General features: G+C 39.3%; 3 protein-coding genes across 3 annotated transcripts; all 3 read right to left on the reverse strand.

The window, feature by feature from the left end:
* Window positions 1-10,633: 10,633 nt before the first annotated feature.
* On the reverse strand, window positions 10,634-25,474 carry LOC311279273 (cilia- and flagella- associated protein 210-like). The gene is made up of 4 exons (XM_084390649.1): window positions 23,701-25,474; window positions 23,418-23,623; window positions 11,321-11,485; window positions 10,634-11,239 (listed from the first exon to the last, which is right to left on the reverse strand). Exons 1-3 carry the CDS (start codon window positions 23,839-23,841, stop codon window positions 11,428-11,430), a joined length of 405 nt encoding a protein of 134 aa, XP_084246775.1. The 5' UTR covers window positions 23,842-25,474; the 3' UTR covers window positions 10,634-11,239; window positions 11,321-11,427.
* A 197-nt stretch (window positions 25,475-25,671) lies between these two features.
* On the reverse strand, window positions 25,672-36,188 carry LOC311280242 (uncharacterized protein). Its single transcript, XM_084392236.1, has 4 exons — window positions 35,967-36,188; window positions 35,684-35,889; window positions 26,672-26,876; window positions 25,672-26,448 (listed from the first exon to the last, which is right to left on the reverse strand). The coding sequence occupies exons 1-4, from the start codon at window positions 36,105-36,107 to the stop codon at window positions 26,197-26,199; spliced, it is 804 nt and encodes a 267-aa protein (XP_084248362.1). The 5' UTR covers window positions 36,108-36,188; the 3' UTR covers window positions 25,672-26,196.
* Window positions 36,189-39,140: 2,952 nt separating this feature from the next.
* Window positions 39,141-48,268, reverse strand: LOC311280030 (cilia- and flagella- associated protein 210-like). Its single transcript, XM_084391912.1, has 8 exons — window positions 48,074-48,268; window positions 46,679-46,852; window positions 46,396-46,601; window positions 43,067-43,223; window positions 42,840-42,979; window positions 40,459-40,663; window positions 40,071-40,235; window positions 39,141-39,992 (listed from the first exon to the last, which is right to left on the reverse strand). The coding sequence occupies exons 1-8, from the start codon at window positions 48,257-48,259 to the stop codon at window positions 39,774-39,776; spliced, it is 1,452 nt and encodes a 483-aa protein (XP_084248038.1). The 5' UTR covers window positions 48,260-48,268; the 3' UTR covers window positions 39,141-39,773.
* Between the last annotated feature and the right edge of the window lie 20,775 nt (window positions 48,269-69,043).

Below are 69,043 nucleotides of genomic sequence, written 5' to 3' on the forward strand. Positions count from 1 at the left end.
ATTTATTTTGCAAAAAACCTAAAGATCTTACTTAACAGTGTACAACAAAACAAAAATTAGCAGTGTAATAACACAAGAACAGTGTAATAATGTAATTGCCCTTGAGCCAAAAAGTTTGCCCACCCCTGCTATATAGGCTACAGGCCCGACCTTTCTTCACGATGTTTCACCAGTCGTTTAATGGCCACTCCGCTTTTACCTACCACGTGCAAGGCTGATACAAATGTGTTTTACTTTTTTATTTACAACAAGATATATAGTATAAGGACAGGTATTCAGACCACAACTGAACGTTTGAAGAAAATTTAATGCCTTATTATTTAGAATTAGATATTATTGATGTAAATTAGGGCTGTCAACTTTAGTCGTTTAGTCGACTAATCGGTCGATGCCGTCTTGGTCGACTGACATTCTCATTGGTCGACCAGTCGCATAATTATTTTTTTTTTTTTTTCACCAATAAAGAAATTTTCATTGATTTACTCCTTGATATTTATTCCTTTATAAGCAGTTATATATTACTGTATTCTAAATATAATTAGCCTATGTTTTATCCACAACTTTAAATGCTTTAATTTAGGCTATTTTGTAACAGCGCCACAGTTTAGCGCACCACGTAGAACACTCGGGAACCGCACCTGTGGTTGGCTGCACTGCTGCTTCGCGCTCAGTGAGGAATATAGGTAGTAATCTCTATGTGTCTGTCCGTCCGTTTGCATTTTGATTATTTCGAGAACCGTTCATCCAATCGACTTCACAAGGGAGTGCAGTGTCGCATTTGGTGCAATATAGACAAGACACGCGAGACGCGACACGTTCAGAATTAATAGTAAACTACAGAACAGCGCGAGCGGGAAGCGGCGCACCTCACGCGAGCAGGGCTTAGGCTATATTCTCCGAGAACGGACACTGCACTAGTGATATAAAACGCACACAGTCTGTTAATTAAGCAATACTTTTAACCTGTTAAGCTGCAACCCCACTTTTGAAAAATCCCAAGAAATGACATACCCAAACTGAAACAGATACAGTTCATGTACCCTTTGTACTAAAAGCACAAGTATGATCTCATTTGAAAGCTGACACCTGGCAGTTTATTGTAAATGTAGAATTAATTATTGTCATAATGACAAAAATTGTTATAAATAGCTTCAAAGTTTTGTAAAGTTATTAGAAATTATTTTTTATGAAATATCCTCATGAAAATAAAATTGAAGTTGGCACTGGAGCAATCTAGAAATGCACTACAGCTAATGCCACATGTCTAAACATTTTATGTTTAAAATCTTAAGATAATAAGTCCAAAACTCTGTATTTAGTGAAATGTTTTTCAAGACCATGTCATGTGACTTTATTTTGATTTGACGCTAAGATGCTACTGATGTTTATTGCCATCTTCTAACCATCTATCCAGTATATTGTCTTTATTGTTTTGTGGTGCAAACGAGCCCCATTCAGTCTCAGTCTCCCCCTGCACACATTCACACCTCTCCAGCCTGGTTATGGCTCTAAATATGCATTTCTTTTGTCTGCATTATAGTTACTAATGACTGGCTATTCACAGGCTTATGGTTTCAGTCACTAATTTCTTTTCTCAAAGTTCACCCTTACATTTTAAACTGTATCTAATGCATTTCTTGAATAAAGAAACATTTCAGGTAGCATTCAAAAAATAATAAAAATATAACTTCTAGGTGGCAGGTGCACCTAGGGCTAGCTAGCGTGTTAGCTTAGCACACCATCAATACACGACAATTTATGAGATTAAAACCATGTTTGTGCTTATAACAGGGTTTCTGCAGGGTTTGGTCAGTCAAATTTAAGACTTTTTAAGACCTTTTTATGACCATTATGATTTAAATTTATGACCTACATGAATTATGAAAAATTAATTAAAATTCTTTTCAAAAGTTTTTTTTTTAATTGACTTTCATTGAAAGTAACAAGATGTATTATTTAAATGCCTAAAGACAGCTCCAATGCCTTCTTACCCAGTGTGCAATATGCTTGATACTGATTATTTGCAATGGGCTTGAGCCAACTACTAAACACACCATCATTGAGCCATGGCTCGTTAAATGTACACTTTCCCATTGTGATAGACCGGGAGATTTCAGTTCGGGCTGGGCAATATGGCCAAAAACAATTAACACGATAATTGTTTTATATTAGTCAATATCGATAATTATCACGATAAATGTCAAATCTTTATTTCTTTCAAGTTTAAAGGCAGACTGTTGCTTCTAAGTGAAAGTTGTAGAAACCAGAGCGTTAATTGTGGTTTTAAACTAACTTTACTCTTTATTGTCAGAAAATATAATGACAAACACTTGCTAAAACAGGTGAACATTTCACAAATCTGAGGTAGGACATTCAAACATTTGTCATTTGTCCTTAACAAAATAAATATCTTTATTGGGAAAATAATTACTTAGTTTCTGCATGTGCTAATAGGGGTCAAGTCTTGAAACTTGTCTTGGTTTGTGTTGCCTAACTTTGATGGCACGTATCTTCAGGAAATGTATGAAAAACAGTAGCCTAAATACATTATTAAATACTGTAAATATTCCATTAGTCCTTTAATACATTATCAGCACTAATAATATAATAAAATTCAATATGTATATCCCACATGGTGCAGTTAATATCACTAGGCTAACGTGACAGTAAATCCATGGTAAATGACGGGAGATTGTAGACGGAAAAGCCTTCTGACAGTTGTGCAGAGTTTCTCCTGTTGGTCAGCGCTGTTTCATCTGCCTTTAAACTGGTTTAAATCACTGAGACAGTGTGTTCTTCGCTGAATTCAAGCGCTTCTCACTGGATCTTGTGACTGAGACCGATCAGAGTAAACGCATCAGTTCTATTGAGCTCGCGCTGCGCTGCCGTTTGGACTTGGAGCCGAGCGGGTAAATGGTCCGTGTGGCGCGCGTTTCAAATGAGCGTTCCGCTTTTAGCGCATTTAACCTGTGCATTTAACATTATGCCGCCAGCGCATTTTCAGGGGGAAAAGGCAATGGTAGAACCAACGAATGAACGAGCATATCAATTTATGACGTGGCTAAATTAAATTTATGACCTTGTATGGAAAATCCGGACGTTTTTATGACTTTTTATGGCCTAAAATTCTTATTATTAAATTTAAGACGTTTTATGACTTTTTATGACTCCGCGGAAACCCTGTTATAAACTTACTTTATAAAGCAAATCGAGTATTTTAAATAATTTCCTGTGATTTAATTTGGCTTCAGATAAAAAATCAGACAGAAAATATAGCCTACTATTGGATAGTGTTCTGCACAACGATTCTATATAGATTAGCATTACATTATACATATAATCTATTATTATGGAAATACCTGGCATGGATTGAAAAACACAGGTAACTCAAATATCATAGCAAACATGTTTATTGTCTTCAAAATGTCTTTATCTGCATGTTACAGCCATAGTTACAGCGCGATCTGTTGTTAGCTGTGTGTGTGTTCGAGGCTTCCTGGATTGTCACATGATTATGGCACTTCTTCATGTTCTAATACTGTGCACAGGGCGGCGAGGGCGCCCTCAGGCTATTGGTATGAATTGAAAACACATTAACAGAGTATGCAAACGCTCATAATGATTACATCGACGCATTTGGGTATAAATTCAATAAATATTATTCCTGTCTATAGAAATATGATGTAAACCTATGAGAATATATCAATATTTCTCCAAATCTGCACATTTTTGAGCTAAAGCCCTGAAGGACGTTGTTTTGTGTATCGCTGTCATGACGACAGCACGGAGTTTTTTATGAATGAAAGCGGCTGACGCGCATAATTCATATCAAAGGTATCGACTCATTTTTTCATTTCATAACTCCTGACACAAATTAAGAAATAACTGTCGCTATAAGTTTCTCAGAATACAATAGTGGTCAAATTCTGAAACTTGAGTCTTATATCTTTTTAATGATGTATAGTTTGTCAAGATATAACATTAAATCTGATAGTAACTTTGAACTATATATAAATAAAACCGCTTCAGTGCGCCGACGCTCTGGCAACGGTTAACAGGTTAAGGTAGTCTAATATTTTTCTGACTAACAAATTACTGACACAGTAAAGGGTAGATTTAAATAAAGAAAAACGAAATTTAAATAAAGAAAAACGAAATTTAAATAAAGAAAAAAACGAAATTTAAATACAGAAAAAATGAAATTTAAATAAAGAAAAACGAAATTTAAACAGGCCTAAAGAAAAACTAAATTTAAATAAAGAAAAAACGAAATTTAAATAAAGAAAAACGAAATTTAAATAAAGAAAAAAACGAAATTTAAATACAGAAAAAATGAAATTTAAATAAAGAAAAACGGAATTTAAATAAAGAAAAACGAAATTTAAATAAAGAAAAAACGAAATTTAAATAAAGAAAAGCGAAATTTAAATAAAGAAAAAACAAAATTTAAATAAAGAAAAACGAAATTTAAATAAAGAAAAAACGGAATTTAAATAAAGAAAAACGAAATTAAGTTTGCCTAAATTAAAAACGAGATTAATTTAGATTGATAATAACGGGTAAAAAGTCTAATACATTTTGTTTATTCTATTTTCCACAATGTCAAAGCAACAGCAGCAATACAAGCTCAGGCATGCACTTCGGTTCATACAAACTCCGCTGTTCTGCGCTCTAGCCAGAGAACACTCTTGTTGCAGGAACACTCAGGCGTCGGTTCTATTTCTAGCATGAACGCGTTTTCCGCGTGGCTCGAGCCGCGCCTGAGACGCGTGTCTCACGCAGGCAGTGTGTAAACTCCAACCTTTTAACATGGGAGCCGAAATAAAAACAGACACCCAACGCAGCTGAGACTCTCACGCCAGCAGCCAGTGTGTCGCCGGCCTTATTCAAGCGCGAATGAGAACCGTTTCGCGGGGGATCCCAGGTGTCAATAAAACAAAAACAAAAACGTTTTTTCGTTGTTGTTTTATAAATGCTCTGACAATTGTTTAATAAATGTTCAATCAAAATGCAAAACATCGCGTCTTTTTTTTATTTTTATTTTTATTTTTTTTAGTCGACTAATCGTTGTGCAGGACAGGACTTTGGTCGACTAAGCATTTCTTTGGTTGACTACAGCCCTAATGTAAATGCAGCCGTTCAAGGAACATAATTGATTTATTACGGTATTGACGGTATTAGAAAATCCATGTCGTGGCGCAATGTCACACCGGTGATGACTATGACACCGGTGTACCGCCCACCCCTAGTATACGCGCAATAACACAAACGAAACTACTACACGTGAGACGCTGTTTACCCGAAATACAACTCCCATAAGCCACTACTTCAAAAAGGAACTACGTCACCATATTACGCAACCTATGCTCATTCACAAAAACTCCCGAAGACTTCCCACAAGTCAAAACACAGTGTAAGCGCCAGAATAAACCGCACTATACACACGAACACAATGATTTACCTTTACTTATTTTTGTTGAATGGATTTACCGTTTACAATATGAGAAAACTCCAGCTCCTAACTCAGAAAACACTAACTAAATCCTACCTGGTCTTCAGAGATGTACCGGGCTCGGGGCGGCATTAAACGCTGAGCTCCGCGACAATCAGTCAGACTGAAGGTCCGGAAGCGTACCCCCTACAGAGAGTGAATCTCCACCCAGGATAACCTCCAAAAACAAGAAAGGCAAAATAACAAAACAAAACAACAAACAGTGCTCCGTCGGAAGGGTTGTATTCACAATCCAGCTGGAAACACTCTAACTAACCAGAGTTCTCATTTATAAAGGTAACCATTCACAAAAACATACACACATACAACCCATACTTACCAACGTTTCCTACCCCCATAGGATCGCGGACGAGACACCCAATTTATGTTACGGCCAGCTCGTTCTCCACCGTACATAAAATATACAAGTACACTTCAGTAATGACTTGCAAGATTTTATTAGTCTTCAAACAAACAGATAACTTAATATAACGAAGTCTAGGGTTCAAAATCAAAGGGGAAAAATCATAATCCAGATGGGGAGGAGAAAAGGTTGGTATGGGCTGTAGACAAAATAAAGGTTTGCAACAAGTGACTTCTCCAGAGGCTGTCAATCCCCTGGACGAAGTAAAGAAGAGTGGTGGAGGCCAATGTTTTATCCTCTCCTTGATTAAGTGGTGAACAGGGAACAGGTGTGTGCAATCTCCTGCGCTCTCATGGAAGAACAACGCCACCAGCAGGCGAGCAAGTAAAACGCAGGGTCGTAACATGCGGTCCCCGAGGACTTTTCTATCGCTTCAGAGGTGTGTGTGTGTGTGTGTGTGTGTGTGTGTGTGTGTGTAACGTTATGTGTGTGTGTGTCTAAAATGTGACCCTGACCGTTTTACTTGCCTTTTGTTAAATAATCACTCGTTATTAAAATTTAGATATTTCGATAATACCTCAATTGTATGGAACGTATGCTTAATTTGTGCAAATTTCTGTCACTGTCCATCTGTATTATGTGGGTTTAGGGGGCGCGTAGATCTAGGCTATGTACGGAACGTTTGTTTGTTTTTTTAAGCGAATTTTTATTTTATTTTCAAATATATGCATTTATAGTGTGTATATAAACAAATATATATTTTATAATGACATAATTATACATATACATGTGCATTTATATGTTTTAAATACAATTATAAGGTGTCAGTGTATTTCATTAGACTTTAACTTTGCCAGCTATAAAAAAATCTAGCATTTCCTCTCGTTTTACCACTGATTTTTAGTGACAGTCGATATGCATGCATGGGCCACTGGCGATGACAGTTCCCCCCCTCCCCTCTCCCCTGCCGTGCCATACCACACCCACTCCCCGCCCTTCTTCTCACAGCCACCACGCCCAATTAAGTTGCATTTTTCAAAAAGATTGTGAGCTAGACTTGAGCTGAAAGAGGGGGGTGTCATGACCCTTTAAGCGCAACGGAGCAACTGTGTCTAAAGTGCTGGAAAAGAGAGAGTTAAAAGTTTCTGTCGTAATATCGAGTTCTGCTAAGCTATCTGGGATACTGAGATAATAATAATAATAATAATAATAACTTTATTCTTATATAGCGCCTTTAAAGCAGCTTCTCAAGGCGCTTTACATACTAGAACAAGCAAATTTAAAATACAGCACTACAATAAAATACAATACAACAAGATGCAAAAAAAAAACAAAAAAAAAAAAATCAAGTAAAAGCTAACCTAAAAAAATGCGTTTTTAAAAGAGATTTGAAATTACTTAGAGACTGTGCATCTCTGATATTTGGAGGGAGAGCATTCCAAAGCCTAGGAGCATAGGATGAGAAAGCCCTGTCCCCCACAGTACGCAATCGAGTCTGTGGGACTGCCAATAGACCAGCTTGTGAAGAGCGTAAATGACGCTTAGGTGTGTATAAAGTTAAAAGCGCAGACAGATACTGAGGTGCCAAACCATGCAGTGCCTTATATGTGAGCATAAGGATTTTAAAATCAACTCGGAGCCTGACCGGGAGCCAGTGCAAAGACTTTAAAATCGGGGTAATATGCTCATTTCTCCTGATTCCAGTCAAAATCCTAGCAGCAGAATTTTGTACACATTGTAATTTGTTAAGTGTGGTTTTAGGAACCCCAGCAAGAAGTGCATTGCAATAGTCAATGCGGGAAAAAACAAAGGTATTAATAAGCCTTTCAGTCACCGAGAGGGATAACATAGAGCGGAGTCTAGCAATGTTTCTGAGATGAAAAAAAGAGTTCTTAACAATGTACCGCACATGAGAGTCAAAGGACAGACTAGAATCAAATATAACTCCCAAGTTTTTTAACTTAGTCTGTGCCTCCAAATCAGAGCCATCTATGTTTAAAATTAGTGAACCAGCCTTACGAAGCTGATGAGGGGTGCCAATAAGCAAGACCTCAGTCTTATCACTATTGAGACACAAGAAATTTTGGGACATCCATGTTTTTATCTCAGAAATATAATGTGTTAAAAAAGGAACATCCAGATTTTGACCAGGTTTAGAGTGAATATAAATCTGAGTGTCATCTGCATAAAAGTGATAATTAAGCCCAAGTGATCTTAGTAGCAGTCCAAGTGGAAATATGTAAATGCTAAAAAGTAACGGGCCTAGGATTGAACCTTGAGGAACACCCGTACGGACAGAGCCGAGCTCAGACCGAAAGCCACTCATACAGACAAACTGCTTACGATCAGAGAGGTAAGATCTAAACCAGGTTAAAACAATCTCAGAAACACCAAAGACAGTTTCCAGACGGTTGAGTAGAAGATTGTGATTAACAGTATCAAAAGCGGCACTAAGATCAAGGAGGATAAGAATAGAAAGAGAACCAGAATCTGAGGCTATTAACAGATCATTGGTGACCTTGACCAAGGCTGTCTCAGTACTATGAAATTTCCGAAAACCAGACTGAAGGGGCTCAGAAAGATTATTTACTGTGAGATGACTGTGTAGCTGCAAAGCCACAACACGTTCCAAAATTTTTGCCACAAATGGAAGATTTGATATCGGGCGATAATTATTTAAGTTGTCCAAATCTACATCATGCTTCTTCGGAACAGGTGTTACAGCAGCAGTTTTCAATGCTGCTGGGACAACACCAGAACACAAAGATTCATTGACAATGCCAAGAACAGCTGGGCACAGTGAGTCAAAACAAGATTTAAACAAGCTTGTAGGGAGGGGATCAAGTAAGCAAGTGGTAACTTTCATACATGATACCACGCTAGTGAGCAGCTCAGAGTCAACTTCAGAAAAGGCAGTAAAGGATGTGCCAGAGAAACTAGGCAAGCAAAGTACAGAAGAGGAACCAGGTATAGCATGAATGATTTTATAAACATTGTCAATTTTAGAGCTAAAAAAAATGAAGAAAGTCATTACACACCTGATTTGAGACAGGCAGAGAGGTACCAACATTACATGTGAGAAGTCTGTTTATAGTATGAAAGAGATGCCTTGGATTTCTTTGATTATTATCTATTATCTGAGAAAAATAAACAGATCTGGCAGACTCAATTGCAGATCTATATTCCCCCAGGTGATCTTTCCAGGCTTGATAAAACACATTCAGGCCCGAGTCACGACACTTGCGCTCCAATTTACGGCAAGCAGCTTTCCTAAAGCGCAGGTCGTCATTATACCAAGGGGCAGAACGAGTAAAAGAGACTCTGCGTGACTTCAAGGGAGCAAAATAATCTAAATTAGAGGCAAGAACCGTATTCAGGTGCAAAATCTTATCTTCCAGAGGAGCTGACGGAAGACCACTAAGAGAGGAAACAACAGAGTCTGCAAAGTCTGACGGATTAATTGATTTCCATTTACGAAAATGAACAGAGTGTGAGGAAGACACAGGCGGAAGAGGCAGTTCTAGATTAAAAAAGATTGCCAGATGATCAGAGAGACCAATATCAACTGAACACTGCTGTGCTACAATTGCTTCGTTTGCAATCACAAGGTCTAATGTATGACCTTTGTTATGTGTAGGGCCGCTGATAAACTGTTTAAGATGAAAACAGTCTAATAAAAATAGGAAGTCCTTTGCCATCACACAGTCATTTTCATCAATGTGTATGTTGAAGTCCCCTAGAATGAGGATTCTCTCAAATTTATAACACAACATTGACAACAAATCAGCAAACTCAGTCATGAAAGCTTCATTTGCCTTTGGTGGTCGATAGACAGTAGCGATGGTAATTGCCTTTGGAGCAGAAATATTCAAAACAAGGCATTCAAATGATGAGAACTGTGGTACACTCACAGCGCTGATGTTTGATTGCAGATTATGAACCACAATAATGCCCCCACCTCGACCAGTAGGTCGCGGGAGATCAAACAGTCCATACCCCTCTGGAGTGATCTGGTTGAAGAGGAGACCGTCGTTTTGTTTATGCCATGTTTCAGTTAAAAACAATAAGTCCAGTTTTCGCTCTGCGATGATATCCGATAAAAGCAGGGCTTTATTGTTTACTGAGCGTGCATTGAGCAACGCAACATTTACAGGGCTCTGGCACATCGCAGAATGCAACTCTGATCGAATGAACGAAGATAAGTTACTCAAGACAGCACCAGTACGAAACGCGCTTTTAGCCTGACGGCGACACATAGGTACGCAGATGTTGTTAGAGGAAGAGAGGCCATATCTGCGGCCAAAACTCCGATGTATGTACCGTCTTTGTCTCAGCAGGCCAGCGTTACGACAGAGTTCATAAGCATCTTTTTGTAAATAGTAGTTTTGTTTTAAGTTCAGCAACTGGTGTGCAGTGTACCTTAGAGCCATGCTTCGTTGATCCAGGATCGCAACAGTCCCAAGGCAGCGAAAGTTCAAAGTAAGGCCACAGGGTAAACTCCTCCGATAAGGCTCCAGGGTCCTCCAGTGAACGCAGGCAGATACAAGCAATAATCCAACGAATGTAAAATAGTCCCGCGACATTGCAACAAGTCAGAAGACTAAAAACAGCAGGTAGAAAACCCCACGTCAACATAAAAACAAACAAACTGTGAGAGGAGCGGCAGCCAAAGCGCGCCAGCGTACCCTGAGATGCCGTAGAGGAGGTGATGAAACTGATCAGGAAGATTATTAATAAAGCAATCTTTAGTGGCAGAAGTGATAGGTCTAACATATTTGTAACACGGAGTCTGCTTTGCAGCCTTGGCTAAATGAAGTTTACACAAGACTAGATAATGATCTGAGATGTCATCGCTCTGCTGCAGAATTTCAACGGCATCAACATTGATTCTGTGTGATAATATTAGATTTAGAGTATGATTACGACAATGAGTAGGTCCTGACACGTGTTGTCTAACTCCAATAGAGTTCTGAATGTCTTTAAATGCCAATCCCAATGCATCTTTTTCATTATCTACATGTATATTAAAATCACCAACAATTATGACTTTATCTGCAGCCAAAACTAACTCTGATAGAAAGTCAGCAAATTCTTTAATAAGCAGAGAATCGAAAATAGCCTTACCTTGAGTCAAATAGTAAAGTGACCAACAGGAGAACTGGATATTAAGAAGAAAATACTTGCGTGCTCTTGCCGTTTCCACGAAGTGACCGCTTGTTCTTCAGGAGAGGGGAGACGTCTCTCTCGGCCTTCTGGGCTGTTTCGATGACTTGTTTGGCATATTTCTGGAACTGGTTTTCCTCCTCAGCCATGAGAGCGATGTTCTTCGCCACCAAGTCTTCCTGTTCTTTTCTCGTACGGAGATCACTTGCACGTTTTTCAGCCTTTACAAAACCAGTGTTGCATTAGAGAGAAATTATGACTTCAATGCATAAAATAAAACATATACATAAAATAATACCCACCATTTGTTGTATGTAGCTGTCTTGCAGTGCTTTTCCTTTAGCTTTAGCTTTTTGAGCTTTAAGTTGTTCCTTTTCCCTGAAGAGTTTATCTGCTTCCTTCAGTGCATTCAGCGTCTCCAGAGATTTCTGTTTTTCATCCTCTGCCTTTTGTTGCAGCTCTCGCCTCTGATATAGAGTTGAGAAAAATGTTTAATTCAATAAATGCATTTCAAATGTATAAATGCATTTCATAACAGTGTGATGCTCTAACCCAGCATCACTGTGGTAAAATGAAGCCATAAGGCCCAGCACAGCCGTGTGTTACAGTGGAGCGGCTGAGGGGCGATGTGAGGCACGACGCGGAGCGCAGATTTAAACATGTTTACATGTATACAGATGGTGGACAACCAGAATGAGACTTTTACCGCCGCCGTTCCCGCGGCGGCAAAATTGGGATGTGTATTTGCTGCCTTTTACCGCTGAGTGGCGCTGTAATCACAGACTTTGAAAAGTGTCAGTTTATTCTCTTTATGACGTAATCTGCCGCGGCAGTAATCTGAGCTGAGAGGCCACAGATAAATTCAAGATAAATATTGTGGTTAAACGAATTCAAATGCATTAAATTTAAACAAAGTAGACACGTTAAAATTGTGTGCCCAGTTTTTCTATAATTTAGAAAGGCTATGTCAATAGGTTACTTGTCATTTACTTACATAAAATTAAAACATTTTCAGGACTTGCAGTTACTAACCGATGTTAGTCGGCTTAAGCATTCTTTGTTATATTCAGAATTAAATAGGCTTACATGTTGTTATGATTATCAATTGAATTATTTAATAAATAATCAACCACAATGCCTATTACTGCCGCAGCAAAAATAAACCAGTCCAATTTCAAAGTCGTTCGCGAAATGACTAGGCTATACCGGGTGGCGCAAGTGACAGGGCAAAACAGCAGCAACTGCGGCATTTTAAAAGGTAAGTTTCCTATCTGTTTATTTTAAAAAAAAAATTGAAAAAAAAAAAAGAAACTTTTTTTAAAAGAAAAGAAAAGCAAGATCTTGTAAAAAAAATATATATATATATATATATTTTTCATTATTTGAACAAAAATGAGACTGATTGAATATGTAAAAATATAAACAAACAAAGCAGAGAATAAAACAAACTTTTAGGGAAAAAATATAGGCCTATTATTAGGGGTGTGACGAGACGCTTACTCCACGAGACGAGACACGAGATTGGGTTCACGAGAACGAGACAAGACGAGATTTTTACACAATTTTTAAGAAATCCTCAATGATGAAATATATGAATGGAAAATAGTCTTTTATTCAAATGAAAATCACAAAATGCTAAACAATTTAGGTGCATTTTGAAGTCAACTTGTAATGAATGTTATTTTACTTCTATTTTAATTAATTCTATGCAGTAAAGGACATGCAAACACTGCAAAATGTGTTTCTATAAACTACCGTCTGGCTTCTCCCCTGTAGGCTACGATTTCACATGAGAAATCTAACTCCTTTCCACAAATCGAACATAAAAAAAAAAAAAACAGTAGGCTATAAATAAAATAAATATAAATAACTGAAATAACACTTTAAATGCAAATAGTAGTGTATCCATAATCAAAGTACTGCTCTCTCAAAACTACAAGTTCAAACAGAAACAATTTTTTTCTTCAAGCATGAAAAAGAGATAAATTACAGAACAGCCTAAGATTATGGTCATGTTCTTTTTCAAGAATATAAGCATGTCGACGATTTCTGGCAGCAGTTGAGACCTTTGGGCAGTAACTAGGGCTGCACGATATGAGGAAAAGCTGCGATGTGCGATCATTGTTTAATATTGCGATGTCGATATGACTTGTGATATATGTTAGCTATACTGTTCCCATGTCTTAGTGCTTTAATAGGTTCTTTGCGCGATAGGTTAAATGTTTATTACCTGCCTGGTTCAGATTACACTATTTTAGCGCGATTTTGGCACGATCCGTTTCATGGAGATTCGTAAAGGACAACGGGCGTCAGGACGCAAGATTTGATCGTTTCATTTCGTATAGTGTGTCATAGTGGGCGACAACCTACGCGTCTGCGATGCTTCAGGACATCACGACAGAAAGAAAGACTAGCATGTTTAATTTTAACGGTCCTCCACAACGGGTTGAGTGTGTGCGAGAGTGCAAGCAACAGTGAGTGTGCGTGTGTGCGCGAGTGAGCGTGTGTGTGTGCGATTGAGTGAGTGAGCGAGGGACAGTGAGTGTGTGTCAGCGTGTGTGTGTGTGTGTGTGTGTGTGTGTGTGATTGACCCGGCACACAAATGATTTAAAACTGGCAGGGGCATCTTCAATACTAATTTTACCCTCACGCTCCATCACGCTGACATCACAACAACTCACGAGACAAAGTTTCACCTCGACGAGAAATCTCGTCGCGTTTTAATCTCGCGAGATCTCGTAACACGAGATCTCGTCACACCCCTACCTATTATGCTACAACAGAATTGGTTAACATTAACGAAAGCAAAATATGTAAAAATACATTTAAAACAAAATAAAACAAAACAAATTCGTGGCCGAATTCAAATCGGTTCAACTACCGAACAAACAGTAGTAGACCTAGGCTATTCAGACCATAGCTCTGTGGTCAATGCATTAACAATAGCCTTTCGGAGCTTCAAACGATCTGAGATCGAATCTCAGTGTAGCTGACAGTGTTTATGTTTTTCCGTTCTTGATGCTTAAATATGCATCTGTTTATTAAAGTCAATCGTCTTGTTTAATCATCAATTGTACATTACAACATAAATTTGCAACATTCCAGTTGTGCCGCTGCAAAGACGACACTGATGAAGGAAGAGGAAGACTATCAGCCGATTGCACCAGAAAATGAAGATGATGAAGCTCGTCTTTAATCTGCTAAATTATTTTTTTTGTGTGTGTGAATCATTCACGAGATTGAGATGACTGACAGTGATACCCGGCCATAGCAACGGAAGACATTTTTCAAAACAGATCGAACAAATCAGAAAAATACTTTCAATACAGTATTGCTTTCAATTAAAAAATAAACAATGAAAATGAAAATGTAAAAGAAAAAGAAAATTAATTAAGTTTGAAAACCCATCGCACATTTCAAGGTATGAATAAAGTGTCGGGACAGTTTATTTATTTAAACAGGGTTGCATCGATAGAGTTTATTCTCTTTGTGATGCAAAATAAGAAACACAGAATCTTATTCTTGCAACATTTTAAATTTCTATTGTCAAAGAAATTGCAGCTAAATTAAAAAAATTAAAACGGTACAAAACGAAAAAAGTTCAAAGCAACATAAATTAAGAACAGGCGTTTTTCTTTGCCTCTCTCGCGCTGGATATTTTTTTACTAAGTTTGGTCTCCCTCACTGCGCGCGGCGGGTCTTTCTCGAAATTAAGCATTAATAATACAGCTGATAATACTGTATATGTCGCTGTGTGTCATCCACACAAATCACGAAAGAAAAAATCGAAAAAATTTGTTAATTTAATTTGTAGAGGATTTTTTTTTAACTCAAACATTAACACTGAAATAAATGAAACTAAATTATTGTACATTTTTTGGCACACCACGACGAGTGGCGCTATGCATTGTTCTAAAGCCAGGTTTTATTCTGGCATGTTGAATTAGTGTTGGACAAACGCGGCGGCGCGTTCATTTGAATGAAGAGCGTTTGAGCGAACACACACTGGAACGTTAGGCCAGGTCGCAACGAGTGAATCGTGGCCGAGTGGTTGAACTTACGTTACGATCATATAGATGACACGGGTTCGAATCCCGAACTAACATAGACTACTGATATTTTTATATTAGCCTATTAATGCGTTTAAACGACAAACAATAAAATCAGAACCATTATTCTGTTGCGTTCATGGTTTCAGTGGCAGTAACAAATAGCTTTTGTTCCTTCAAAGATACAACATGCCTTGCTGAATTCACCTTACAATAAAACGAGGTGGGTCGCGAATTAAAGAGCTCTGTATCTGCTAAATTGAAAATGTGTGTGGAAAACCTTTAAATACAATCAATAAAACTACAATATATAATTTAATAAGATATAGGGCCTACTGTACATAGGCTATGGACTTTTGGAGATTTTGAGATTAATCCTTAAAAGAATTTAGCCTTTGCCTGCTCATCAGGCTGGCTCCGACACTCTCCATATGAAAGACGGAACATTAACACCTCTGTCCTGCACCCCCACGATAAAGCAACTATTGCCTTCTCCAAACCCCCCACAGGCTAGCTGAGTTTGCAAAACAAAACAAAGAGTTTGCCACTCGGCGTGGTGTGCCAAAACACTTAATTATAAACTTAAATATTTCATTCAAAACAATCTCAAAACGCTTTGTGACATTTTGAAAAGCCGTGGATGCATTACTGCCACTGGAACCATGAACGCAACAGAATACTGGTTCTGATTTTATTGTTTGTCGTTTAAACGCATTAATGCATTAATAGGCTAATATAAAAATATCAGTAGTCCAAGTTAGTTCGGGATTCGAACCCGTGTCATCTAAATGATCGTAACTACGTAAGTTCAACCACTCGGCCACGATTAACTCGTTGCGACATGGCCTAACGTTCCAGTGTGTGTTCGCTCAAACGCTCTTCATTCAAATGAACGCGCCGCCGCGTTTGTCCAACACTAATTCAACATGCCAGAATAAAACCTGATTTTTGAACAATGCGTAACGCCACTCGGCCTGGTGTGCCAAAACACTACATTTTAAACTTCAATGTTTAATTCAAAACAATCTCAAAACGCGTTGTGACATTTTTTTAAAGCAGTAGCCTAGCCTATATACATTAAGGGCATTGAAACCAGGATCTTAACTAAAACGCGTTCCGAGTAATCTCTCAAAAATTATGCCATGTATTTTTTTTTTTAAGGACTGCTTTTGAAATCACTATAAATTACTATGCAATTGTATCGCTCACGAGAGCTCTTCATTTATCTAATTCCTCAATAGAATAGTAAAAATATTCCGCGTCATTGCTCCTAATATCGTCTCTATTTTTAACTTTTGATTCTATTTTTTCAGTTCTAAAATTTATTCTATCTTTGGTTCTATTCTGTTGTAGCCTAATAGGCCTATTTATATATATGAAAAATATGCCTATTAGGCTTAGGGTTTTATATTTAACCCACTTACATTTTAAAATGCGGCAATTGCTGCTGTTTTGCACAATGTCCCTTTGCGCCACCTGGCGGTCATTTCAGGAACGACTTTGAAATGCGGCTGGTTTATTTTCGCCGCGGTGATTTCGGCGCGGCGGCTGGCGCGGCGGTATTAGGCATTCTGGTTGTCCACCATCTGTACATCGCACCCATTATGCAGTCGTAAAACACCAGATCAAATCCCAATAATGACTATTACTAACAAATGTTTTAATTAAAAATACATTTATTATTAAAAAAAAAACTCATTCAACAACACACTGCAAAGTGATGATTTTGGTAAATATCAAACATTCATAACAATAAACAGATAAACTAACTTTACAAATCGTCTTAGTAAAGTTTCTCAGCATTCAAATTGCTTCAACCATTGCTTCAGAGGGGTAGACAGGTAAGAGAGATATAGACAGTAGGGGTGTAACGGTTCACAAAATTCACGGTTCGGTTCAATACGATACACTTGTGTCACGGTTTGGTACGTTTTCGATACAGCAAAAATAAATAAATGCCAGATAATTTTTTTATTATTATTATTATTTTTTTTTATTATTAAAACTAACACACTTTGACCAATGATGGAGCTATAATAGACTCTTCTTAGGAGCATAAACAAAACAGCACCTTCTGTAACCTAATATTGTAGTAGTTATAAACAAAGGTCTATTTTTAGTTCAGATTAAAATTTGAGGGCAGCAGTTGTATTCATAATGTCAAAATAAAACCAACATAATGTTACTTGAAAGCATTATAGCCTACTATTCCTGCCAAACTTTCATGGTTGCAGTTAGTGTTACTACAGTAAATCCATGGTGAATGTTGCTGATCTGTGGACACTGGATAGTTCATTCATGGCACAATGTTTCTTCCTGGCTTCCACGCGCTGTTTGATCCGTTAATAACGGAGAAATGGGAATGTTTCTCACTAGATCTCACAGCGATGTTATTACTTCTGTGGCGAATTCAAATGATTTATTTACTGGATCTCTTATTACCGCTGCTGTGTAACAGTGTCGCTTGATCAAGATCGCTCGCGCTGCACTGGTCCAGACTGATAAGCGGTCCTTCAACCACACAATAACGAGTAGCCCAGTTTCGTTCCGCTTACATTACGTTTGCACATTTGATGTTGGACAATGTTGTGGTCGCGCCGGCGTCTCTTACATTATGAGCGCGCTTGCCACGTGCAACGCGCCTACATTTGAAATAATGAAATTTTGGTCGGCAGGAAAAATGGTCCAACGAACCGTTCGGTTTGAAAATGCGTACACCGAACCGAACGACACTTCCCCATGATGTCTCTCCTCTCGACTGATTGATTAGAATGTTGATCAATTGCCGCCGGCGCGAAAACCCAAACTATTGTTTGTGCATACTAGAAATTAGACGTTCTCTGACGTTACGCTAGGGCTGGGCGATATGGACCAAAAGTCATATCCCGATATATTTAGGCTGGATATCGATATACGATATATATCCCGATATTTTTTCTGCAAAGTGAGAGCAAATGTTCAGTCAAAGTCAAAGCCAAACATGACGTCACAAGTAGTTTTATTGAAACCAGCTATTTCAGTGAACAGTTGCAAAATCAAATTAATAAATTATAAACAGGTTTCTTTACCTTAGGGCTGCACCGATTATGACAAAAATCATAATTGCCAATTATTCCCTTGGAATTGTAATTGTGATTTATTAATTATGATTATCAAAGTTTATATTGAATATATATAAAAAAAATTGTGTAAACATGTTATAATTTGCTTATATATAGCCTACATATATATAGGCAAATTATAACACGTTTACACAAAATTTGTTAACACACACACACACACACACACACACACACAAGTACTGTCCCCCTTTACTTAACATAAATTGTAAAAATATGACTAGTAAAGACTAGTAGGCTACTAATAAATAAACAGTAGGCCTATGCTAAAGCTATTAAATAGCAGACCCAAACTAGTTTTTGTTTATACAATGTGGTATGAGCCACTACAGTCATTTAAAAATATAAAAAATAACACAAAGAAAAATAAAGTAAACGATTTACCATGGTGAATACACAATATTAACATTAACTGTTAATGAAACATGGAAACTGCTCAGGTGAATAGAATGAAAATCATACCTGCATTACTTTTATTTCGTGTAATTTACAACGTAACGGCGTTGCATGCTCGTATAGTTTCTTTTGCACTTTATATAGCCTACAGTGAAGCGATACACAGCGCGCGCGCCGCCGCATTTGCGCGTGCAATTGAAGAGTGTGCGCTCCGAGCACAGTATAACGGCTGACAGGACAAGAAAGTCCGTGTTTCTGAGGTGAAAAACTTTATTTCAGCGTACACTTATGTCACTGCCTGTTAGTTCCTATTGTGCTGGGTTTTCTGAAGTAGTCATGATTCGCCTCTCATAACATAACATGCTCTAAACACGCGCGCAGAGTGGAAGGAGGGGCGGACTATTTGAAAATTTGAACTATATCGATATATGCGATATGGTCTAATTCCATATCGCATTTCAAAATATATCGATATATTTTTTATATCGATATATCGCCCAGCCCTACGTTACGCTAAACCCTGTTGAATTTTTTGAATAAATAGGCTAGTATAATGAAATTTAAGACCTTCATTAAAAAAAATTAAGACTTGGACAACGGAATTTAAGACTTTTTAAGGCCTTAATTTAGGAACATGACATTTAAGACCTTTTTAAGACTTTTAAGACCCCGCGACTACCCTGAAGTTAATCATGTCCTCAAAACATTCACACAAAAACATTATTTATACATCATTCCTGGAGTGTTTTTTTCTTTAATGAATTGCTTTAGTTGGACAATCGTCTAACATTTCTTGAATGTTACTAATTATTTCAGCGCGTTCAGAGAACATTCACAAGCAGTGTTCGGGGTATCGCATTACTTTATCAGATTACTTTTTTCAAGTGACGAGTTACTTTACATTTACATTACTTTTAAATTTACCACAAAATATCCGAGTCACTCTTTCAAATAAGTAACACAGGTTTTCCCATTTCCGGACGGATAGCTCTCCTGTCCCCATGTTGGGAGAGATCGGCAGTAAGTGCAGAGGCGTTTGTGTGTGAACATGAGGGTTATTGCATCTCACTTGCACAAAAACATATTCAGCATTCCTCAAAATGAATAAAAAACTCAGAATATGGTAATATCTATCTATAAATTACAGAAACGTCAGTCTGTCTGTCTGTCTGTCAGTATGTCAGTATGTCTGTCTGTCTGTCTCTCTGTCAGTATGTCTGTCTGTCTCTCTGTCAGTATGTCAGTATGTATGTCTGTCAGTATGTCTGTCTGTCTGTCAGTACCGTAAATCCTCTAATAAAGGCCCGGGCCTTTATTTTACTCAAGCGCATCGTGGCCCAGGCCTTTATTGGAAGGAGGCCATAATTAGAGACAGGCCTTTATTTGTATTTGAGCAAAACGGACTACCAGTAGAATGAATAAAAACGAGATTTTGTGTCTATTTTAACCTATAAAATACTAGGTAAATTTATTGAAAACGTACAGTTAGTTACCATATAACATTATGGTATGCATACAGAACATTAACAACAAATAAATATAATATAAATAATATTTTTTGTGAAAAGCAATGATTCATTTTGAAACAGTATTTGTTCCAGCAGTAGTAACGTTAGCTCCACAACAGCGCGCATCTGTGCATTCATTGATTTCATTCATTCATTCACACACTAGAAACGCGTGTCTTTTTGCGTGTAACTTACAGACACTATTGCGATTAGAACAAAGCAAATAGAACTGACCTATTTCTCAGCTGGATCCGTTGCTCCTCGAAATAATACTTCCAAGCACTTCTGAGGTAAATTTTCCAGGATTATTATTACTTAGATAGATGTGTGTTATCCAGCTGATTGTGGGTGTTCAGGTTTGCGTGGATCGCCTCAGATTATTTGCGTTTGAATAACGCGCGCTCTCCATAATTAAGAGATCAAAGTCAACAGAGTATTTTGAAACTCGTTTGCACTTAAGAAAAAAAGCGAGCCTATCGCGCCAGTGCGATTGTCGATCCCATGGGGTTAAAAAATAGATTTTCGCCAAAAATCCTCTTTGGCTCCGCAGCTGCCATGGTAAACAACATTAGCCTACCGGTGACTGAATTCTCACGTGCGAGTCAAGAGCGAAGTGATTGACATGACCAGGCTACCATAGCTATGGCTTGGATTCATTAGCAAACATTGCCCCCCTGTGGTATTTGCATGTTACTATCACAAGCATAATGTTGTGGCCTGTCCAGAAAAACGTTGTATCTAATAATAGCCCCGGCCACTATTAGAGACCGGCCTTTATTTACCTCCGCCAACAGCGAGACCGGCCAATGTTAGAGACCCGGCCACTAATGGAATACAGGCCACTATTAGAGGATTTACGGTATGTCAGTATGTCTGTCTGTCTGTCAGTATGTCTGTCTGTCAATCAGTCTATCAGTCTGTCAGTATGTCTGTCTGTCAGTATGTCTGTCTGTCAGTATGTCTGTCTGTCAGTATGTCTGTCTGTCAGTATGTCTGTCTGTCAGTATGTCTGTCTGTCAGTATGTCTGTCTGTCTGTCTGTCTGTCTGTCTGTCAGTATGTCTGTCTGTCTGTATGTCTGTCTGTATGTCAGTCTGTCAGTATGTCTGTCTGTCAGTATGTCTGTCTGTCAGTATGTCTGTCTGTCTGTCTGTCTGTCAGTATGTCTGTCTGTCTGTCTGTCTGTCTGTCTGTCAGTATGTCTGTCTGTCAATCAGTCTATCAGTCTGTCAGTATGTCTGTCTGTCAGTATGTCTGTCTGTCAGTATGTCTGTCTGTCAGTATGTCTGTCTGTCTGTCTGTCTGTCTGTCAGTATGTCTGTCTGTCTGTCAGTATGTCTGTATGTCAGTCTGTCAGTATGTCTGTCTGTCAGTATGTCTGTCTGTCTGTCTGTCTGTCAGTATGTCTGTCTGTCTGTCTGTCTGTCTGTCTGTCTGTCTGTCTGTCTGTCTGTCAGTATGTCTGTGTCTGTCTGTCTGTGTCTGTCTGTCTGTCTGTCAGTATGTCTGTCTGTCTGTCTGTCTGTCTGTCTGTCTGTCTGTCTGTCAGTATGTCTGTGTCTGTCTGTCTGTCAGTATGTCTGTGTCTGTCTGTCTGTCAGTATGTCTGTCAGTATGTCTGTCTGTCAGTATGTCTGTCTGTCTGTCTGTCAGTATGTCTGTCTGTCTGTCTGTCTGTCTGTCAGTATGTCTGTCAGTATGTCTGTCTGTCAGTATGTCTGTCTGTCTGTCTGTCTGTCAGTATGTCTGTCTGTCTGTCTGTCTGTCTGTCTGTCAGTATGTCTGTCAGTATGTCTGTCAGTATGTCTGTCTGTCTGTCTGTCAGTATGTCTGTCTGTCTGTCTGTCTGTCAGTATGTCTGTCAGTCTGTCAGTATGTCTTTCAGTATGTCTGTCTGTCTGTCTGTCTGTCAGTATGTCTGTCTGTCTGTCTGTCAGTATGTCTGTCTGTCTGTCTGTCTGTCAGTATGTCTGTCTGTCTGTCAGTATGTCTGTCTGTCAATCAGTCTATCAGTCTGTCAGTATGTCTGTCTGTCAGTATGTCTGTCTGTCAGTATGTCTGTCTGTCAGTATGTCTGTCTGTCTGTCTGTCTGTCTGTCAGTATGTCTGTCTGTCTGTCAGTCTGTCAGTATGTCTGTCTGTCAGTATGTCTGTCTGTCTGTCTGTCTGTCTGTCTGTCTGTCAGTATGTCTGTGTCTGTCTGTCTGTCAGTATGTCTGTCAGTATGTCTGTCTGTCTGTCTGTCTGTCTGTCTGTCTGTCTGTCAGTATGTCTGTGTCTGTCTGTCTGTCAGTATGTCTGTCAGTATGTCTGTCTGTCTGTCAGTATGTCTGTCTGTCTGTCTGTCAGTATGTCTGTCTGTCTGTCAGTATGTCTGTCTGTCTGTCTGTCAGTATGTCTGTCTGTCAGTATGTCTGTCTGTCAGTACGTCTGTCTGTCAGTACGTCTGTCTGTCTGTCAGTATGTCTGTCTGTCTGTCTGTCAGTATATCTGTCTGTCTGTCAGTATGTCTGTCTGTCTGTCTGTCTGTCAGTATGTCTGTCTGTCTGTCTGTCAGTATGTCTGTCTGTCTGTCTGTCTTTCGCATATCTCTCGAACCGTTAGTCTGATGGACTTCTAACTCGACAGGTGCCTCGCTATGGGCACGAGTAAGTGCACAAAAAACTTGTGACTGGCCTAACCAGTCGAGAACCACTGCATTAGAGCACAGGCAAAGTTATCATTACCTATCCATATAGCAATGTTTATTATGGAAATATATTACAGTAATCAGTATTGTTACATAACAAATTGTGCTGCAATAAAGAAGGTCTAATTTAACACTGTTTATCCTCCAGAACAGAGAGTGTAGAATGGCCAAAAGGTTTGGGCAAAATCCATTAGATGTATTTCTTTAAAAAAAAAGCCTAAATTGAAAGATGAGGAAGACGGATATGAGGACAAGGAGGAGAGCAACTGAGAGGAAGGGTTAGAGATCACATGAGATGACAAAAGAATGTCTGCATTTGGAAGTTTAGGCTGTATAGTGGATATAATGAGTTGCATTTGTGGGTGTTCTTACAGCTCACCCCGGACCGCACTCATGTTCTAACCCTGGTTACGGCCTCGTCATCAATTACTTTTAAAAGGAACTTTCCCATAATGTTTGGAGAATTCCAAAATGAAATGAAAAATAAATAAAAAACATTTTAAAGGTTGTCGACACTTTGAATGTTTAGAGAACATTCGAAAATAACATTTATATGTTAATTGGAACGCTAGCAAAAGGTTGTTCGAGCATGTTGTTGTCAGCTGTGTGTGCACTGAAGCATAGATGACTTCTCCTTACTGTAGTCTCCAGCTCTCCGAGACGGCCAGGCGGTCTCGTCTCCTACACAGGGCGTTCTGCTGATCCCGCTGGACCGCCTGCTCTTCCCTGCGAGCCCTTTCAGCAAAGAACTCTCTGTCTGCTTCTCTGCTGGCCTTCAGCCTCATGCGCTTCAGCTCGACCTGAGCCTCCCTATCCTTCTGGACCTCCGTCAGCATCAGAGCGCTCTATAAAACAAGAGGATCGTTTCTACAACACTTCACCACAGAAGAAGATTTGTGATCTGATACCGTAAGACACGCACATGGAAGGCTCTCACTCGGCCGGTCTGGTAGAACTGCAGGGTTTGAGCTCTCTTGATGGCCTCCTCTCGTCTCTGGGCCTGGTGTTCTGCTTCTTGCAGGTCCAGCTGTTTCCTCCTCTCTTCGATCAGCGCCTCTCGCATGGCTTTCGCCTCTAGCTTTTTACTTTTCTTGAGAAGTAAGATCGACACTGAAGCGTTCGGCGATTTGCACTAACTGCTCCTTTGTACAACTCTCAAGCAAAGCTTCTGACGGACACGCAAAGAAATCTTCGACCACCGAAGACATTTTGTTCGTATATGTATACGCGCAATAACACAAACGAAACTACTACACGTGAGACGCTGTTTACCCGAAATACAACTCCCATAAGCCACTACTTCAAAAAGGAACTACGTCACCATATTACGCAACCTATGCTCATTCACAAAAACTCCCGAAGACTTCCCACAAGTCAAAACACAGTGTAAGCGCCAGAATAAACCGCACTATACACACGAACACAATGATTTACCTTTACTTATTTTTGTTGAATGGATTTACCGTTTACAATATGAGAAAACTCCAGCTCCTAACTCAGAAAACACTAACTAAATCCTACCTGGTCTTCAGAGATGTACCGGGCTCGGGGCGGCATTAAACGCTGAGCTCCGCGACAATCAGTCAGACTGAAGGTCCGGAAGCGTACCCCCTACAGAGAGTGAATCTCCACCCAGGATAACCTCCAAAAACAAGAAAGGCAAAATAACAAAACAAAACAACAAACAGTGCTCCGTCGGAAGGGTTGTATTCACAATCCAGCTGGAAACACTCTAACTAACCAGAGTTCTCATTTATAAAGGTAACCATTCACAAAAACATACACACATACAACCCATACTTACCAACGTTTCCTACCCCCATAGGATCGCGGACGAGACACCCAATTTATGTTACGGCCAGCTCGTTCTCCACCGTACATAAAATATACAAGTACACTTCAGTAATGACTTGCAAGATTTTATTAGTCTTCAAACAAACAGATAACTTAATATAACGAAGTCTAGGGTTCAAAATCAAAGGGGAAAAATCATAATCCAGATGGGGAGGAGAAAAGGTTGGTATGGGCTGTAGACAAAATAAAGGTTCGCAACAAGTGACTTCTCCAGAGGCTGTCAATCCCCTGGACGAAGTAAAGAAGAGTGGTGGAGGCCAATGTTTTATCCTCTCCTTGATTAAGTGGTGAACAGGGAACAGGTGTGTGCAATCTCCTGCGCTCTCATGGAAGAACAACGCCACCAGCAGGCGAGCAAGTAAAACGCAGGGTCGTAACATGCGGTCCCGAGGACTTTTCTATCGCTTCAGAGGTGTGTGTGTGTGTGTGTGTGTGTGTGTGTCTAAAATGTAACCCTGACCGTTTTACTTGCCTTTTGTTAAATAATCACTCGTTATTAAAATTTAGATATTTCGATAATACCTCAATTGTATGGAACGTATGCTTAATTTGTGCAAATTTCTGTCACTGTCCATCTGTATTATGTGGGTTTAGGGGGCGCGTAGATCTAGGCTATGTACGGAAAGTTTTTTTTTTTTTTTAAGCGAATTTTTATTTTATTTTCAAATATATGCATTTATAGTGTGTATATAAACAAATATATATTTTATAATGACATAATTATACATATACATGTGCATTTATATGTTTTAAATACAACTATAAGGTGTCAGTGTATTTCATTAGACTTTAACTTTGCCAGCTATAAAAAAATCTAGCATTTCCTCTCGTTTTACCACTGATTTTTAGTGACAGTCGATATGCATGCATGGGCCACTGGCGATGACAGTTCCCCCCCCTCCCCTCTCCCCTGCCGTGCCACACCACACCCACTCCCCGCCCTTCTTCTCACAGCCACCACGCCCAATTAAGTTGCATTTTTCAAAAAGATTGTAAGCTAGACTTGAGCTGAAAGAGGGGGGTGTCATGACCCTTTAAGCGCAACGGAGCAACTGTGTCTAAAGTGCTGGAAAAGAGAGAGTTAAAAGTTTCTGTCGTAATATCGAGTTCTGCTAAGCTATCTGGGATACTGAGATGATGAAACTGATCAGGAAGATTATTAATAAAGCAATCTTTAGTGGCAGAAGTGATAGGTCTAACATATTTGTAACACGGAGTCTGCTTTGCAGCCTTGGCTAAATTAAGTTTACACGAGACTAGATAATGATCTGAGATGTCATCGCTCTGCTGCAGAATTTCAACGGCATCAACATTGATTCTGTGTGATAATATTAGATTTAGACTAGAGTATGATTACGACAATGAGTAGGTCCTGACACGTGTTGTCTAACTCCAATAGAGTTCTGAATGTCTTTAAATGCCAATCCCAATGCATCTTTTTCATTATCTACATGTATATTAAAATCACCAACAATTATGACTTTATCTGCAGCCAAAACTAACTCTGATAGAAAGTCAGCAAATTCTTTGATAAGCAGAGAATCGAAAATAGCCTTACCTTGAGTCAAATAGTAAAGTGACCAACAGGAGAACTGGATATTAAGAAGAAAATACTTGCGTGCTCTTGCCGTTTCCACGAAGTGACCGCTTGTTCTTCAGGAGAGGGGAGACGTCTCTCTCGGCCGTTTCGTTCGATGACTTTTTGAGCTTTAAGTTGTTCCTTTTCCCTGAAGAGTTTATCTGCTTCCTTCAGTGCATTCAGCGTCTCCAGAGATTTCTGTTTTTCATCCTCTGCCTTTTGTTGCAGCTCTCGCCTCTGATATAGAGTTGAGAAAAATGTTTAATTCAATAAATGCATTTCAAATGATATATAAACAGTGTGATGCTCTAACCCAGCATCACTGTGGTAAAATGAAGCCATAAGGCCCAGCACAGCCGTGTGTTACAGTGGAGCGGCTGAGGGGCGATGTGAGGCACGACGCGGAGCGCAGATTTAAACATGTTTACATGTATAAAAACATTAGGAATAGGTCATTTACCTTGGATTCTCTGTGTGCAGCGATAGATTCCCACATGGCTGCATGTTTTTCTCCTCTCTCACTTTGCACTCGGGCCTGTTTGGCCTCACGTTCAGTCACTGCTTTTGCAATGCTCTGTTCCGCATTCTTCCTCAGAAGATTGATTTCTTCCATCTTCTGCATGTCTAACTTCTGTATAACAGTGTCTCTGGGTCTTTGACGCTCTCTAAAGCAAACATAAAGTCAAATACAAGCCCAGTTCTGAGACAAAGCAAGCAGTGGAAAGAAGTATACTTTCTCTTCAGGCTTCCCACACTGATTTCAATAACCTTCCCAGTTAGATGTGATTCATGAATGAGCAAGTTGTAAGAATGTGGATGTCAAATGGTAGCAATCTTTTGAATTAGTTTATTTTGAATTTAGGTTTATACACTAATTTATTTACATTTGTATAAATGTTCCCAAAAGACCTTTCACAGACAAATGAAAGATTGGAACTGGTTTGCAAGCAAGTTTGAATTTGAAACTAACACTCAGAAAGAGCAGTTTCTAGTTGGTTAAATGCACTGTAAACCCGAATAAAGTTGGCAAAACTCACATAATTTGAGGTAATCAGTAACATCAAATTGTTTAAGTTAAGAAATTGAATGTTTAAGTAAGCAGAGCTTGCAGATTTTTGTTTCGTAATCATACATTTTAATTGCTCTTAACTTAAAATATTTGAGTAAGATCATTCATACACAACTTAAAATTGTCATGTAATCTTCAGTGTTTTTAGTAGTGGAAACTTGGCTAGATTTAACCAGCTAATTCAACAAGTGCTACCTTGCTAATTGGTGACACGATGCTTTGACAGCATCAGCATATCATAGCACTTGTGGAATGAGTACAGCAACTTAAAACATTTAACACACACTGTTCTCAAAGCAAGCTCATGCTCCACTCGTCACCAGCCATGATGGCGACTCAAAAAACCCAACATAACAGAAACTCTTCTAAACTAGCATAGCAAAACATTAAACACTACTAAATCTCCCACAAAAAATCCCAGCCTAGTTTCAGTTAAATTTAAGTTTGTCAAAATTAAAAGAAACAAGTACATAGAACTCAAAACAACGAAACAATTCAACGTACTTAAAATGTGTCAGTTTTGTGAACTCAAAAGAAAAAAGAAAGTTTTAAATACTCGTAACATTTTAAGTATCTTTTGTTAATTTGATGGAACTAATTTGTATAATTTGAGTTGGCCCTACTCAATACAATGAATTATTTTGAGCGTTAGGGTTTACTGTGTTATGAAGCTAAAAATAAAAAATACAAATATTAGATGAGACATTAGATGAAAAACTTAAACCTTAAAGGAGAACTCGGTAACTCTAGCGAACTCTAGTCACTTCTTCGCTGATTTTCCCTTTTGTTGTCGTGTGTTTTCCCCACGAGCTCCCCCTACAGCTGTGGGAGGGCGTATATTTCACAACACAGTTGTAAATAACTCACTTGCGGCGCCTCCTCCCCCTCTCTACCGCTGCTCATGTGCGTGGGGTTAGGGTTAAGCCTAGGCTAAAAAAGTTACCAAGTTCTCCTTTAAACTTACAAATGTTGCCTTGGCAACTAACTGAAATAACATTTCAATTTGTAAGTTGAAGTACTAAAATTACTAAAACTAAAACTGAAATAAATATAAAATAAAGCTCAAAAGAAAAAGACGAAAAAAACGAATAAAAAAAATGACAGAAGCACATACTCACAATTCCTAAAACTTAAACAGAAAATATAACAATAAAAGGTCATTCAAACCATTGCTAAATACTGTAATAAATAATATATATATATATAAATAACACTAAAATAACAGCCCATGATCTCTAGAGATTCACAGTTTTTAAGTAACAAAAATGCCTAAAATGCGCCCAAAGTTATTTCATCTGTTGTCTAGCATTTAATATATCAAGTTTAGTCTGGATTGGAAGTGTTTAACATAAATAATCAGCATGCTGTGTGTTTTATACGTGCTAGCCCTCATTCATGTAAAATTTAGCAGGAAGCAAAATAAAGAAGTTAATTTCTGGCACTAATGAGAATCCTGTAATCTCCAGCACAGGACGCATTTGTCTGATGTAGAGTACCTGAGTATTCCCTCCTGCTTCTCCTTCCACACTCTCTTCTCTTCCTCTCTCTGGCTGGTGATCTGCTTTTTTCTCTCCTCCTCTTCCTCCTGCCTCCGAGCCTCCGCTGCTCTCTTCAGCTCTCTTTCGGTCAGAAGGTCCTGATGGAAGACAGAAGAAGGGATTTCTAAACCGCATCTGATTCAGTCTGCTTTCACAGTGTGAATGTTGTCCAACAACCGCCTTACCCGAAAAGCTTTCGTCGAGCTCCTCTTCTCTTCGTGTTTCTTGCGCTCTTTCATGGCCCGTTCCATCAGAGCACACTCTAATTCGCTCTATTTCTACAGCCTCCCTCCTGATCTCCTGCCTCTTCTGCTCTTTCTTCATCTCATGATCCTGACACCTAATAAAGCGGGAGACGTCAGACACCTTGTGCTTTAAGGGAATTCCCAGCTGACAGGGAATGTTCTCAGAACCTCAAAGTTACGAACAAACGGTCTTCTAGTAACGTTAATAGAATGTTCGTTCAAAGTTATCAAAGTTAATCATGTCCTCAAAACATTCACACAAAAACATTATTTATACATCATTCCTGGAGTGTTTTTTTCTTTAATGAATTGCTTTAGTTGGACAATCGTCTAACATTTCTTGAATGTTACTAATTATTTCAGCGCGTTCAGAGAACATTCACAAGCAGTGTTCGGGGTATCGCATTACTTTATCAGATTACTTTTTTCAAGTGACGAGTTACTTTACATTTACATTACTTTTAAATTTACCACAAAATATCCGAGTCACTCTTTCAAATAAGTAACACAGGTTTTCCCATTTCCGGATGGATAGCTCTCCTGTCCCCATGTTGGGAGAGATCGGCAGTAAGTGCAGAGGCGTTTGTGTGTGAACATGAGGGTTATTGCATCTCACTTGCACAAAAACATATTCAGCATTCCTCAAAATGAATAAAAAACTCAGAATATGGTAATATCTATCTATAAATTACAGAAACGTCTGTCTGTCTGTCTGTCTGTCTGTCTGTCTGTCTGTCTGTCTGTCTGTATGTCTGTCTGTCTGTCTGTCTGTCTGTCTGTCTGTCAGTATGTCAGTATGTCTGTCTGTCTGTCAGTATGTCAGTATGTATGTCTGTCTGTCTGTCTGTCAGTATGTCTGTCAGTATGTCTGTCTGTCTGTCTGTCAGTATGTCAGTCTGTCAGTATGTCTGTCTGTCAGTATGTCAGTATGTCTGTCTGTCTGTCTGTCAGTATGTCTGTCTGTCAGTATGTCTGTCTGTCAGTATGTCTGTCTGTCAGTATGTCTGTCTGTCTGTCTGTCTGTCTGTCAGTATGTCTGTCTGTCTGTCTGTCAGTATGTCAGTATGTCTGTCTGTCTGTCTGTCAGTATGTCTGTCAGTATGTCTGTCTGTCTGTCTGTCAGTCTGTCAGTATGTCTGTCTGTCAGTATGTCAGTATGTCTGTCTGTCTGTCTGTCAGTATGTCTGTCTGTCAGTATGTCTGTCAGTATGTCTGTCTGTCAGTATGTCTGTCAGTATGTCAGTATGTCTGTCTGTCTGTCTGTCAGTATGTCTGTCTGTCTGTCAGTATGTCTGCCTGTCAGTATGTCTGTCTGTCAGTATGTCTGTCTGTCAGTATGTCAGTATGTCTGTCTGTCTGTCAGTCTGTCAGTATGTCTGTCTGTCTGTCTGTCAGTCTGTCAGTATGTCTGTCTGTCTGTCTGTCTGTCAGTATGTCTGTCTGTCTGTCTGTCTGTCAGTATGTCTGTCTGTCTGTCTGTCAGTATGTCAGTATGTCTGTCTGTCTGTCAGTCTGTCAGTCTGTCAGTATGTCAGTATGTCTGTCTGTCTGTCTGTCTGTCTGTCAGTATGTCTGTCTGTCAGTATGTCTGTCAGTCTGTCAGTATGTCTGTCTGTCTGTCTGTCAGTCTGTCTGTCTGTCAGTATGTCTGTCAGTCTGTCAGTATGTCTATCTGGAAGGCAAGATGGCGGCAGGTGCGCCGGGTGTGTTTGGAGCTCTGATAGCAGTATCAGTCTATACTGTGTTTAAGCAGTTTTGGTTACCGTTTAAAAAATTCTAAACAGGGCTTCGAATATGATGCCTTTATGCATCTGAAAATCGAGCGTTTAGACAAAGATTGTCATCTGTCAGTAAATGCTGACAAACTTTGTGGATACGACAGTGTTGCCTTGATCACCTGGCAGGCTAAAGCCGCTTTCAAAGCAAGTTCTAGAGGAACCCAGCGACCCGATGCCTTCGGCAAAATATTATCAATCTGCCTACTGCTTTCGGGAGATATCCATCAGTGTCCGGGCCCTATTAACTCTGAAACAGCGGAATACCGGCAAAAGAAGTTTACCATCAATTGCTGCCCTAACTGCGGAAAGGTGGTAAGAGCAAACGCCAAAGCAGTTGCCTGTGACTTGTGTGACGTTTTTGTTCATATAAAATGCGGGAATATTGCTCCACAATTGTATGACCGGGCAGTAAGAACTGAGTCGGATATCCCGTTGGTTTGTAACCGGTGTTGTGTGCGGGAAATGTGCGGCGTAAATGTCTTTGATGACACAAAGGATTTGCGAACTTATGATGACGACAGTATGGATGAGAGACACTCTGAGTCACTTGGTCTTTTAAATCAGAAAGGGATGCATTTTATTCACGTTAATGCAAGGAGTCTGTTACCCAAACTGGATGAAATCGGCCACCTCGCGTTTATATCTAAGGCTGCTGTGATCGCTGTATCGGAGACCTGGCTAGACTGTTCTATTCAAGATTGTGAAGTTGGGCTTACAGGTTATTCTATCTACCGACGCGATCGCAACAGACATGGAGGAGGAGTGTGCCTTTTTATAAGGTCTGATATAACTTTCAATCCGCGCCACGATCTGCAGGTGGATGGCTTGGAGGCAGCTTGGGTGGAGTTAATTCTTCCTAAAACCAAGCCCATCATTGTTGGTGTATGTTATCGTCCTCCTAAGCAAACTGACTTTTATGAACTCCTTGAATCTGTCTGCTGTAAAAGCAATGTATGCCTAGAGAAAGAATGCATCATTATGGGTGATTTTAATACAAATATATTATTGCCACGAAGTAGCTTGAAAGAATCTCTCTCATGTCTTTGTAGGGTGTCTGGTTTACAGCAATTAATTACAGAGCCTACTAGGTTGTCTATAAATAGCCAGTCCCTTCTTGATTTAATTTTGGTATCTGACCATGAAATGATAAGTCAATCAGGTGTGTTGGATGTGGCTTTTAGTGATCATAATGCTGTTTTTTGCACACGCAAAAAAAATGAAATCTCAACCAATAAATGAGCACTGTTCTATCAAATACAGATGTACCAAACAGTACTCTGCTGAGGTGTTCAATCAAAGGCTGTCTGAGAGAGACTGGTCTGATGTGTTTGAATGTAATGATGTTGATAAGGCTTGGGATTTGTTTAAACAGCGTTTTATAGCAGCTCTTGATGAAGTCGCTCCTATGAGGGAAACAAGAATTAAGCATAGAACTGCATGTTGGATGACATCTGAAATTGTTGACATGATCAGACAACGTAATAGATGTTTCAGAAAGTTTAAAAAGTCTAAACTCCCAGCGGACTATAACTCTTATGCTTATCTTAGAAATCAAGTTAATTGCAAGATACAGCAAGCTAAGTCTAAATTTTATACTGATTCCATTGCTGCAAATGTAAAACAGCCTAAAAAACTGTGGAAAATTCTCAATGATATGGGATCAACAGCAAAGGCAAAATCTAAGTCTGGAAAAGCGGGGCTTATTATTAAGAATGAGATGTGTTTTGATAAGCGGCTGATTGCCTGCCATTTTAACCATTATTTTACAACCATTGCTGCCAGTTTGGTCAGTAAATTGCCTGATGTTTCTGACAAATTTGGCATAAATTTTGTTAACTTTTTTTATAAAAGTAAAAATGTCTCTGCGGGTGCATTTGCAATTAGCCCGGTCACAGAGGATAAAGTAAAAGCGATCCTCTCCACCCTGTCAGTGAATAAGGCCTCTGGCTTGGATCTTATCCCCTCCAGGTTTCTTAGGGATAGTGCAGGGGTTATATATAGTATTCTTACCCATATTATAAATTTGTCCTTAAGTCAGGGTGTTTTTCCAAGCGATACGAAAAATGCCAGAGTGGTTCCTCTTTTTAAGAAAAGTAGCAGAGCTGATGTTGGAAATTATAGGCCAGTATCAATCCTGTCAGCTGTATCAAAGATTTTTGAGCGTCTTGTGTATGAACAGGTGGAGGAGTATTTCATCAGGCATGATTTATTATATGAGCTCCAGTCTGGCTTTAGAGCTGCATATTCTACGGACACCTGTCTCATTCACCTTTTTGATTATGTGTGTCAGAATTTTGATCGAGGGAATTATGTTGGCATGCTATTACTTGACCTGCAAAAAGCATTCGACACTGTGAACCATAAGATGTTGATTTCTAAATTACAGTGCATGGGTTTTAGTAACTCAGCACTCATGTGGTTCACTTCTTTCTTAACAGACAGGACCCAGGTCTGTGATGTTGACTGGACCCTCTCTGACACACAGAGTATAACATGCGGGGTGCCCCAAGGTTCGATCCTGGGGCCCCTGTTATTTTTAGTATATATAAATGACTTATCAGCTGCGGTACGGTGCAAGTTGCTATTATATGCTGATGATTCTGTTTTACTTGTCCCAGGGTGTAATGTTAAAGACATTGAAAATACTCTTGGCATAGAGCTCGAGTCTCTTTCAGCCAGTGGCTGGTAGACAATAAGCTCTCTATGCATCTGGGCAAGACTGAATCAATTTTGTTTGGTACAAAAAGGAAACTGGCAAAATCAAATACTTTAAAGGTCATGTGTAATGGGTTTGAAATTGTATCCAAATCAAGTGTTACATATTTGGGTCTAACATTGGATCAATCACTTAAAGGTGAAGCCATTGCAGCCAAGGTTTTAGCCAAATGTGCCTGTAAGTTAAAGTTTTTATATCGCAAGACAAAGCTTTTTGATTCCTCTGTAAAGAAATTATTGGTATTAAGTCTGATTCAATGCCATGTAGATTTTGCTTGCTCTGCATGGTTTTCTGAGTTGACTGCGAAATTTAAAAACAAATTCCAAGTGCTGCAAAACAATGTTATTCGGTACCTATTAAAAGTACCCTCCCGTACTCATATAGGTAGGGAGGAGTTTACAAGAGCTGGTCTACTACCTGTACATCTAAGAGTAGAACAACTTAAGTTAAATCATGTTTAACATTGTTAATGGTCATGCCCCCAAATATTTATGCTCTAACGTAAACATGGTCCATACACAGCATGGCTATAATACTAGGGCCAGCATCCGCTCTTGCATAGTTCCTAGAGCTACAAATGCAATCAAAAATTCTTTCTTTTATACTGGTATCAAGGCATGGAATAGTTTGCCTACTGCTACAAAACTCCTATCATCAAGAGGGATTTTTAAAACACAGGTCAAAAAACATTTATGGGACAGGGTAAATTAGTTATTGATCATTTGGAGAGTCTTTATAGTGTTTTAGTTTGTTTTTACGTGATGTTTTTTACCCTCCTCTTCATATTGTATGGGTTTGTTTTTGTTTTTGTTTATTCTTGTCCATTGTGTTTTCTGTTTATTGTTTTACTGTGTGTAACCAAGGACCATGGACCATGCTGGAAATAAGTATTTTTACTTTAGCATGTTATCCTTTTGGATTACTGTTTCTTTCTTTTTGTACCGGTTTGATCCATAAATAAAATCAATCAATCAATCAATCTGTCTGTCAGTATGTCTGTCTGTCTGTCTGTCAGTATGTCTGTCTGTCTGTCAGTATGTCTGTCTGTCTGTCAGTATGTCTGTCTGTCTGTCAGTATGTCTGTCTGTCTGTCAGTATGTCTGTCTGTCTGTCTGTCAGTATGTCTGTCTGTCTGTCAGTATGTCTGTCTGTCTGTCAGTATGTCTGTCTGTCTGTCAGTATGTCTGTCTGTCTGTCAGTATGTCTGTCTGTCTGTCAGTATGTCTGTCTGTATGTCTGTCTGTCAGTATGTCTGTCTCTCAGTATGTCTGTCAGTATGACTGTCTGTCAGTCTGTCTGTCTGTCTGTCAGTATGTCTGTCTGTCTGTCAGTATGTCTGTCTGTCTGTCAGTATGTCTGTCTGTCTGTCTGTCTGTCTTTCGCATATCTCTCGAACCGTTAGTGCGATGGACTTCTAACTCGACAGGTGCCTCGCTATGGGCACGAGTAAGTGCACAAAAAACTTGTGACTGGCCTAACCAGTCGAGAACCACTGCATTAGAGCACAGGCAAAGTTATCATTACCTATCCATATAGCAATGTTTATTATGGAAATATATTACAGTAATCAGTATTGTTACATAACAAATTGTGCTGCAATAAAGAAGGTCTAATTTAACACTGTTTATCCTCCAGAACAGAGAGTGTAGAATGGCCAAAAGGTTTGGGCAAAATCCGTTAGATGTATTTCTTTAAAAAAAAAGCCTAAATTGAAAGATGAGGAAGACGGATATGAGGACAAGGAGGAGAGCAACTGAGAGGAAGGGTTAGAGATCACATGAGATGACAAAAGAATGTCTGCATTTGGAAGTTTAGGCTGTATAGTGGATATAATGAGTTGCATTTGTGGGTGTTCTTACAGCTCACCCCGGACCGCACTCATGTTCTAACCCTGGTTACGGCCTCGTCATCAATTACTTTTAAAAGGAACTTTCCCATAATGTTTGGAGAATTCCCAAATGAAATGAAAAATAAATAAAAAACATTTTAAAGGTTGTCGACACTTTGAATGTTTAGAGAACATTCGAAAATAACATTTATATGTTAATTGGAACGCTAGCAAAAGGTTGTTCGAGCATGTTGTTGTCAGCTGTGTGTGCACTGAAGCATAGATGACTTCTCCTTACTGTAGTCTCCAGCTCTCCGAGACGGCCAGGCGGTCTCGTCTCCTACACAGGGCGTTCTGCTGATCCCGCTGGACCGCCTGCTCTTCCCTGCGAGCCCTTTCAGCAAAGAACTCTCTGTCTGCTTCTCTGCTGGCCTTCAGCCTCATGCGCTTCAGCTCGACCTGAGCCTCCCTATCCTTCTGGACCTCCGTCAGCATCAGAGCGCTCTATAAAACAAGAGGATCGTTTCTACAACACTTCACCACAGAAGAAGATTTGTGATCTGATACCGTAAGACACGCACATGGAAGGCTCTCACTCGGTCGGTCTGGTAGAACCGCAGGGTTTGAGCTCTCTTGATGGCCTCCTCTCGTCTCTGGGCCTGGTGTTCTGCTTCTTGCAGGTCCAGCTGTTTCCTCCTCTCTTCGATCAGCGCCTCTCGCATGGCTTTCGCCTCGAGCTTTTTACTTTTCTTGAGAAGTAAGATCGACACTGAAGCGTTCGGCGATTTGCACTAACTGCTCCTTTGTACAACTCTCGAGCAAAGCTTCTGACGGACACGCAAAGAAATCTTCGACCACCGAAGACATTTTGTTCGTATATGTATACGCGCAATAACACAAACGACACTACTACACATGAGACGCTGTTTACCCGAAATACAACTCCCATAAGCCACTACTTCAAAAAGGAACTACGTCACCATATTACGCAACCTATGCTCATTCACAAAAACTCCCGAAGACTTCCCACAAGTCAAAACCAAGCGGCAACATTCTGATCTGAAAAATGAAGCCTACCCGGAAGTGCGAAAAACTGGAGGTCCCAAAAGGGAGCAAATGTCCATAGCCCCCATGTTAAAATGTCCGTTTTCACATCATAAATTCATGTTTTTACAGGTTGGTCCCATGGACTTTTATTGTATTTTTCGATAGCTTCCGAGTGCCTGACAACTGTGAGGGGGGTGAATTTTTTCTAACTTGTTAGTTTAGATCGTATTTAGATATAAAATATATGACAATAAGGGCGTGGTTAACTTTGAGTGACAGCTTGATTGACAGCTGACAAGGCAGCGCCACGGAGAATGACAACAAGAAGCGCCATTTTTTAATACAGTTGACATATAATACTACTGTTTACGTATCATGAAATGTAGTTTTAAGAGTTTTTCAGGCGAGAATGTAGTTGTTTAAAGCTCAAATCTGTGGTTTATTTAAAGATTTATCCAGTTGATCCAGCGATGACCGGGCGCTCGGCGTTCATGTACCCCACCTGGAGCAGTCTTTCATCGGCTTGACGTTATGAGGTTTGCCGCCAATGCCGCGGACTCTGGCGTCTCTTTAGTGGTTAAACATGAGAAATTGTGTATATCTATATCGTCTTGTGTATATCTAATGGGCGATTTTTGGTCTCGTGAATCTAAATTTTTTTCCCTGGGCAATCGTTTTGGCTGAGGGGAAGTTTCATAACTTTATAAGCTATTATAACTTTACCGTTGTATAGACTATAGAGCGCTGACTTTGTATGTTTGACTGAATTGTTTGCTTTATTTGTATAGCTTCTTATAGCTTTTACGTATACTTTTATAATGGCTAATATTGATAAAACTGAAATTTAACAAAAAGAGACTGGGTTGAGGTTTGTCATTTTAAATTATAATACAACGAAGATGATCTGTAATGTTGTTTACTGCAAAATCTGTTGTTTAGTACAAATGCACATATTGCCTGGACCATAAAATGTGTAATATATTTAAAATGAAAAGAGGCAGGTTTGTGTTTTATATTTAGTTTTTTCATAAATAGGCAAACGTTATGTGCAGTTGAATATAATCAATATGCGTTGCCTGAACTACATTTGTGTGGCTATAATGTTTAAGATTTCTTTAAATGAAAACGAAAAGACTTCGTATGGTGTTTTATAACATATTTCGTTGCCTAAAATATACACAGAGATAACCGGAGTAGCAGAGCGAGCTGAGTGACCCGCGCTGCGTTAGAAGGTGGGCGGGGTTAGGATTTCCCAAGATTTTCCAAGATGGCGCCGCCCATACCCCCCATAAACGGCTTCAAACCCGTTCTTCAGAAAGTCTATGGGTGACGTCACAGACGCTTTGTCCATATTTTTTACAGTCTATGGTCAAAACACAGTGTAAGCGCCAGAATAAACCGCACTATACACACGAACACAATGATTTACCTTTACTTATTTTTGTTGAATGGATTTACCGTTTACAATATGAGAAAACTCCAGCTCCTAACTCAGAAAACACTAACTAAATCCTACCTGGTCTTCAGAGATGTACCGGGCTCGGGGCGGCATTAAACGCTGAGCTCCGCGACAATCAGTCAGACTGAAGGTCCGGAAGCGTACCCCCTACAGAGAGTGAATCTCCACCCAGGATAACCTCCAAAAACAAGAAAGGCAAAATAACAAAACAAAACAACAAACAGTGCTCCGTCGGAAGGGTTGTATTCACAATCCAGCTGGAAACACTAACTAACCAGAGTTCTCATTTATAAAGGTAACCATTCACAAAAACACACACACATACAACCCATACTTACCAACGTTTCCTACCCCCATAGGATCGCGGACGAGACACCCAATTTATGTTACGGCCAGCTCGTTCTCCACCGTACATAAAATATACAAGTACACTTCAGTAATGACTTGCAAGATTTTATTAGTCTTCAAACAAACAGATAACTTAATATAACGAAGTCTAGGGTTCAAAATCAAAGGGGAAAAATCATAATCCAGATGGGGAGGAGAAAAGGTTGGTATGGGCTGTAGACAAAATAAAGGTTTGCAACAAGTGACTTCTCCAGAGGCTGTCAATCCCCTGGACGAAGTAAAGAAGAGTGGTGGAGGCCAATGTTTTATCCTCTCCTTGATTAAGTGGTGAACAGGGAACAGGTGTGTGCAATCTCCTGCGCTCTCATGGAAGAACAACGCCACCAGCAGGCGAGCAAGTAAAACGCAGGGTCGTAACATGCGGTCCCCGAGGACTTTTCTATCGCTTCAGAGGTGTGTGTGTGTGTGTGTGTGTGTGTGTGTGTGTAACGTTGTGTGTGTGTGTGTCTAAAATGTAACCCTGACCGTTTTACTTGCCTTTTGTTAAATAATCACTCGTTATTAAAATTTAGATATTTCGATAATACCTCAATTGTATGGAACGTATGCTTAATTTGTGCAAATTTCTGTCACTGTCCATCTGTATTATGTGGGTTTAGGGGGCGCGTAGATCTAGGCTATGTATGGAAAGTTTTTTATTTATTTTCAAATATATGCATTTATAGTGTGTATATAAACAAATATATATTTTATAATGACATACCGTTTTACCACTGATTTTTAGTGACAGTCGATATGCATGCATGGGCCACTGGCGATGACAGTTCCCCCCCCTCCCCTCTCCCCTGCCGTGCCACACCACACCCACTCCCCGCCCTTCTTCTCACAGCCACCACGCCCAATTAAGTTGCATTTTTCAAAAAGATTGTGAGCTAGACTTGAGCTGAAAGAGGGGGGTGTCATGACCCTTTAAGCGCAACGGAGCAACTGTGTCTAAAGTGCTGGAAAAGAGAGAGTTAAAAGTTTCTGTCGTAATATCGAGTTCTGCTAAGCTATCTGGGATGCTGAGATGATGAAACTGATCAGGAAGATTATTAATAAAGCAATCTTTAGTGGCAGAAGTGATAGGTCAAACATATTTGTAACACGGAGTCTGCTTTGCAGCCTTGGCTAAATGAAGTTTACACGAGACTAGATAATGATCTGAGATGTCATCGCTCTGCTGCAGAATTTCAACGGCATCAACATTGATTCTGTGTGATAATATTAGATTTAGACTAGAGTATGATTACGACAATGAGTAGGTCCTGACACGTGTTGTCTAACTCCGATAGAGTTCTGAATGTCTTCAAATGCCAATCCCAATGCATCTTTTTCATTATCTACATGTATATTAAAATCACCAACAATTATGACTTTATCTGCAGCCAAAACTAACTCTGATAGAAAGTCAGCAAATTCTTTGATAAGCAGAGAATCGAAAATAGCCTTACCTTGAGTCAAATAGTAAAGTGACCAACAGGAGAACTGGATATTAAGAAGAAAATACTTGCGTGCTCTTGCCGTTTCCACGAAGTGACCGCTTGTTCTTCAGGAGAGGGGAGACGTCTCTCTCGGCCTTCTGGGCTGTTTCGAGGACTTGTTTGGCATATTTCTGGAACTGGTTTTCCTCCTCAGCCATGAGAGCGATGTTCTTCGCCACCAAGTCTTCCTGTTCTTTTCTCGTACGGAGATCACTTGCACGTTTTTCAGCCTTTACAAAACCAGTGTTGCATTAGAGAGAAATTATGACTTCAATGCATAAAATAAAACATATTAAAATAATACCCACCATTTGTTGTCTGTAGCTGTCTTGCAGTGCTTTTCCTTTAGCTTTAGCTTTTTGAGCTTTAAGTTGTTCCTTTTCCCTGAAGAGTTTATCTGCTTCCTTCAGTGCATTCAGCGTCTCCAGAGATTTCTGTTTTTCATCCTCTGCCTTTTGTTGCAGCTCTCGCCTCTGATATAGAGTTGAGAAAAATGTTTAATTCAATAAATGCATTTCAAATGATATATAAACAGTGTGATGCTCTAACCCAGCATCACTGTGGTAAAATGAAGCCATAAGGCCCAGCACAGCCGTGTGTTACAGTGGAGCGGCTGAGGGGCGATGTGAGGCACGACGCGGAGCGCAGATTTAAACATGTTTACATGTATAAAAACATTAGGAATAGGTCATTTACCTTGGATTCTCTGTGTGCAGCGATAGATTCCCACATGGCTGCATGTTTTTCTCCTCTCTCACTTTGCACTCGGGCCTGTTTGGCCTCACGTTCAGTCACTGCTTTTGCAATGCTCTGTTCCTCATTCTTCCTCAGAAGATTGATTTCTTCCATCTTCTGCATGTCTAACTTCTGTATAACAGTGTCTCTGGGTCTTTGACGCTCTCTAAAGCAAACAAAGTCAAATACAAGCCCAGTTCTGAGACAAAGCAAGCAGTGGAAAGAAGTATACTTTCTCTTCAGGCTTCCCACACTGATTTCAATAACCTTCCCAGTTAGATGTGATTCATGAATGAGCAAGCTGTAAGAATGTGGATGTCAAATGGTAGCAATCTTTTGAATTAGTTTATTTTGAATTTAGGTTTATACACTAATTTATTTACATTTGTATAAATGTTCCCAAAAGACCTTTCACAGACAAATGAAAGATTGGAACTGGTTTGCAAGCAAGTTTGAATTTGAAACTAACACTCAGAAAGAGCAGTTTCTAGTTGGTTAAATGCACTGTAAACCCGAATAAAGTTGGCAAAACTCAAATAATGAGGTAATCAGTAACATCAAATTGTTTAAGTTAAGAAATTGAATGTTTAAGTAAGCAGAGCTTGCAGATTTTTGTTTTGTAATCATACATTTTAATTGCTCTTAACTTACAATATTTGAGTAAGATCATTCATACACAACTTAAAATTGTCATGTAATCTTCAGTGTTTTTAGTAGTGGAAACTTGGCTAGATTTAACCAGCTAATTCAACAAGTGCTACCTTGCTAATTGGTGACACGATGCTTTGACAGCATCAGCATATCATAGCACTTGTGGAATGAGTACAGCAACTTAAAACATTTAACACACACTGTTCTCAAAGCAAGCTCATGCTCCACTCGTCACCAGCCATGATGGCGACTCAAAAAACCCAACATAACAGAAACTCTTCTAAACTAGCATAGCAAAACATTAAACACTACTAAATCTCCCACAAAAAATCCCAGCCTAGTTTCAGTTAAATTTAAGTTTGTCAAAATTAAAAGAAACAAGTACATAGAACTCAAAACAACGAAACAATTCAACGTACTTAAAATGTGTCAGTTTTGTGAACTCAAAAGAAAAAAGAAAGTTTTAAATACTCGTAACATTTTAAGTATCTTTTGTTAATTTGATGGAACTAATTTGTATAATTTGAGTTGGCCCTACTCAATACAATGAATTATTTTGAGCGTTAGGGTTTACTGTGTTATGAAGCTAAAAATAAAAAATACAAATATTAGATGAGACATTAGATGAAAAACTTAAACTTAAACCTTAAAGGAGAACTCGGTAACTCTAGCGAACTCTAGTCACTTCTTCGCTGATTTTCCCTTTTGTTGTCGTGTGTTTTCCCCACGAGCTCCCCCTACAGCTGTGGGAGGGCGTATATTTCACAACACAGTCGTAAATAACTCCCTTGCGGCGCCTCCTCCCCCTCTCTACCGCTGCTCATGTGCGTGTGTTTTGATCGGAGCAAGCCAACTGTATCGTGTGGAGCTAGGTCTACCGAGGTGGGTAATCTGGTAATACATCATACATGCGTGTTTGTTTATGTCGAATTGCCGTAAAGCAATTTGTGTTTCGCGCTCGTTCTCGTTCTAGTTCTCGCTTCTCACGAGACTTCCAATTTCTATCTTGCCGGGACGGTAGTGCCCAAGTTGCAAGGTTGGTTTTCCGCCTGGGAACGCTGGGGGGAGCGGGGAAAGTCACCAGTATCACCAGAACAGGTTGTTTAACCATCCAAATGATTTCTAGACAGTTTTATTAAGTTAAAAAAGTTACCAAGTTCTCCTTTAAACTTAAAAATGTTGCCTTGGCAACTAACTGAAATAACATTTCAATTTGTAAGTTGAAGTACTAAAATTACTAAAACTAAAACTGAAATAAATATAAAATAAAGCTCAAAAGAAAAAGACAAAAAAAACGAATAAAAAAAATGACAGAAGCACATACTCACAATTCCTAAAACTTAAACAGAAAATATAACAATAAAAGGTCATTCAAACCATTGCTAAATACTGTATACTATAAATAATACTAAAATAACAGCCCATGATCTCTAGAGATTCACAGTTTTTAAGTAACAAAAATGCCTAAAATGCGCCCAAAGTTATTTTATCTGTTGTCTAGCATTTAATATATCAAGTTTAGTCTGGATTGGAAGTGTTTAACATAAATAATCAGCATGCTGTGTGTTTTATACGTGCTAGCCCTCATACATGTAAAATATAGCAGGAAGCAAAATAAAGAAGTTAATTTCTGGCACTAATGAGAATCCTGTAATCTCCAGCACAGGACGCATTTGTCTGATGTAGAGTACCTGAGTATTCCCTCCTGCTTCTCCTTCCACACTCTCTTCTCTTCCTCTCTCTGGCTGGTGATCTGCTTTTTTCTCTCCTCCTCTTCCTCCTGCCTCCGAGCCTCCGCTGCTCTCTTCAGCTCTCTTTCGGTCAGAAGGTCCTGATGGAAGACAGAAGAAGGGATTTCTAAACCGCATCTGATTCAGTCTGCTTTCACAGTGTGAATGTTGTCCAACAACCGCCTTACCCGAAAAGCTTTCGTCGAGCTCCTCTTCTCTTCGTGTTTCTTGCGCTCTTTCATGGCCCGTTCCATCAGAGCACACTCTCTAATTCGCTCTATTTCTACAGCCTCCCTCCTGATCTCCTGCCTCTTCTGCTCTTTCTTCATCTCATGATCCTGACACCTAATAAAGCGGGAGACGTCAGACACCTTGTGCTTTAAGGGAATTCCCAGCTGACAGGGAATGTTCTCAGAACCTCAAAGTTACGAACAAACGGTCTTCTAGTAACGTTAATAGAATGTTCGTTCAAAGTTATCAAAGTTCAGGGTTTCCCCAGGTTTGATCACCCCAAATTTAAGACTTTAAGACCTTTTTAAGACCACTTTAATGAAAATTAAGACCTACATCGCACCCATTATGCAGTCGTAAAACACCAGATCAAATCCCAATAATGACTATTACTAACAAATGTTTTAATTAAAAATACATTTATTATAAAAAAAAAAACTCATTCAACAACACACTGCAAAGTGATGATTTTGGTAAATATCAAACATTCATAACAATAAACAGATAAACTAACTTTACAAATCGTCTTAGTAAAGTTTCTCAGCATTCAAATTGCTTCAACCATTGCTTCAGAGGGGTAGACAGGTAAGAGAGATATAGACAGTAGGGGTGTAACGGTTCACAAAATTCACGGTTCGGTTCAATACGATACACTTGTGTCACGGTTTGGTACGTTTTCGATACAGCAAAAATAAATAAATGCCAGATAAATTTTTTGAACCATTTAACTTCCAATTTCTATCTTGCACAGTATGTCTGTCTGTCTGTCTGTCTGTCTGTCTGTCTGTCTGTCTGTCTGTCAGTATGTCTGTCAGTCTGTCTGTCTGTCTGTCTGTCTGTCTGTCTGTCAGTCAGTATGTCTGTCTGTCTGTCTGTCTGTCTGTCAGTATGTCTGTCTGTATGTCAGTATGTCTGTCTGTCTGTCTGTCTGTCTGTCTGTATGTCTGTCTGTCTGTATGTCTGTCTGTCAGTATGTCTGTCTGTATGTCTGTCTGTATGTCTGTCTGTCTGTCTGTCTGTCTGTCTGTCAGTATGTCTGTCTGTCTGTCTGTCAGTATGTCTGTCTGTCTGTCAGTATGTCAGTATGTCTGTCAGTCTGTCTGTCAGTATGTCTGTCTGTCTGTCAGTATGTCTGTCTGTCTGTCTGTCTGTATGTCTGTCTGTCTGTCTGTCTGTCTGTATGTCTGTCTGTCTGTCTGTCTGTCTGTCTGTCAGTATGTCTGTCTGTCTGTCTGTCAGTATGTCTGTCAGTATGTCTGTCAGTATGTCTGTCTGTCTGTCTGTCTGTCTGTCTGTCTGTCTGTCAGTATGTCTGTCTGTCAGTATGTCAGTATGTCTGTCTGTCTGTCTGTCTGTCTGTCTGTCTGTCAGTATGTCTGTCAGTATGTCTGTCTGTCTGTCTGTCTGTCTGTCAGTATGTCTGTCTGTCTGTCTGTCTGTCTGTCTGTCTGTCAGTATGTCTGTCTGTCTGTCAGTATGTCAGTATGTCTGTCTGTCTGTCTGTCTGTCAGTCTGTCTGTCTGTCAGTATGTCTGTCAGTATGTCTGTCTGTCTGTCTGTCTGTCTGTCTGTCTGTCTGTCTGTCTGTCTGTCTGTCAGTATGTCTGTCAGTATGTCTGTCTGTCTGTCTGTCTGTCTGTCTGTCAGTATGTCTGTCTGTCAGTATGTCTGTCTGTCTGTCTGTCTGTCTGTCAGTATGTCTGTCTATCTGTCTGTCTGTCAGTATGTCAGTATGTTTGTCTGTCTGTCAGTATGTCAGTATGTCAGTATGTCTGTCTATCTGTCTGTCTGTCAGTATGTCAGTATGTTTGTCTGTCTGTCTGTCAGTATTTCTGTCTGTCTGTCTGTCTGTCTGTCTGTCAGTATGTTTGTCTGTCTGTCTGTCTGTCTGTCAGTATGTATGTCTGTCTGTCTGTCTGTCTGTCTGTCTGTCTGTATGTCTGTCTGTCTGTCTGTCTGTCTGTCTGTCAGTATGTCTGTCTGTCTGTCAGTATGTCTGTCTGTCTGTCAGTATGTCTGTCTGTCTGTCTGTCTGTCAGTATGTCAGTATGTCTGTCTGTCTGTCTGTCTGTCTGTCAGTATGTCTGTCTGTCTGTCAGTATGTCTGTCTGTCTGTCTGTCTGTCTGTCAGTATGTCAGTATGTCTGTCTGTCTGTCTGTCTGTCTGTCAGTATGTCTGTCTGTCTGTCTGTCTGTCAGTATGTCTGTCTGTCTGTCAGTATGTCAGTATGTCTGTCTGTCTGTCTGTCAGTATGTCTGTCTGTCTGTCTGTCTGTCTGTCAGTATGTCTGTCTGTCTGTCAGTATGTCTGTCAGTATGTCTGTCTGTCTGTCAGTATGTCTGTCTGTCAGTATGACTGTCTGTCAGTATGACTGTCTGTCTGTCAGTATGTCTGTCTGTCAGTATGTCTGTCTGTCAGTATGTCTGTCTGTCTGTCAGTATGACTGTCTGTCAGTATGACTGTCTGTCAGTATGACTGTCTGTCTGTCAGTATGTCTGTCTGTCTGTCTGTCTGTCTGTCTGTCTGTCTGTCTGTCTGTCGCATATCTCTCGAACCGTTAGTCTGATGGATTTCTAACTCGACAGGTGCCTCGCTATGGGCACGAGTAAGTGCACAAAAAACTTGTGACTGGCCTAACCAGTCGAGAACCACTGTATTAGAGCACAGGCAAAGTTATCATTACCTATCCATATAGCAATGTTTATTATGGAAATATATTACAGTAATCAGTATTGTTACATAACAAATTGTGCTGCAATAAAGAAGGTCTAATTTAACACTGTTTATCCTCCAGAACAGAGAGTGTAGAATGGCCAAAAGGTTTGGGCAAAATCCGTTAGATGTATTTCTTTAAAAAAAAAGCCTAAATTGAAAGATGAGGAAGACGGATATGAGGACAAGGAGGAGAGCAACTGAGAGGAAGGGTTAGAGATCACATGAGATGACAAAAGAATGTCTGCATTTGGAAGTTTAGGCTGTATAGTGGATATAATGAGTTGCATTTGTGGGTGTTCTTACAGCTCACCCCGGACCGCACTCATGTTCTAACCCTGGTTACGGCCTCGTCATCAATTACTTTTAAAAGGAACTTTCCCATAATGTTTGGAGAATTCCCAAATGAAATGAAAAATAAATAAAAAACATTTTAAAGGTTGTCGACACTTTGAATGTTTAGAGAACATTCGAAAATAACATTTATATGTTAATTGGAACGCTAGCAAAAGGTTGTTCGAGCATGTTGTTGTCAGCTGTGTGTGCACTGAAGCATAGATGACTTCTCCTTACTGTAGTCTCCAGCTCTCCGAGACGGCCAGGCGGTCTCGTCTCCTACACAGGGCGTTCTGCTGATCCCGCTGGACCGCCTGCTCTTCCCTGCGAGCCCTTTCAGCAAAGAACTCTCTGTCTGCTTCTCTGCTGGCCTTCAGCCTCATGCGCTTCAGCTCGACCTGAGCCTCCCTATCCTTCTGGACCTCCGTCAGCATCAGAGCGCTCTATAAAACAAGAGGATCGTTTCTACAACACTTCACCACAGAAGAAGATTTGTGATCTGATACCGTAAGACACGCACATGGAAGGCTCTCACTCGGCCGGTCTGGTAGAACTGCAGGGTTTGAGCTCTCTTGATGGTCTCCTCTCGTCTCTGGGCCTGGTGTTCTGCTTCTTGCAGGTCCAGCTGTTTCCTCCTCTCTTCGATCAGCGCCTCTCGCATGGCTTTCGCCTCTAGCTTTTTATGCCGTTGTCCCTGTAAGGATGAAATCAGATTTGTTTGTTGTACTTTGTTACTGTACACATCAAGTCTCATATTAACCCTCAGAGACACAGGTATAGTTTTTTTTCAAATGAATATCACATCAAGATGACATTCAAATTACAATTTAACATTATACTAAATTGTAACAAACTTAATATTATAATAGGGGCACAGACACGAGAAGTATAAACAAGGCTATATAATTAAAATAAAAAACTAAAAGTATCTGCTCAAAAGAATAAACAATGGTAACATTTGTTTGTATTGTGTATGTTCTTTTAGGTGTAGTTTGTGTTTTAGTTCTGTTCCCGTTAGCTTCCCAGTGTGTTTGACTAATCATTCCTCTCACCTGTTGTACAGTTAATCAGCTCTTTTGTGTGCTATGTGTATCTAAGCCCTCAGTCTGACGTCGTTCCCTGTCCAGGATAGTCTGGATTGAGTGTAATGATTCTGTTTCTCCTGCATGTTCCCATCGGTGATTAAAAGCACTCTTAGTTTATCTCTGACTCGAGCGTGTGGAACTCCATGTGACAGTCGTATAGTAAGTTCACCATTAGTTAAGCTAACCTAACCCTAACCCTAACCCTAACGACGGCTAACAGGAACTAACAATGAAAAATAATTCTAAAACATTTATTGATCTTAGTTAATGTTAATTTTATTAATACATTTTTTAAATCAAAAGTTGTCAGTCTGTTAATATTTAATAGACCTGAGCTAACATGAACTAACAATAAACAGCTGTATTTTAATGATTAACATTAACAAGGATGTAAGATATACTGTAACAAATGTGAATCTCAAATTAGTTTTACTTAATGCATTAACCAATATTGTAAAGTGTAACCTGAAAACATTCTAAACACAAACGGCATACAAAATAAACAGGAGTATTAACAAAATATTATAATACATTATACATACGAGCTAAAAAAGCCAATTTTTTAATAAATGATTCTTATTTCTTAATAAAGACTTATAGAAAGGCCTATTTTCTTCCTTAAAAGTGTTTAGGTCATTAAAAAGCATGATGTTTACGCATATTTAGTACGGAGGCCCGCACATGACATGCAAGAAAAAAAGGGTTAGATTGTGTGCACGATTTACTGATTCGTTCCCTCGATTTAGCCTAACGTTACTATTTCTGTCTTCCTGCGTGTCATGTAATTAAGAGAGCTAACTTAATGCAGTAATCCCAGTGCTCCCACTCACCTCGATGGTGTTGGGCCAGTGTGTGACGGCCTCTTTAGAGCGCATGTGCAGCGCCTCCCGCTGTTCAGCTGCTGTTACTACACTTCTGCTCTGGGGATCCACACCGTTCACACTGTCCTGCACGCGCTGCCATTCACTTCCGGACAACACTAACCCTTGACGAAGGTCTGCTTCGGGTTTCTCCATCTCCAGACTGCCAGCTGTATGCATTCGACAACATATTTCCAAGTTATTAAAAAAGCTCTAATTATTATACATTATTTTCAGATGTTTTTTTTTTTAATAACAGTTTTTATACAAACACAAAACAAACAAAGTTGCACAAAATGTATACAAAAAGTATGTTGTACATAAAATAAACAAATCTTCTGATCTCAGAATGACCACATGATATACCCTGATCTCAGAATGACCACATGATTTACCCTGATCTCAGAATGACCACATGATATACCCTGATCTCAGATTTACCCTGATCTCAGAATGACCACATGATTTACCCTGATCTCAGAATGACCACATGATTTACATTCTGAGATCAGGGTATATCATGTGGTCATTCTGAGATCAGGGTATATCATGTGGTCATTCTGAGATCAGGGTATATCATGTGGTCATTCTGAGATCAGGGTAAATCATGTGGTCATTCTGAGATCAGGGTAAATCATGTGGTCATTCTGAGATCAGGGTATATCATGTGGTCATTCTGAGATCAGGGTAAATCTGAGATCAGGGTATATCATGTGGTCATTCTGAGATCAGGGTAAATCATGTGGTCATTCTGAGATCAGGGTATATCATGTGGTCATTCTGAGATCAGGGTAAATCATGTGGTCATTCTGAGATCAGGGTAAATCATGTGGTCATTCTGAGATCAGGGTATATCATGTGGTCATTCTGAGATCAGGGTATATCATGTGGTCATTCTGAGATCAGGGTAAATCTGAGATCAGGGTATATCATGTGGTCATTCTGAGATCAGGGTATATCATGTGGTCATTCTGAGATCAGGGTAAATCTGAGATCAGGGTATATCATGTGGTCATTCTGAGATCAGGGTAAATCATGTGGTCATTCTGAGATCAGGGTATATCATGTGGTCATTCTGAGATCAGGGTAAATCATGTGGTCATTCTGAGATCAGGGTAAATCATGTGGTCATTCTGAGATCAGGGTATATCATGTGGTCATTCTGAGATCAGGGTATATCATGTGGTCATTCTGAGATCAGGGTAAATCATGTGGTCATTCTGAGATCAGGGTAAATCATGTGGTCATTCTGAGATCAGGGTAAATCATGTGGTCATTCTGAGATCAGGGTATATCATGTGGTCATTCTGAGATCAGGGTAAATCATGTGGTCATTCTGAGATCAGGGTATATCATGTGGTCATTCTGTGGTCATTCTGAGATCAGGGTAAATCATGTGGTCATTCTGAGATCAGGGTAAATCATGTGGTCATTCTGAGATCAGGGTAAATCATGTGGTCATTCTGAGATCAGGGTATATCATGTGGTCATTCTGAGATCAGGGTATATCATGTGGTCATTCTGAGATCAGGGTAAATCATGTGGTCATTCTGAGATCAGGGTAAATCATGTGGTCATTCTGAGATCAGGGTATATCATGTGGTCATTCTGAGATCAGGGTAAATCATGTGGTCATTCTGAGATCAGGGTAAATCATGTGGTCATTCTGAGATCAGGGTATATCATGTGGTCATTCTGAGATCAGGGTAAATCATGTGGTCATTCTGAGATCAGGGTAAATCATGTGGTCATTCTGAGATCAGGGTATATCATGTGGTCATTCTGAGATCAGGGTAAATCATGTGGTCATTCTGAGATCAGGGTAAATCATGTGGTCATTCTGAGATCAGGGTATATCATGTGGTCATTCTGAGATCAGGGTAAATCATGTGGTCATTCTGAGATCAGGGTATATCATGTGGTCATTCTGAGATCAGGGTAAATCATGTGGTCATTCTGAGATCAGGGTAAATCATGTGGTCATTCTGAGATCAGGGTAAATCATGTGGTCATTCTGAGATCAGGGTAAATCATGTGGTCATTCTGAGATCAGGGTAAATCATGTGGTCATTCTGAGATCAGGGTATATCATGTGGTCATTCTGAGATCAGGGTATATCATGTGGTCATTCTGAGATCAGGGTAAATCATGTGGTCATTCTGAGATCAGGGTAAATCATGTGGTCATTCTGAGATCAGGGTAAATCATGTGGTCATTCTGAGATCAGGGTATATCATGTGGTCATTCTGAGATCAGGGTAAATCATGTGGTCATTCTGAGATCAGGGTATATCATGTGGTCATTCTGAGATCAGGGTAAATCATGTGGTCATTCTGAGATCAGGGTATATCATGTGGTCATTCTGCACGCGCAAATGCGGAGGCGCGCGCCGTGTATCGCTTCACTGTATAGTGCAAAGGAAACTACGAGCATGCAACGTTGTTACGTTGTAAATTATTAAGTCATGAAATAAAAGTAAAATACCAATAAATCACGTTACTGGTACGTCGTGTGTTAGCTGAGAAGGATTTGCATGTATGATTTTCATTCTATTCACCAGGAGCAGTTTCCATGTTTCATTAACAGTTCTTGTTAGTATTGTGTATTCACCATGGTAACTGTCGTTTCAATATTAACCCCAAAATGCCACTTTATTTTCACTTTGTGTTATTTTTTATATTTGTAAAATACTGTGGTGGCTCATACCAACATTGTATTAACAAAAGCTAGTTTGGGACTGCTATTTAATATCTTTAGCTGAACACCTTGTCTTTCTAGAAGAAAATTGTCCAATTTCTACAGTATGTTGGTTCTGATCTACTTCCTAAAGGAAATAAGCCTGTCATTTATTTGTTATTGTTTAGTTCAACTTGATGAGTCACAACACAATGTGATGTATTCATTTCTGTGTTCTACAGAACATAAGCTACATACAAATAATTCTGAAGTTATAACTACACGACACAGAAAGTGCTTTGAGTTGTTGTTACTCAATAAAAGAGTTAAGTAATTCAGCAGCTGACTTTTTTTAATACTGCAATCACTTTGTAGTGTATTTTCGTTTACTGTTGTGAACTGGAAAATCAATAATCGCTAATCGAGAATCGTTAATAATCGAAAATCGACTGTAATCGAATCGGGACTTCAATAATCGTAATCGAATCGGGAAATCAGACAGATTAACCACCCCTAGTAACTAAACACATACACAAGTCTTAGTCTTTCATTTCCATCACCATCTATAGAAAAGGAAATCATGTTGTACATTAATGTAAACATGAACCATGTAACATAAACTGCATTGAATTCTGAACAGCAGAAAATAGTGCATATTGCTGCCTGTTGTTTGTGTGTTTTTTGTTTGTATATTTAATTTATGTTTGTTGGCTGAAACCTTCACTAGAGTTCTGAAAGAATGACTTAATTTGAGACATAAATGATGTGTTTTGGTAGTTTTAATGCTTTTGAATGTGAAATTAACTGCAGTGAAGCTGGAAGTTGGTTAAGACAATGGAGTGAAGAGCTTTGAAAGAAGTGATAAGTATTGAGAAATACATACATTCTAATTTAATTTAATTAGAATATAACATTCTAATCTTGTCGGATAACAGATTATGATCGGGTTACAAGCATCACCTGTCAGTCAGGGGAAAAATGTAATGATGCCCAGTATCAAGTGTAATTAAAGTCCAAAGGGAAATTTTTATTACTGCCGATGTCTGAGAGACCACAACCCATAAGATTGGCCTTTCGTTACAGAAAAGAGGTTCTCCACTTTGTTGCTAAAGTGAAAAATGTGTACCGTAATTGCTGCTAATATACAGCATCAAATAATGTTATATCATTTTATAATTGTATTAAAATGTATACCTTTTTAAAAAGAACTGCAACATGTTCAAAATTGAAACCAAAGGAAGAAATATAAGCATTCCCCTGACTTACTGCGGTCGCATTTTATTCATCTAGAGTACAACAACAATCTCTCTCTCTCTGCGTCTCTCGCGCGTGCACCCCTCCCCCTCCCCCTCCCCCTCGTTCTGCGTCTCGCGCGCACCTCTCTCTCTCTCTCTCTCTCTCTCTCTCTCTCTCTCTCTCTCTCTCTCTCTCTCTCTCTCTCTCTCTCTCTCTCTCTCTCTCTCTCTCTCTCTCTCTCTCTCTCTCTCTCTCTCTCTCTCTCTCTCTCTCTCTCTCTCTCTCTCTCTCTCTCTCTCTCTCTCTCTCTCTCTCTCTCTCTCTCTCTCTCTCTCTCTCTCTCTCTGTCTCAAATTGTAAAAAAAAAAAAATCACTGTTGTTACAGTGCGCAAATCAGACCTTTCAGGCTATAGCGAACGCAAATAAGCCTTATGCCAACATTATTAAATAGCCTACAACTAAATTGTCGTCATTAAATAAGAAAACTAAATAATTGTGTAGATGATTTGCTTTGTGTAACCCGACATCAGACATTAGGCCGAAGTATTTTTTGCACACAGTGCCGCGACCAATTCTGTTTCCTCACTCCTTTATGACTGCCTGCACATTCACTGTCCTCGCGGCGGCTGAAACTTGCGCTCTCTAAAATTAGCTTATCAATGCATATCTAAATTCGCGCCTTTCTGTATCTTTGAAAAAAGAAACAAAAAAGATGCCGCAGCCAATGAGCAGCCGGCGGGGGCTGGCTGCAGGACGACTCAATCTCCACGGACAGTTTTTAATATAATTATCAGACAATATCTACTCAATATTTTGCTTAAGTGTAATTTTCGGGACAATTAAGGCCGGATTCAACAACAGCTCAGATTTTGGGACTGTCCCGAATTTTTCGGGACTTCTGGTCACCCTACCATGAACTCACTTAACCGTTCTTCTCTCTGCATGACTTTGGCTCCATCAGGGGGCTGCAGGATATGTGGCGCGTTATACACGAGTGTTGTCAACTAGGGCGTTGTAGAGCGCCCTCTGGTCGACAAACTATATAACGCAAATACTCATGACATGGTTAAAGGCTGTTTCGACCGGTTTTTTTTTTTTTTTTTTTTAAATCGGCCGTTATATATGCCGATACCGATAGATTGGAAAATGCCTAATATCGGCCGATAATATCGGCCTGCCGATATATCGGTCGGGCTCTAAATGAGACTTTATTTTATTTCCGTCCCCAGAAATTGCGGATGTCAGGGTGGGACATTCAGTGCATCTGGATTTTTCCTAAGTCATTTCTTTCATTTCCTTTAATAAAATCCTGAATTTTGGCGCATAACATTTATTTTGGTGTGTCTTCTACAAAATACTACTACTAACACTGAAAGTATAATTCCCTTAATCCACCACGATGCAATGGAAACATTTACTAACGTTCGTTACACTTTCTGTCCAAGCAGTTACGCACGTTAAACTATGATTCTAAAGGAAGCGGAGATATAATTTTTCCATGTAATTCTATCAGTAGCATAACGATACAACCATCTTGTGTGGGTTAAATTCTCATATGCGTTGCTACATGATAAATTGTTAATAAATCGTGATAAAACTGGGGCCGTGATTTTCTGTCCAAAAATCATAACGCTCGAACATTTTATTCTGACGCTGCATTTCCATCTCCTAATGTCTCAACGGTTCTCATGCCAGAAATAAGATTGTCTAGGTCACGGTCGCTCTGCGCGGGAGGAAGAGTTAACAGGATTTCAACGACTGTGGGTAAGTTTGTGGATTCTGTCCAAAAGGTTACGAACGTTAAAATGATACGAACGTGGTAAACTTTGGTTAAGTAAACATTAAATAGGATCATTGTGGTGAGAAAGGATAAAAGAAAAAAGTCGGATGATTGCGAGTGGTTTCGGACCGAAAGCGTCGTTCATCGTGAAAGAGCGTGCATGAATGGTGGTTTTATACATTTTGACAGATTCTGCACATCTTGTTCGTAAATTAGACGGAAATTTTCAGTCTGTCCAACTTCCAACGTTGTTTTCTGCGTATTTTTGACTCAATAAGCTGTTCATGAAAGTCAACATCCTCAATGACATTTTTCTGTTTTGTTTTTCTGTCCAATGTTCGTAAGAATATAGCCTAGGCTGACGAAGTTAACACGTTATAGTGCGTTAACACAATCTGTATGATCTTTAAATTTGATAGTATGATGACAGGTTATTTTAATGTGTTATGAACTTGTTCTATTCTTTGCCAGTTTTCATGAAATGGTATTATTTTGTGTTACAGAGGCAATCTTGCAGGATTGTTTAATTTTTTCCGTCCACGTTACACCCGTTATAACTTAGCACACTTGTAGGAGTTCCTTTGTCTTCTACATTTGGCAAATAAATTAGAAAAATATACCTGTGGTATTTGTTAGTATTTTGCTGGCTTTCAGTTTATGAGCATACCAGACTCAAAAATGCACCTTTAAAGCTACAATATGCAAGAATTTTTGGCCTCTAGAGGGCGCTACATTCCAAACAACAACAACGGCGTAGCTTGATGACGATGTGAAGGAGCGTGGAATGATGGGAACTGTCGTTTTAAACTCCACCGTGGATGTAAATCAGTCAGACGGGAATCGAAAAATCATGTTCATGGATGAGGCTAAGTTCTATTTTTATAATGACATGCTTTTTGTGGCGAGGGGGGCGTGGTTCAGCGCGGTCTGTAATGGGAGAGAGAAGAGATGAGCGGGACGCAAGTAGGTCAAGTGCAAATGACGAACACCTGTGTCTTATTGCTGTGATCCGCGTGGAGAGACCGCTTATAAGCCGCGCTGGAACGAGAGAGAGACTGGAGAGAGAATTGGACGCAGAGAAAGAAAAGCGGTGGATCCGAGCTCTCATTTTTGAACCGTATGGTGTGTCGCGGTTGCCACGGTGAATGCGCGTTGTGCACGACTTTTGTTTGTTTTGCTTTATTTTAATAAAGTACGAGTCCCAGTCACGCCGACCCCTGTCTTCTTCCTTCCTGACTCTTGAACCTCATCACACTTATTTCATTAAAATGAATTAACCGCAAGAAAAGTAAGGTTTAATCAGGGTTTCCCCAGGTTTGATCACCCCAAATTTAAGACTTTTTTAAGACCTTTTTAAGACCACTTTAATGAAAATTAAGACCTACATCGCACCCATTATGCAGTCGTAAAACACCAGATCAAATCCCAATAATGACTATTACTAACAAATGTTTTAATTAAAAATACATTTATTATAAAAAAAACTCATTCAACAACACACTGCAAAGTGATGTTTTTGGTAAATATCAAACATTCATAACAATAAACAGATAAACTAACTTTACAAATCGTCTTAGTAAAGTTTCTCAGCATTCAAATTGCTTCAACCATTGCTTCAGAGGGGTAGACAGGTAAGAGAGATATAGACAGTAGGGGTGTAACGGTTCACAAAATTCACGGTTCGGTTCAATACGATACACTTGTGTCACGGTTTGGTACGTTTTCGATACAGCAAAAATAAATAAATGCCAGATAATTTTTTTATTATTATTATTTTTTTTTTTTATTATTAAAACTAACACACTTTGACCAATGATGGAGCTATAATAGACTCTTCTTAGGAGCATAAACAAAACAGCACCTTCTGTAACCTAATATTGTAGTAGTTATAAACAAAGGTCTATTTTTAGTTCAGATTAACATTTGAGGGCAGCAGTTGTATTCATAATGTCAAAATAAAACCAACATAATGTTACTTGAAAGCATTATAGCCTACTATTCCTGCCAAACTTTCATGGTTGCAGTTAGTGTTACTACAGTAAATCCATGGTGAATGTTGCTGATCTGTGGACACTGGATAGTTCATTCATGCCACAATGTTTCTTCCTGGCTTCCACGCGCTGTTTGATCCGTTAATAACGGAGAAATGTGAATGTTTCTCACTAGATCTCCCAGCGATGTTATTACTTCTGTGGCGAATTCAAATGATTTATTTACTGGCTCTCTTATTACCGCTGCTGTGTAACAGTGTCGCTTGATCAAGATCGGCTCGCGCTGCACTGGTCCAAACTGATAAGCGGTCCTTCAACCACACAATAACGAGTAGCCCAGTTTCGTTCCGCTTACATTACGTTTGCACATTTGATGTTGGACAATGTTGTGGTCGCGCCGGCGTCTCTTACATTATGAGCGCGCTTGCCACGTGCAACGCGCCTACATTTGAAATAATGAAATTTTGGTCGGCAGGAAAAATGGTCCAACGAACCGTTCGGTTTGAAAATGCGTACACCGAACCGGACGACACTTCCCCATGATGTCTCTCCTCTCGACTGATTGATTAGAATGTTGATCAATTGCCGCCGGCGCGAAAACCCAAACTATTGTTTGTGCATACTAGAAATTAGACGTTCTCTGACGTTACGCTAAACCCTGTTGAATTTTCACGTTGCGTTTGCAGCCAGGTTGACTTTGAATAAATAGGCTAGTATAATGAAATTTAAGACCTCCATTTAAAAAATTAAGACTTGGACAACGGAATTTAAGACTTTTTAAGGCCTTAATTTAGGAACATGATATTTTAAGACTTTTAAGACCCCGCGACTACCCTGGGAATCGCCCATTCAAGATCATATTTCCCTATACCTACCATGCCTTTGGTCATCAGGCGAGGGAACTCTTCGAGGATCTGATCGATGGTCCAATTGTAGTCCCTAATCCACTTGGCCCTGTAGACTGCCGTGTTCTGCATGTAGGTCTCTATCTGGCTGAGGGGCTGAGAATTGTTTCTCAACCATTATTTAACCCTCTGATGGTCTTCGGTCACTTCTGACCGAATAATTTTCTGTTTTGCAAAAAATCACAGCTTCATCGGAAGGTTATGATACTTGGTGACTTTTCTGGGATTAGTCCCTTTCGTGGTCTTCGGTCAAAAATGACCGACCCATAGGAAATGAATGGGAAATTTACAAAAACGCAAAAATTCTCTGAACTTTTGACTGTACAATCTACAAACACGATTCAAAAAAAAAGTACACCGCAGTAAAGGGGTGACACTCTACAACATCAAGAGTGCAAAAAATTCACACCCACCCACACACACACACATACAAACACACTTTTATACACATACACACCAATAAATTCAGACTACAAAAATCTGTTTTGAATTTTTAAAAATCACGGCTTCATTGGAATATTACGAAACTTGGTGACTTTTCTGGCATTAGGTATGTGAACATACAAAAAAATTGAGTTCATGATCCGAGCATGCTAAGTGGTCGTAAAAAAATTAGTCATGATTTTGGTCTTCGGTCAAAATTACCCCCATAGGAAATGAATGGGAAATTGACAAAAACACAAAAATTCTCTACAAATCGGCCACGATGCAGAAAAAAAGTGCTCAGCAATTAAGGGGTGAAGCTCTAAAACATCAAGAGTGAAAAACATAACATAACTTGATATGCACTCTTAATATGTATATATAATTAATATAATTATTAAAATTATTAAAATAATAATTAATAAAGTGTTATAAACCTTGGCAAAAAGTATTATTTGAGAATTTCTAAAAAAATACATTCAATCCACATCTTAAAAGTAAGTAATTTGGTCTAAAAACAACTAGAATTCACAAACATCTCCATTTAGAGCTATACAGGCATCTAGTGGTAAACCCATGCAATAACATGTTTTATTTAATTTTATGTTTAATAAATTCATTAATTTTTTTTATTTTTTATTTTTTTCTGAAAGCCTAGTCTCTATTTTACCCGAAAATACTGCATAGAATTGTTTTGTTTTTTTTTAAATCAAAAAAAAAAAATTATCATTATTTTCAATGGCAAAAAATGGACTATAAATATTGCATAAATATTAATAAGTTCAATCAAATTGTCTCAAAATTCTAAATTAAAAAGAATAAATATTATAGAACAAAAATAAATTGCATTGGTTTTTACTGGGATGGAGGAAGTTTCATTTTTAGGTGTCCGGTCATTTATGACCGGGAAGGCCCCCTGCTAAACGAAGACCATCAGAGGGTTAAGCTGTGACGCACGTTTGTCTGATATGGTACATTCTGTAAAAAAAGAACAAAGTTGTCAGTCACTGAAATATGATTGTTTTGCTTCATCAAATAATTATTCCGTTTAATAATTACCTGGTATGAGAGCCCTTGCAAGAGCGCCATCAACTTAAATGTTATACAAAATATAGAGAAAACAATCCTCCCACTCTACAATTCAAATGACAAATTGCATAAAGTTACATGTAAATTGTCTATGTTTTTACTGCACAATAATATTTGTGGCTGCTCACTGCATAGGGCACAGAAATATATTACATATTTCTTAATGTTAAAGGCCCCGCGCAGAAGGCCAAGTAACGTTAGAGAGACAGTTCTGCAAAATAAGTGCATCCGATCTTTATATGTACTTAAACCAAACACAAATAAAAGTAAACTCATAATGAACACTATAACCTTGTAACTGGAGTCAATTTGAATCGAATTAAACGCATTTCACAATAACCTCGTGTGTTAACTTACAGCGTTCACAAAATGGCGGACAGTCTGCATAGACCTATGTTCAACATATTCACAACCCCGAACGTCATTAACGTTACCCGAAATATCTGCGGTATGAACATATACATTTACATTACAGATCTCGTGTGCATATTATCAAGTTGTTGTAACAATAGTACCTGCAAAATAACAGGACAAATTGATGAAACAGGAGACACCGCGTCACGTCGCGCCAAATCCTCAGCAGATGTGAGGGGGCGCAGGCGCACACAGAGTCCTCCTTTCAGTTTTCAAAATTGTCCCGGTTTCTCACCACAAAAGAGCTGGTAAGTCCCGCCTCTTCCGTAAAACCCCGCTGGACCTCAAAGTTGAAAAACCGTCAATGCAAGTGAATGGGAGAAAATAATTATTTTCTGGTCCCGTTTGAATTGTGCCATGAATGTGAACATATGTTGTCTGTGAATTTTTTATATAATCTTTCATGTTACAAGTTTGACAGTATATGGTATGATTCGTCGGCTAGCAGTTGTGGAAAAGACATAACGAGAAAGACTACATGTCGCCTATGTGACGTCACCCCATAAAGTTGACTTACCCGTGGTTTTCACCAACCTCAACGATTTTGTCCTCTCCCTGAAAGAAGGCGGTGAAGTGCACCAAAGACACAGTCATGTTTAGCGGGATCCGTGAGCTAGAGCCGTGTGCTAGTGGTGGTGACGTTTCAAACGCGTCGAAAGCAGCGAAGAGTTGTAGTCCACAAAGTGCTTTCACACAAAGTCTAACCGTATCAAACTTCTACCCGCTAAACTGTAGCATTCTTTACACGAAAAGTTCTATAAAAAATTCACAGACAACACATGTTCACATTCATGGCAAAATTCAAACGGGACCAGAAAATAATTATTTTCTCCCATTCACTTGCATTGACGGTTTTTCAACTTTGAGGTCCAGGGGGATTAGCGGAAGGGGCGGGACTTACCAGCTCTTTTCTTACACTAATCCTGTAATGATTTACTTTCAAGTCCCACATCTCCGCATGAATAAAAATAAACTTTTGCTTAATGTATAATACCTTACAAAAAATGTAATTCAGACCAAATAAGCAGACTATCCGTGCTGATAACGGCTAAATGGCTAACGTTAGCTACGTTGTTAGCCAAACCAACCAACTAGCCTCGACATCGACAATATACAGATAGTAATTTAATAGGTAACGCAACACAGACAATGTGAATTAGACATGTAGTGTACACATACCTTTTATTATTTGTTTGCCTCGCTGGAGGATCAGTCAGGTTCTCTGCTGTGACGAGCGCTCGGTGTGTGGACTCTGGTGACGATATGATGACGTTCGAAGCACAAACAACCCACGTGCTGGGTCAAACGATATAATGTTGGGTTGATGGATTTTGACTCAACACATGAGTTGCACAAAATAACCCAACTTCCATATAAATAACTCATAATGGGTAAAACATTTCATAACCCAGCGGTTGGGTAGATAAAATAACCCAGCATTTTTTAGAGTGTTTCAGCCAACAAACATAAATTAAATATACAAACAAAAAACACACAAACAACAGGCAGCAATATGCACTATTTTCTGCTGTTCAGAATTCAATGCAGTTTATGTTACATGGTTCATGTTTACATTAATGTACAAAATGATTTCCTTTTCTATAGATGGTGATGGAAATGAAAGACTAAGACTTGTGTATGTGTTTAGTTACATCTTAATTTTTCTGATTTTTTTTCAAAAAAGAATATTCAGAATATATATCATTGTGGTATACGGTAGAAATATTGCACATTTCAGTCTAGCTTAGGTTTTCAAATTAAATAACACAGTCTTGGAAAAACATGTAAGCATGTGCAAATAAGCCTGTATAGTACATCAAGTTCTGTTGGTCTTTGTGTTTAAGTGAGAAATTAATTCATTTAAATGGAAAGATCTCAATGTTTATAAGATCTTTCAATTATGTTTAACAGTTTTGAGCGTATAAAAGAGTGTATAAAAATGGGCTCTGAGTTTTGGCAGTGGTTGTGTCTAAGTGAAATATGTAGTTTGGAAGATGTAGTCACTGAATGCATTAATACAACATTGAATGACACAGACATTTGCAACACTTCTACAGTAATACCGAATTAAAATATATTCAGAATCAAAAAAATTAAATACTATCAAAACAATTAGATGTAGCTGAACACATACAGGTATTAATATTTAAGTTTCATCACCATCTATAAAAAGGGAAAACTTGGGGGGAAATGTGTACTGTACTGTAAACAATGAACGTGACATAAAATGCTGTGAATTCTGAGCAACAGAAAACAGCAGAAATATGTTATAATGCTACCTGTTATTTGAGGGGTTTTTTTATTTAACGTGTGGTTAATTTAAAGGTTTTTTAAAACCTTTTCTAGTGTTCTGGAAGAATGAGTTGATCGGAGACATGAATGAAGTTTCAGTGCATTTTGAATGTGAAATGAACTGCTGTCAAGCTGTAAGTTGGTTTGGAGAAGATATCATGGTCTTTTAACCTGATATCATTTAAGATATAATTTAAGACTGTGGTATAAATGATTGAATGATTTAACCATAACTCATTATTATCCTTGATATTCTAAAATAGGTATTTTTCATGTGTATGTAGACTCTAGTGTGTGTATTGAGTTGTTGCACTTCCCCCCCACACGCAATTTACATATCAATGCAGGAAGGCCTGAAAGGCCAGTGTTTGTCTCAGGTGAGAAAACAGGCCAACGACCCCTCACAGTACTGTTACCAGTGTCCAAGTATCTACTTCTCAAATAAACTAGAGAAAACGCTGGGATTTACCCTGCCAAATTTATTTTGTAAAGTTTTCTTTTGTAAAAATGTATTTAAAAAATAAATAAAACAAGAATTACACTATCTACTGTTCACTGCAGTTAATGTTACATTATCCACGTTTACAATACTGTACAAAAATATGAAACTGAGAGTAACACTTGTATAGGTGTTTAGTACAGGCTGATTTTGTTGGAGAATTTTCCTTTGATTCATGTCTAAGTATGATGTAATGAAACAAAACAAAAAATGATGACAAGCATGAAAAAATAGGTCTGAAGAAGGATGAAAGAATGGAAAATAACCAGTATGCATCAGCAATATGAAGTGTCAAAACAAAGTATGAAACAGAGCACCATTGTGTGAGGTTTGACCAGTAGAGAAGACATGTCTAACTGTGCCAAGGTCACCAGGCGTGACAGAGGGGAAGAGATAGATTTGAGAGTATCCATTGGGCACCTAGCGATAAGAAAAAGTATAAGACATGAACACTGGCCAATGTAACCTCAGATGTCCGGACGGCCGGCCGGCTTCTCACTTTGTTGCTTGTCAATAAAGTTAATTCTTCTGACCTGGAGCCTCGACTCTGAGAAACTTCTTCGAGACCTGAACCAAAAAGAACTATGAATTTGCCACAACATAATTGTCGAGCCGAGCCAGGAGGGACAAGGGGTCGAGGGGTGACCACGGTGGGCGTGCTGGCAGAGGCCTCACAAAACAAAGGCGCCATAAAAATAAGGTAAGCAAATTTTGCTTATATTTGTTTTGTGCTGCCCCTGGTAAGCTAACGCCCGGTTGGTGACTACCTTAAACAAAAGACTCCACCAAAAAGAACCTAAAAAGTGATAAAAGATAAGAAGGTAAAAGGAGGGTAGGTTCCAGGTTTTGAGAAAAAGTGCATGCAGTATCTGTTTGTCTGTCCATACGCAGAAGTGCGTATTCCATTCGCATGAAGGTGCATTGTACATGTGTGCGTCAGTATTTTATACGAAAAGTGCGTTTGCAAGATTATATGTTGTATTGTCCTTAAACGCAGAGGTGCGTTATAACGTGAGAGGCACGTTATTTGTGTACGCGAGAGGCGCGTGTCCCCAACGCAGAAGACGCGCTGCATGTGAGAAGCACGTGATTTGTTATTTGTTGTGTGTGCGTGCAACGCCCTACGTGAAAAGTGCGTTTGAAATGATGAGCACGTGATCTGTTAGTCTGATCTGTTTTTAAGTGATTTTTCATCTTAAGTAGAAGGAGAGAAATCTGTAGTCTTGTTTGTCTAAGTGATTTTTCATCTTAGAAATAAGGGGAAAGGTCATTTCGGAGAAAATTAGCAAAAGTGATAATAATAATAATAAAAATACAGTTTACTTATAATGTGTTTTTCCAAAAACCCAAAAGTGATAGAAATTAAAAGTTAGAAATTATACAGCCGTATTTGAGTAGAATTCATGGAAAGGACAGAGACGCAGAGATGAAGTGTTTTTTGACTGAGCTCTGTGCTTTGCATGAAATTACAGCTGAGCCACTGTCCCGAAATTGTTACAATTGTGTGCAAGTGACCTTGGCACCGCTCAGTGGGAAAAGAGGGAGTAATTAGGCTGAGACAGACAAAGGCACATAAAATAAAACTCTTACAATAAATAATTTTTTAATCAGTGTTATTAAAAGCTTAATGGATGATAAAACAAAATTGATGACAGGAGAATTAAAATTAAAATAAAAAAATCAAGATATCAAAGAACAAAAAATATTCCACGAAATTGGCTTTGTCGGCTGTTTGGCCATCTTCCGGACTGTAATCGTTGTGATCCGGATAGGGAAACACAGCCCATATTGTCAAAAGTTTGATTGATTGACTTTGACTTTTCATTTGTTACAAGACAAAGTAGGAAAATAATAAATAAGTGTGAGAGCGGCTGTCTGTGTGTGTGTGGCTTCGAGTGGGAAAGCGTTTATATTGAGATAAAGAAATAAGGAGGGAGAGAAGTGACAGAGAGAGAGTTTTTTCTCACCTTTTGACACATGAAAAAAGTACACATGTGGTCTAAAGCGAGAGATCTTTATGAGGCAGAGGAGACTAGATTGAGGAAAGGAAGAAAAGATGAGAATGATTTTCAGGAGGCATTAAAACTAACCAAAGGAATTAAGAACCACTTCTGGTTAGAAAAAGAGTTCATAGATAATGAAGGGCAGCGACAGGAGTTAACAGACCAAGGGAAGGATGAGCTTTTGAAAAAATTGACAAGAATAACAAATTTGAACCAGATTGAACGAAAGTGGCCCTTAGTGGATTGGCGTGAGGTGATAAAAAAACAAAAAACAAAAAACACAGATAACACTTGAAGCCCTGAGACCACATCTGAACAAATTTAATCTTACAAAAACAGTTCTTTTGAACCCACAGCTCACAGCCAACGTCATAAAGATAGATCCAATATGGATTCCATATGTGAAAAGGAAGGAAAGGAGGAATTTGCCAAGAGAACTGAAAGTGGCAACCATTCTGAGAAATGTATATATAAAGGTGGATTCGTACATTAGGTCAGTGAAATGGGAGAGTGACACAATCTATGAAGTCAAGCAGGGAGGGGAAATCAGGCCAGTCTTAGTAGATAGTTGGACATTGGAAAGACTGACAGTGTTGATTGTTTTGAAAGACAATCCAAGAGATTTAACTCAGTTGTGGGTGTAAATTCACCGAAACAGGCAGGAGATAGAAAGACATCCTGCACCAACCGAGAATGCCGCAGTTCTGGAAGAACAGGAGGGGCGCGAGGGGCAATAGAGGGAGAAGAATTTTAAATAAAAAAGGAAGAAAGACTTTAATTGATTTATTTGAACCATTTGAATCGGACACTTGTAGCAAAGAAGAATTAAATATTTCAGTCATCATGTTGAACGGCCATGAAGTGAAATTAACCCCATCTCTCACTTATCTGTATAGGGCGGGAGAAGTAACTGCACGAGGACGGTGGTTGGAAAAGAACATTATCTGGAGTTTCTAACTGGTGTGTCTGGGGGAGGACATCATTTGGAAATTAAATATACACAACCAGCTAGAAAAAGTGATGCCGAAGCCATTGTCTGAGGTATAAATACAAACCATTTGAGGTATCTTCAAAAAACTAAACAGATACCAGAATTTTTAAACTTAACAGAAAACTGAGAACACAAAATTATAATTTGATTAATTGAGTGAAGAAAATAATCGAGACTTGCAGCAATGGCTTCGATGTCACAGCAACAAGAGACCCCTGTAGAGCAGATTATAACACAATATCCGATATGTAGAGATGCTATTAAAAACTTATCTCGGAAGTGGGAAAAAAGGACCAGAAAGTTAAACACTAAGTGGGCAGCAGAGGGAACATTTGATTTGGCTATGTGCAGGGAAATGGGAGCACTAATAAAGAATCGCAAAGCCCAAGATAGAAGCAAAAAAGAGTAGAGAAGAGAGAAAAACAGCAGGAAGCGTTGAATCTTTTTAGAGATATGGGGGTAAAATTGATTAAGGGAATTAGGGAGAAGATAGAAAATAAAGGTGATGTAATGGCAACCCCACCCCCTCATGCATCCCCCTATGATTCAACCGGTAAACAACTGCCACTAGTGAATGCAACTTTAACAGTTCAAGGTAAAGTGGATTTTGAAGACGAGCCAAGTGATGAAGCAAGTAGAGAGGGAGGAGAGGATGACGACAGAAAAGTGAGCCCTGGCCACAGAGAAAGAAAAACTACAGACATCTTTGAAGTTTCAAAGCAAGACACACTGAACTATGGGGGAAGTCAAGACAGCAACCTAAGCATGAAACATCTGACCAGGGTAACCCCAGACCCCACCCTATCCAATCCTTATCATCATGCAAGCAAAGCCCTGCAAGAACTTGAAGAGAGACTGCAAAAGGAGATGGAAGCTGACACTCAGCAATCCGAGCCTGAACAGGATGAAATAGAAAGAGACATCACCAAAGAACAAATCCAAAGAGAGACTGAATCCATGCGAAAAGCCTTGGAGGAAAACATGCGAAGAGAACATCAGAGACTTCAGAACTACACAAGAAACAGACCCCACTCAGCCATCCTTAACAAAGAATACAAGAACGTGTCAGGGACCCTGCTCTTGGAAGAACTCCCCCAAAGCAAACCACACTGGATAAGAGGGGACAATTTGAGAAGAAGGTCAATGAGTGGAGCATATCTGCATGAGGACGGAAGAGACCAACTGAGAGAGGAACAAAAACAGTGCCCCATCCTGATTAAAGGACATCAAGGACAGTATGTGCCGTGGGCGGGACAAGATCTGGACGGACTGATAGCACGCCTCCCTGACATACACGAAGGGGCGGGCAAATGGATTCGACTACTGGAAGAAGAGACACTGGGCAAGATACTAGCCATCGGAGACATCAAAGCCTTGTTGGCGAAGTGTGTGGGAGGTGCAAGAACAAATGAAATCCTTGATGACTCAAGACTTAACCAAGCAGTTGACTCGACGAGGATGGAAGCAAGAGCTGGAAAAAGACCCTGAAAGAGATCCAGTGATAACAGTGCTGTTCAGGGCTGCTATAATGGAAGCCATGCCACCCGTTGTAAAAGCCAAGCTGGAAGATGTAGTGGGACTGAATTCAAAGACGACAAGAGAGTTCTGTGACCATGTGACTCATGCAGTAGAACAATACAGGAAGAGTGAACAGAAGATGAAGAATCAAGAAAGAGAGCTTCAAAGAAGGCTGACCCAATGGATGACCTAGTCAACAAAAAGAAGAAAGTCCAAGCTACCATAAAAGATGTTGAAGATCAGTCTGCAGTGATGGCAGCGGTGAACATACCGAACCCAGCTGCACAAGCCATGCCGCAGGCACCAGCCCCTATGGGTCAGAGCACATCCAACACCACAGGAAATCACCAACAGCCAAGTGCACCTATTGTGATATACCTACCTGAACAGCAAAACAACAGAAATGGAGCAATGCCAGGAAGAGGAAGAGGAAGAGGAAGAGAATACAACAATTAACAAAGAACATCTGACATGTGTTGGGGGTGCAACCAGCCTGGACATACCAAGAGGAACTGTCCTAGTAACCCATGGCCCCAAAATGAGCCCCCACAGAATCAGATGTCATCCATGCCATGCCACCACTTTTACAACGGGTGGCATGGCTTCCATTCAAAATGGCGGCGGCGTGAGTGTCTGGTGCAGACTGGTCTGCTAATTATGGAATTATTTGTCTTCAACTAACTTTGCGATAAGTATTATATTGAATCTGAAAGCCTACAATAAAAGTCTCCGTTGATTATTGACTCAAGCAAGCTCTTCCTGAAGCGGTCAGCTTTGATTTGTACTAGAGATATAATGGAGCAGACCGCGTAAAACAAATTCCTTTTGGACGCACTACAACAATTAAAATCTGAAATGGTCTCCCATTTTGATGTAAAGATGGACAATCTACAGATGAACTTAGAGACAATAAAGCTTTCTTTATCAAATCTGGGAGAACATATATCGGAGCTTGAACAAAGAGTCAGTGGCAATGAGGATATCTGATCTTGGAAAGCGTATTAAAACACTTGAGAGTGAAAACGTTTACCTGCGGGACAGGGTGGATGATGCCGAGAACCGTAACAGGATTTACAACCTGCGCTTTGTTCACGTTCCCGAGGAGTCGGAGGGCAAGGACACGTGTGGATTTGTTTCCAGTTTGATTCAGCAGCTTTTCGGGAGAGAAAGTTTTACTACTCCCCCAGTTATTGAGAGGGCTCACCATTCTCCAATGCATCGAACCAAGGACAGTGGTAAGCCGAGGGTGATTATGGTGAAGTGTCTTAGTCTCCTTGATAGGCACAAAATCCTCCGACTTGCCCGGGAGAAAAAACAACTTGAGTACAACGGTGATCGTATCCATATATTTCCTGACTTTAGTGCTGCTTTACTTAGTAAGCGACGTCAATTCGATGACATTAAGAAACAACTCCAACAACGTAAACTGGAATACACAATGATTTACCCGGCCACTCTCAGGATTATCTTCAATGGGAAACCTCTTCTGTTCTAAACCCCAGCAGAAGCGAACTGTTTCTTACAGAGCGCTGTAAAACGTTAACTGTCTTACTTGACTTTACTTCATTCGATGGAACTTACTGCAAATGGTGCCGACTTTCTCTGAAGGCTTTGACTTGAACTGAATTTATTTGAATTGATTATATGATAAACGACATCACTTTATTATTATTATTATTATTATTATTACTAGATGTACCGCATCGCGGTACAAAATATGACCGCTGCTCAGGCCTGCACTGGCTTTCCACAAAAATAAATGACGTGGAGTAATTTGGCTGTATTGCGTGTTTATGTATATACCTAAAAAAAGTAATAGTATGTGCATGTCTGTGTGTGTGTGTGTGTGTGTGTGTGTGTGTGTGTGTCTGTGCGTGTATGTATGTGTGCGTACATGTGTGCGCGTGTGTGTTTGTGTGTGTGTGTCTGTGCATGTGGATTTGTATGTGTGTGTATGGGTGTGTGTCTGTGCGTGTGGATGTCAGTGTGTGTGCATGCTTGCGTTTGTTTGTATTCCTGCATGTGTGTGTGTGACAGTATCATCCTAAACCAGCAACCCTTCGCTCAACAGCACCATCTACAGGCCGATGAGTGTACAGTCACTAAATGTGCACATAAATGAATTTATTTTATACCCCCCCATGGATGAAATTCTACAAAACTTAGCAGAGGATACCCCCAGAGGATGTCAAGTTAATCATACACATGAAATATGGTGCAGTTCTGAACATCTCCACTGAAGATAGGGGCGATTAAAGCAGAATAATATTGCATTTTCATTTTTTATGGGAGGGGCGCAAATCACAAATGAGTGATTATGGGCTAGGTTGATGTGGGCCCTTAAGAGCAACATACCATAAAAATTTCTTCATCCTCGGTGCCATGGTTCAGGTAGTTATTTAGGAAAAACTGAATTTTTTGGGGTTTGGGGGGGCCCAGCGCGGGGGGGGGGAGTGGCCCCCGGGGACCAAACGAAATTTTTCCGTAGAAGTCTAGTGGGGCTACATGCCCACCAAATTTCATGTTCCCCGGTGTTTCGGTGTCCCTGGTATCGTTGACGAAAAATTCAGTAGGTGACGAAAAAAAAAAAAAAAAAAAACTTTGACAATCCCTATATGACCGCTTTCGCTAGCTACGCTAGCGGCGGTCATAATTATTATTATTTTTTTATTTATTTTTTTTATTAATATATATGTGTTCTATAAGCCCTTGTTGATAAAAAGTTGAAGCATATGCTCTTTAGTTGTATGGTGTGACTTGTTTAATTTTATAACTAGAAGTGGCTTTCTTTTGTTTTGTTTATATTGGGAGTTGAATAAGTAAATGATGTAAATACAATATTCAGCATATATTAGCAGATAGTCTGTTTTTCTTTCTCTTATTTTTAATTTCAATGCTCTGGACCAGGCAGTCTGTGTTTGTTAGTGTGTGGATGTGTATATGTGTATATGTGTGTTGCTCTTCCATCCAATCAGATGTCCCTCTCTCTTATTTATTTCTGAATGACTATGGTTAAAGGCTTATTAGTTATTCATTTAAATATTAGGAGTCTACCTCATAAAATTGATCTTCTCAGAGCATGGCTCTTATATAACAAACCTACTGTTATTACTCTTTCGGAA

Source organism: Rutilus rutilus (genome assembly GCF_951802725.1).
Source record: "Rutilus rutilus genome assembly, chromosome: 20".
NCBI classification, from domain to species: domain Eukaryota; kingdom Metazoa; phylum Chordata; class Actinopteri; order Cypriniformes; family Leuciscidae; genus Rutilus; species Rutilus rutilus.

Bases quoted from the DNA above. Each gene is read 5' to 3' on its own strand.
- LOC311279273 (XM_084390649.1), bottom strand. From the start codon at position 23,841: ATGCGAGAGGCGCTGATCGAAGAGAGGAGGAAACAGCTGGACCTGCAA. The intron at 23,624-23,700 runs GTGCGTGTCTTA...CTTGTTTTATAG, and splicing joins GCCGAGTGAGAGCCTTCCAT to AGCGCTCTGATGCTGACGGA. The intron at 11,486-23,417 runs GTAAGGAGAAGT...ACTCTATATCAG, and splicing joins TCGGAGAGCTGGAGACTACA to AGGCGAGAGCTGCAACAAAA.
- LOC311280242 (XM_084392236.1), bottom strand. From the start codon at position 36,107: ATGCGAGAGGCGCTGATCGAAGAGAGGAGGAAACAGCTGGACCTGCAA. The intron at 26,877-35,683 runs GTAAGGAGAAGT...TGTTTGCTTTAG, and splicing joins TCGGAGAGCTGGAGACTACA to AGAGCGTCAAAGACCCAGAG. The intron at 26,449-26,671 runs GTAAATGACCTA...ACTCTATATCAG, and splicing joins CTGCACACAGAGAATCCAAG to AGGCGAGAGCTGCAACAAAA.
- LOC311280030 (XM_084391912.1), bottom strand. From the start codon at position 48,259: ATGGAGAAACCCGAAGCAGACCTTCGTCAAGGGTTAGTGTTGTCCGGA. The intron at 40,664-42,839 runs GTACTCTACATC...TGTTTGCTTTAG, and splicing joins AAGCAGGAGGGAATACTCAG to AGAGCGTCAAAGACCCAGAG. The intron at 39,993-40,070 runs GTGGGTATTATT...GGTTTTGTAAAG, and splicing joins ACAGCTACAGACAACAAATG to GCTGAAAAACGTGCAAGTGA.